Source organism: Oncorhynchus clarkii, chromosome 25 (genome assembly GCF_045791955.1).
Source record: "Oncorhynchus clarkii lewisi isolate Uvic-CL-2024 chromosome 25, UVic_Ocla_1.0, whole genome shotgun sequence".
NCBI classification, from domain to species: domain Eukaryota; kingdom Metazoa; phylum Chordata; class Actinopteri; order Salmoniformes; family Salmonidae; genus Oncorhynchus; species Oncorhynchus clarkii.
The window spans coordinates 33,303,654-33,375,742 of NC_092171.1; the positions used below are offsets into that span (position 1 = coordinate 33,303,654).

Below are 72,089 nucleotides of genomic sequence, written 5' to 3' on the forward strand. Positions count from 1 at the left end.
AACAACAGAGACATCCATTCTGTCCCTAAACTGTCAGACCACACTGACTCGTCTCTTCTCCTCACAACAACAGAGACATCCATTCTGTCCCTAAACTGTCAGAAAAAACATTAGTTACATGTTCCTTTGGAATGTAAATAGATAAGGATCAGTTCCATCATCACTGCTGAACTGAGATTATAGAAGGAGTAAAACATGTTCCTGTGGGTTATGGCCGCCACTCTTTGTAATAGTATGATTCCAATGCCTACGTCATAGGACTGTATCCCAGCCCCACCGGCCTTCCATTCTAGATTTCCCCTCTTAAAATGGCCGCCGGGCGGTGACAGTGTTGTGAAAACAATACAATCGGAGAAAGAGCTGTAAATCTATTGGGACAGATTGATGCTAGGTCACATTCCATGACAAGCCTCTGCGTGTATATATAAATATACACACACACACACACACACACACACACACACACACACACACACACACACACACACACACACACACACACACACACACACACACACACACACAGACAGCCTGCGGGTCAGAGACAGGACACAGCCCTGGTCTATCACCTTCAAACTGAGGTTTGTTTTCCAAACGACTGTAGCCCAAAGATAGAGAGGTCTCAACCTTTTACAATTCAGGGTTTGTGCATATTCAATGATGCAATATCCACCACAGGCACCTTAAATGGGGAGGACGGGCTCATAGTCATGTCTGGAACAAAATAACGGAATGATATCGAACACATCAAACACATGGTTTCCATATGTTTGATGCCTTTCCATTCGCTCCATTCCAGCCATTATTATGAGCTGTCCTCCCCTCAGCAGCCTCTTATTATGTGCACATACAGTATTTCCAAAAATTCCCCAAAAATACAAATTTAGATAAGGAATCAGTGTTAGCATTAACCTGCTAAACCTGGTAAGAAGAAAAGAACGAGAGAGAGAGAGAGAGGGAGAGAGAGAGAGAGAGAGAGAAGAGGAGAAGAGACGAGAAGAGAGAGAGAGCGAGAGAGAGAGTAGAGGAGAAGAGACGAGAAGAGAGAGAGAGCGAGAGAGAGAGGAGGAGAAGAGACGAGAAGAGAGAGAGAGAGCGAGAGAGAAGAGGAGAAGAGACGAGAAGAGAGAGAGAGCGAGAGAGAAGAGGAGAAGAGAGAGGTAATTCCAATTTCCAAACCTAGACTAGCATAGCTATACAGGGTCATCATGTCTAGATTGACGAGGTTATCCCCAAGGGACACCTTGTGACAGCAACGCAGCAGCTGCCATGGCAACGCAGTGAAGGATTCAATATTTACAAGGGACAGAATGGATGTCTCTGCTGTTGTGAGGAGCAGAGACGAGCCCGTGTGGGTGGTGAGGTGTCAGTCAGCCAATCAAAGTACAAAATGGTGGTGGTTCGGTCAGCAGACAGCAGTAGCAGGAGAAAAGAGCCAGGTGCAGAGACAGGGCAGAGAGGGTAACTGAGAGGTGCTTGCAGCAGGCTAAGTGATCAGGGGACTATACTGCTGTTACTGGAGTGGATCACCTTTAAGCTGAGAGAGAGCCCTGACTGACTGTGCAAGGACTACTGACGTTAAGATGTGTTATGACAGCCTATGACGGTCTTGGTCCTGGATTGTCAAAGGTTTGTCTTAGACACACAGTCATATAAATATAGACATACTGTGCATGTCGGTCCTTGATCGTTTTTAGCCAACATGTCGGTCTTCTCTGACCCTAACCAGGACAAGAGCTCTGTCACACCAACATGTCCTCTTGGGGATAATAAAGTCATCTCTCTCTCTTTATTGATCTCCATCATAGCCTCTCCCTAAAAACCAACGATCCCCTGCCTAGAATTCCTTTCTTCCCACCTGTCAGACAGACAGAAGTTTTCCAGCTCCAGTAATGTGATAAGAGACTGTTTACATCGGTGCTGCATCTCCCCTTCGCTCCCTGAATATACACTCTCTCTTCTGTTCACTCTGCAGTCTAATGAGAATTGTCTGAATCTGGTTACAGTAATAAAATCAACAGCCTACTGTTCCGGCCGGCTGGCAGGCAGGCATGTAGCTAGCTAACTATCTCCGGTCATTTGTCCAGCCCCAGTGCATGATTCTCAAATGGTACACTATTCCCTACATAGTGCACTACTTTTGAACAGAGACCTAAATGGGGAATAGAGTTCCATTTGGGACGCAGAGGGTGGGGCGACTGTCAACCGCTGAGCATTTGATTAGACAGAGTTTGATGAAGCATTTGATTACATACTCTCTGTCCTTCTTTTGTTCTTTTCATCCTGGTATTTACAACAGCACATAGCGGAGACATACAGAAGCCACTGACCAAGATCACAGAGAAAAGATGCAATGAAATATGTGTTTAGTGATGTCTTTTCATTGAATCACAATGGGACGCAGTCATGCGTTTTTAACAGTAACTGTGTCGGTATTTGTATTTTTTAAATATTTAACCTTTATTTAACTAGACAAGTCAGTTAAATAGGAACAAATTCTTATTTACAATGACTACCTACCCCAGCCAAACCCAGACGACGCTGGGCCAATTGCGCCACCCTTTGGGAATCCGAATCATAGCCGGTTGTGAAACAGCCTGGATTTGAACCAGGGTGTCTGTAGTGATGCTTCAAGCACTGAGATGCAGTGCCTTCGACCGCTGTGCCACTCGGACGCCCCCGAGGATGGGCAAAAAGTAACGGCTGGAATGGAATAAATGGAATAACATCGAGCACATCAGACACGTGGTTTCCATGTGGTTGGCGCTAATCCATTCACTCCATTCCATTATGAGTCGTCCTCCCCTCAGAAGCCTGGTTTCCATATTCTCTAAGGGTTACATCTCATACAGGAAGGCGAGTAAGAAGTATTTCTACTAGAGATTTATTTCCAGGCCAGATTGCGTCTCAGTGGTGGAGCTGAGAAAAGCAGGGTTGTGTGTGAGCGAGGATGCAGTCTGCAGAGAGTAGGTGGATGGGTAGACACACACACACACTCACACACACACACACACTAGAGATGTATAGTATTATGTAAGAGTTTGTTAACTGTTGTGTACGTGGGTAGGAGGGAAATACATTCAAAATCCCACGAGTACAAGCACATTCACAGGCACATTCACAGGCACACACAGAGATTTGAGCTCCAAATTGCTTGTTGTTTGGTATTTCCATATGCAGTGAATGGGTTGGTGGTGCACTGCACACCTAGAACAGAGAGGGGAGAAGAGAACTACACCAACTGGCCAAGAAGGACTTCCAGTTGAATGAATTAGGCCAAACAAGGGCTACCGCACAGAGCAAAGTGTGCCACTGTCGCTATCAGCATTTGCCAGGTAGGGCAGAGACCACAAACACACCCACACCTGAGTGTTTCACCTGAGTGCTTGTCATGCACAGGTTGAGCCCCAGACGTAAATATTGTTTGTCTGCCAGGAGGGTTTGTTTGTGTGTTTGTGTAGATTTTGGAGCTCATCTCTAACAAATCAGATGTTTTGGCAGGCAGCCATATGCATTCCTCAGATGAGACGAGCTGCTCTTGCTTTCGCTGGTGGCCTAAATCACAGCCAAATGAATCTACTGAGAACGACATACTACAGCACAACTGCAAATCTCCTGAGCTGTTTTCCCATAACTGCAGAGTTCCTGTGGAGTGTACGGTACCTCAGTAAAATAAGCACGGCACTGTAGGCCTGAATATCATAACACTGGCTTTAGTGAGGAAATGGCTCTCTTGTTAGTGTCAAATCTAACAATATCATACTGTCAACGATGAAATAAGATAGAGAAATAATGTCAGAGAAATCTGGAGAAATCTATGAGAGAGAGAGAGAGAGAGAGAGAGAAATATGGAGAGAAATATATATATATATATATATATAGAGAAAGAGAGAGCAAAAGAGAGAGCGCAAGAGAGAGAAATATAGAGAGAGCAGGAGCTAATGCTTCATATTTGACTGTGAGGCTGTGTGTCAGGTTTTAGGTGTCAGTGTGACTGGTGTGTATCAGGTTTTAGGTGTCAGTGTGTCAGGTTTTGGGTGTTAGTGTGACTGGTGTATTCACAGTGGTCCAGCCTATCAGACACGTTCAGACCTAACCCTCTTTTCATATCACAGGAAACTAGGTGGTGAAGCAATCATCCAAGATGGCGTAGCAGTCAGACGTCTTTGTCTTCGTCTTGTTGTGCCCCATGTATATATATTTTTTCTTCGCATATATTTTACAAATATTTTCTTAACCTCAACTTCAACATACTCTCCAGCAATCCGCCTCACCCAATGTGGTATGGATCTGCTATTTTATTTTTTACTCCTCATGTTAAACCAGTTAGTCATTTACCCCCAACAACAACAGTGGCTCAACAATAGAAATAGTATCACTAGAACGGACGTAGCCCCTCAGACCACTGCAGTTTGACTGCAATCATCATGAGTGATTCTGTACTGAACAAATATAGAAACGCAACATGTAAAGTGTTGGTCCCATGTTTCACGAGCTGAAATAAAAGATCCCAGAAATGTTGCATATGCACAAAAAGCATATTTCTCTCAAATGTTGTGCACAAATGTATTTACATCCCTGTTAGTGAGGAGTATTTCTGTCTGTAATAAAGCCCTTTTGTGGGGGAAAAACTCATTCTGATTGGCTGGGTCTGGCTCCCCAGTGGGTCTGTGCCCTCCCAGGCACCAGTCACACTGGCTGCTCTCCTGCTCAGTCATGTGAAATCCATAGATTACTGACTAATGAATTTATTTAAATTGACTGATTTCCTTATATGAACTGTAAAATATTTGAAATTGTTGCATGTTGCGTTTATATTTTTGATCAGTAGGCTATAGGTTCAACAATGATTGACACTTCATACACTTCTGTCAGGTATACACATTGCATATTTATTTCCAGTTTGAGTACAATACAAAAATATTGGTTAAATAAAAGCTCTGTGTTGAAACATTAAGCATTTTGTTCATTTCAAAATATAGTAACAAAATAGAGTATAATATTTTAATGTTTTACAAAAGCTTTGAATCTTCATTCCTGCCGACATGTGTGTTTAAAAGCCTTTCATTTTCGGAAAGCAGATACTAATTTGCATAACACACTATTCCAATCTAAGCTAATTCTATTTTGAATACATTTAGCAGAGCACTTAGTAAAGCTACTCCTGCCCATAACACACTGCAGAGGAATCTAATTATTGGTTGCAAAATTCTAGTAACTTTCTAAATATTCCCAGATTTTCCAGAAATCCCAGTTGGTAGATTGCCGAATCCGTAAGGAATAAGCAAGAAATCCAGAATCCTCCAAGGATTTTTGGAGAACCTGGGAATTTTGTAAATTACCGTAACCCTAAATCTGCTACGGTACATTATAATATTCCGACCTAGCCTGTTGCCAGTGTCTGCTTAGCTAACATTTCACTCCTTGAAGGCTAGTCCGTGTCAAGGAGTGTAGCTATAAAGACTGGCAACCGGGCTAACAGTGACCTTCATCCCCCACCACTATCTGTCTCCTATCCTTGATTCCCAGATCCTTTCAAGAGGAGCACTTCTTTAGGTTCAAGTGAAAGTCCACATGTATGACTACAGACAAACAGTTCATGGCTGGTTAGGCATTTGAACCTGTGTCCATTGTGAAAGGGTGTATATGTGTCTTACTCAATATAGCAGTGCAAGAAGCAGAGTTGGCAGGTAGGCCCACTGTAGCCATTGCTACTCAAAAGAATGCAGCATATTACCCTGTGGTATAAGTATGGTGATATTTTGTGCTATATATTGTATTTAAGTTTAACATTCCTTTAAAAGCCTCCTAAGAGCTAGATATGTTGGATAAATATATTGAATAAGCACATTGCATAAGTTGTTTATAGATAACAGTAGACTGGTATACATATTCAGTTCAAATCCAGCATACACTCAACTGTAATACTATGTATGCCTTCAATACAGTTTTGTACAAGTAGGGCCGGCATGCACTTTCCTTCTATTTTTCCTTAAGAATAAAGTTGTTCAGTCATTTAACGTTCACGATGATAGACGAAGACAGCCCTCTGAGACCTTCCCAGACAGAGAACAGACACAGATTATACTTCAACATTCTGAGACGAGACAGGCTTCAGTCGAACTAACACACGCTGTCCCCAACATCCCAACAAAAGCTAACTGTTCAGACGTAATCAAATTTAAAACATCGGCAAGCTATTTGTGGGTTATAACCTCGTAAAGACGTGTGCGATAAAAGGCTAATAGAATAACTGGATTTGGTCTCCATTTCCCTAGCAAACCTTAGGTCAGTAAAACACACGTACAGGGACAAATAGAAAAGTGAATGAATGACAGAAGTCCACACTGGACCACAAGATCAGTGGGAGTGAGGAGAGGGAGGAGAGAGAGGGAGGGGGGAGGAGGAGGAGGGAGATGGTAGAAACAGAGAGAGTGAGGAAGAAATAGAGGGGGAGAAAGAGGGGGGGAGGAGGAGGGGGGAGGAGGGAGATGGTAGAAAGAGAGAGAGAGGAAGAAATAGAGGGGGAGAAAGAGGGGGGGAGGAGGAGGGAGATGGTAGAAAGAGAGAGAGAGAGGAAGAAATAGAGGGGGAGAAAGAGGGGGGGGAGGTGGGAGAAGGTAGAAAGAGAGAGAGAGGAAGAAATAGAGGGGGAGAAAGAGGGGAGGAGGAGGAGGGAGATGGTAGAAAGAGAGAGAGAGGAAGAAATAGAAGGGGAGAAAGAGGGGAGATAGAAAGAGAGGGGGAGAGAGAGGGGAGATTGACACAGAGGGGGAGAGAGAGGGGAGATTGACACAGAGGGGGAGAGAGAGGGGAGATAGAAACAGAGGGGGAGATAGAAACAGAGGGGGAGAGAGAGGGGAGATAGAAACAGAGGGGGAGAGAGAGGGGAGATAGAAACAGAGGGGGAGAGAGAGGGGAGATAGAAACAGAGGGGGAGAGAGAGGGGATATAGAAACAGAGGGGGAGAGAGAGGGGAGATAAAAAGAGAGCGCGAGCGAGCAACAGAGAACGAGAGGGGGAAAAGTCAAGGTTGAGAGGTACATTGCGTCATTTTAAGAATCTGCTCAAAAAAGGCCCCTCTCCCATAACAGCGGCTATTTCCATCTTATAATCTGGGCCCTGCTGAACATTACGTATAAAAACCAAAGTAAATTTGGCATCTAGAACACTGTGGTCCAAGAAAAAGTCAGGGGCCATAGTACAAGGCTTTATAATTGCTATATTCACCAAACGGTTTAACTGTGCCAAGGGATCATTACGAAAGTGTTCAAATATAGCATAGAACCTTGAGAAAGGGAAGCATATGGTTGAAACATGCCTACAGTACAGTACAGTACAAGTAGGATGTATATTTGGACAGTCAGAAGTGGGACATCCTGTATACCATTACTGACTGACTTGCTTAATCATCATCAGTATGTGTTAGATTTGAGTTGACTCATGATAGAACAGATATTGTGTTTCGGGGGACATGAGAACATCCTGCATCTAGAATGTCAACTATTGCTGATCTTTGAAGCGCTAGGCTGTCATTAACTCAGTGCTACAATTGATAAGGGTCATCTGTGCAAAAGGCATCATGTACAGGTGAAAAATAAAGCTTTAAAAACATCTGACACTCATCCAAGAAGAAAAAGCATAATGTTATTTATCAGGGTTAAAGGCAGTTTAAAAAAGCATAATGTTATTTATCAGGGTTAAAGGCAGTTTGAAAAAGCATAATGTTATTTATCAGGGTTAAAGGCAGTTTAAAAAAGCATAATGTTATTTATCAGGGTTAAAGGCAGTTTGAAAAAGCATAATGTTATTTATCAGGGTTAAAGGCAGTTTAAAAAAAGTGTTATCCACACCAGTCTTTAAAATGGCAGCAAACCATGATAGGTATTTTTGGTATATGACAGATCACACTCAGTTAGTTATCTAAGTTATCTAAGACCATGTAAGCATCATTTCACCCCTTAAATAAAGGCAATCCACCTCCTTATCCCACATCACCTCCGCTCCCTACTCCAACATTATGCTAAGTGTTTGGTGGCCATTAGCTACTGTAGTAGTGTGAATAGGAGTGTGGAGCGCTGTTCTCTGTGAAGTGCTGCCAGCCTGTGTGATAGAGGAGCTGAATTGGCCTGACTGTGTGAGAACAGCTGAGGTCACCCACCCACACACACACTGACACACACAGCAGAAACGCATTAACACACTGACACACACTCACTGACCCAAACTGACACACACTCACTGACCCAAACTGACACACATGCAGAGAATGGATTGAGGGTGAAGAGCAATGGTCTTCATAATCCTATATCTCCTTTCTATGTGGGTGGAGGTCCGTGGTAACGGAGCATGATGTTGAAGGAGCGGGCGAAGTTGTTGGACAGAGAGCAGCTGGAGGCTTCGTCCATCCAGGGCAGGAAGAAGGCAAAGAGGAGCAGAGCCAACAGCAGGAGCCAGAGGGGCAGGGCCACCCGACACACACGGTACAGCAGGCCTGGAGTCTTCTCCTGCAGGGAGTCAATATAGAGACGTTACACACACACACACACACACTGTATATATACACATGGAACACACACACATACACATGCACCTAGTCAAATACACAAACACACTCCCAAACAGCACTAGTGTGTACAAACAAACATATTTTAATTCACGTAATTCAACCCATCATTTTTTGGGGGGTAAACAGCTGGGCTTGAGAAAAGAAAATTCATAGACAGAGCAAAGACAGACCATTCATGGGATCAAAGTGTTAGTCCCTTTTAAGGGAGTGTATACTGTGTCACGTCAACATGGGTCACACAGTAGGGTCACACAGTAGCTAGTGTTAGCTAGCTAGGTAAACATAGAAAAGGCTCACAGCCCCCTCAATATAATCAGGATTGTGATCACACACCCACACACACACACACACACACACACACACACACACACACACACACACACACACTGAGTGTTCTTCCAAGTGAAGCGAGAAAATCCTCACCCACTCACTCATGCTCACTATCTTAACAAGACAGCTCCATCAACAGCCAAGACTTTGTGTGAGTGACACAACAGTTTCTTTCATCTGTGTCTGCTGTTATTTTTACCTTATCAACAACCTGGGGGTAAACTTAGTTAGCTATCCTCTTTATTTTTAGCCAGCCATGCACCTGCTGTGTTCACAGCTCACTGATAGAGACAGAGAGACAAAGTGAGAGAGACAGAGCGAGAGACAGAGCAAGAGACAGAGAGAGAGACAGAGCGAGAGACAGAGAGAGAGAGAGACAGACAGAGCAAGAGACAAAGCAAGAGACAGAGAGAGAGACATAGAGAGAAAGAGAGAGACAGAGACAGAGACAGAGAGAGAGACAGAGAGAGAGACAGAGAGAGAGACAGAGAGAGAGACAGAGAAAGTAAAGAGACAGAGAGAGAGAGAGAGAGAGAGAGACAGAGAGAGAGACAGAAAGAGACAGAGAAAGTAAAGAGAGAGAGAGAGACAGAGACAGAGAGAGACAGAAAGAGACAGAGAAAGAGTAAAGAATGCATCAATCTAGCATCAATCTAACAGTAAAAAAAACATCAATAATATATTCAGGCAAATGGCAAAAGAAGCACAACTGAAATTGATTTAAAAAAACGAACCAAAAAAGACCACTGGTTTGATGCAGATTGTAAAATTATAAGGAAAACCACTTGCATACCAAAAGCAGATATACAAATAATGGTGAATTACGCCTTAATTACTGTGAGACTTTAAAACCCTATAAATGTACACTCAGAAACAAAACAGCACAGTACAACAGCAAGCAGCTGACAATAATTGAGGAGTCCATAAACACACACAACTTCTCTTTCAAAATTGGAAAAACCTAAAAAAATCTAGAGGATTTAGCGATACAAAATGGTGACATATGGACAGCCCAGTTTAAAACACTCTACAACACCATTCAAATTGACAAACACGCAGAACAATGTCAGATTCATGAGAAGGTGAATGGATTAGAAAAAGCTATAGAGGACAATGGAAATCCATTGGACTCCCCAATTACTGACCAGGAGCTCTATACGAAACTTCAGGCCCTCAAATTTAAAAAGCATGTGGACCTGATGGCATCCTAAATGAGATGCTCAAACTCACTAGTGCAAAATGTCAATTGGCTATATTAAAACTGTTTAATTTGATCCTGAGTGTAGGTTATTTCCCTGACTTCTGGAATCAAGGACTCATAACCCCAGTCTTTAAGAACAAAGACGAATTTGACCCTAACAATTCCAAAGGCATTTGTGTGAACAGTAACCCGGGGAAGGTTTTCTGTAGTATTATAAATGTAAGAGTTCTAAACTTCCTTAATAAGCACAATGTCTTGAGTAAAATCCTAATTGGATGTATACAAAAACATCACATGACCGATCACATTTACACCCTAATAGACATGTCCACCAAAATAATACCAAAATGTATGCTTGCTTTATCGACTTCCAAAAATAATTAGATTCTATTTGGCATACAGGACTGTTCTACAAAGTTATTGAAAGTGGTGTAGGGAGCTAAACAAATGACATAATTAAATGGCAATATGTGCAGCATCAAAATTGGCAAGAAAATAACAGAATTATTTAACCAGAGGCGGGGCCTTCGCCAGGGTTGCAATCTGAGCCCTGCACCCTTCAATATTTACATCAATGAATTGGCCACAATTCTAGAACAATCCTCAGCCCCTGGTGTTAGTCTCCACAATTCAGAGGTTAAATGCCTGATTTTCACAGATGACCTATACATGCTGTCACCCACAGCACATGGCCTACAGCAGAGCCTGGACCTGCTACAGCAGTACTGCCAGACCTGGGCCCTGGCAGTAAACCCCAAAAAGACTAAAATAATGATTTTCCAGAGAAGATCCACATCTCAGGGAATAAGACCAAAGTTCTCAATTGGTACAAAATATATAGAGTACTGCACAGACTACTATTACTTAGGTTTAAAAATCAGCTCAACTGGACACCTTAATAAAGCAGGAAATGAACTGCGAGAGAAAGCCGGCAGGGCATTCTACGCCAATAAAAGACAAATTCAAATTCTTAAATATTAAAATGTGGCTAAAACTAATTGAATATGTAATTGAACCAATTGCACTTTATGGCAGCGAGGTGGTGGGTCCACTTGCAAAATAAGATTTCACCCAATGGGACAAACACCCAATTGAAACACTGCAGGCAGAGTTCTGTAAGATTCTCCTACATGTCCAGAGGAAAACTACAAACAATACATGCAGGGCAGAATTATGCCAATATCCACTAATAATACAAACTAAAAAAAGAGCAATTAAGTTTCGGAAACATCTAAAATACAGTGACTCCCTCTCATATCATTACCAAGCCCTGCAATGCCAAGAGCTGAGCAAAGAAAAGAGTCCCCTCATCCAGCTGGTCCTGGGGCTGAGTTCATAAACCTGTTCTACTAACACACTGAAGCCTCAGGACCAGAACATCCAATCAATCAGAATAAAACAAATTACAACACAGTCAAAGCTACATTCCTTATTGGGAAACACAAGCACAAAAAAGAATGCAGTGCAACCTGCCCCTAAATCGACAGTACACCATGGCTAATTATTTGACCATGGTTACTGATCAAAACCTTAGAAAAACTTTTGCAAAGTATAGGCTCAGTGAGCACAGCCTTGCCCTTGAGAAGGGTAGACACAGGAGAACATGGCTCCCTGTAGAGGAAAGGCTGTGCAACCACAGCACAACAGCAGAACCTGAGACAGAGCTGCATTTCCTGGCAACATTTTAAAATATAAAACAATTAGAGAGTTTCATTTCCCCAAACCTGAAACCCAAAATGTAATTTAAGGTGCCCCAAAGCTTTTTACTCTCATTCATTATATCATTTATCTTTGTTTCATAGTGTAGTTTATTTTTTATTTAGTTTAGTCACATGATTTGTTAATTTGCAGTACGTTTGCCAATCCGTTGGGCTGCCAGAATTAATTTCCATACCTTTTGTCTCATCCCTTTCAACCATAACATGTTTAGTTTCCTCATCAATCCAAGGGGATTTAACATTTTACAGTCGTTTTCTTAATGGATACGTGCTTATTAATAACTGGAATAAGTAGTTTCATAAATGCATCAAGTGCAGCGTCTGGTTGCTCCTCATTACACACCACAGACCAGCAAATATTCTTTACGTCATCAACATATGAATCACTACAAAACGTATTGCATGACCTCTTATACACTATATTAGGTCCAGCCTTTGGAACTTTGGTTTTCCTAGATATGGCTATTATATTGTGATCACTACATCCTATGGATTTGGATACTGATTTAAAGAAAATATCTGAAGCGTTAGTGAACATCTGATCAATACATGTTGATGATTTCATTCCTGTGCTGTTTGTAACTACCCTGGTATGTTGACTGACAACCTGTTCCAGGTTGCAGGCACTGGTTACAGTTTGATGTTTTTTTCCGAAGTGGGCAGCTTGACGACAGCCAGATGATATTTAAATCATCCAGAAAATATACTTCTCTGTTGATATCACTTATATTATCGAGCATTTCACACATATTATCCAGATACTGACTGTAGAGATATTAGCATTCCTGCAGCATTCCTGCAGCTGAGACCACTGGACCAGCCCAGGCCACAAGGTTTTCCCAGTTTGAACTACATGGAATATTAATGGAATGTTTGACCAAGACAAAATCATAGAGAGCGATTGTTAACTGTACCTTAGCTGTCCTGGTGTGTTCCTCTCGGCCAGCAGCACCGGCACCCTGCTGGAAATAAATCAAGAACACATACAGGTCAATATACTGCATGTGCTTTACACAGAACAGTGCAGCCAGACCATTACCTAACATTGATGATACACTGCTACCTTCTGGAAGACCAGGGAGGGGAATGGGGGGGGGGGGGGGGGGGGGGGGGGGGGGGGGGGGTGTAGAATAATAGAATACACAAGGTGCAATTTCTAAATTTGGTTGTGTATCAGCAGTCACTCACTTAGTCCATGTCAGCCAAAACCATTTAGATTGTTAAGTTAGTCTGGCGGGCAGCTATCTAAACTTGTAGTAGGAATGGTTGAATTACAAACCGGGGTGGGGCCCATTGATTATCAGTTATCATATTAAAAATGTTAAACATTTGCCTCCACCCTATGGCAAAATGTGTAGAATTGCAGCAAAATAGCTGTAAAATGTCAAATTTTTCTCTCCAACTCCATAGCAAAATGTGTAAAATTGCAGGAAACAAACTTTAAAATGTGTTTTTCCCCCCTATAATGCCACTATAATGCAAGATGGGGGGTATGGATGTGGGTATGTAGAGCCACCCCTCATGATAAATGTCGTTTTTTTGTGGCCCCCAAAACATCAAAGTTGCCCATCCCTGTGGTAGACCAATGTATCATCTCTTTATTATAGGATACTCTTTAACGCCCTCTGCTGGATGTACATTTTACACAGCACCCTATTCCTGAAATATTGCACTACTTTTGTCCAGAGTTACAATATATTCATGGCTTGTTTCGTCACAATATTGTTTTGAACGTTCGTTCTGGACTGATGCCTATCTGAGTATTCTACATAATGCATCATCAGTGAGTGCTGATGAAGATTTCATCCAAAGTGCATTACAGTGGCTTGGAAATACAATGCCCTTCAAAAGGAGGCAAATAACTAGCAGGAAAACCGTGTGTCATCATTTTGATGTCGCCAGGTTGACTTTAGATGCAGTATATCGTTAACTACGATTGAGGGGAGGACACTGGCTTTTAGCTAGCTACCGTTAGCACTATTTTTGCAAAACTTTGCTAGTTAATGACAACATTTCCATTTGTCTAAAGTAAATTTGACAACATGATAATGCTGGCAAAGTTGTTTCCTACTAAACATTTGACTACTTTAGCAACGTAATCATATTTCCAGGCAGTCGTTAGCCTCCGTCCAGAATGACTGGGCTTATCACGACTTCAGACCACTGGTAGAGGGCAGCTTGAGAACATTCATAACAATGGCATGACCGAGTGACAGAGGTGCAACCTATGAATAGGTCCTAGTCAAAAATAGTGCACTATAAAAAGGGAATAGGGCGCCATTTTAGAGGCACAATACAGTATTTGCACAGTATTGTTTACCTTGACATTCAACAGGGCCTTGAGGTCTCCTACATCCTTCAGTTTGGACTTGTAGAGCATCCAGCGATAACGTATCTCCTCCATGCCCACATCTTCAGCCCCACGGTCAGCCCTGGCCCCGGCTACAGCCCAAGCCATCAGTAGTAGCTGGAACTGCTCCTGACCCCAGTCTACACTGGACCGCAAGGTCTGTGGGAGTGAGGAGAGGGAGGGGTGAGAGAGGGAGGGGTGAGAGAGGAAGAAGAAAGAGAGAGGGGGAAGAAACAGAGGGAGGGATAGAACGAGAGAGGAAGAGAGAGAGGGGGAATAGACAGAGAGGGAGGGATAGAACGAGAGAGGAAGAGAGAGAGGGGGAAGAAAGAGAGAGGGGGAGAGAGAGAGGGAGGGATAGAACGAGAGAGGAAGAGAGAGAGGGGGAAGAGAGAGAGGGAGGGACAGAAAGAGAGAGGAAGAGAGAGAGGGGGAAGAGAGAGAGGGGGAGAGACAGAGAGGGAGAGACAGAAAGAGAGAGGAAGAGAGAGAGGGGGAAGAGAGAGAGGGGGAGAGACCGAGAGGGAGGGACAGAAAGAGAGAGAAGAGAGTTAGGGGGAGACAGAGAGGGGGGAGACAGAGAGGGAGGGACAGAAAGAGAGAGGAAGAGAGAGGGGGAAGAGAGAGGGGGGGAGAGACAGAGAGGGAGGGACAGAAAGAGAGAGGAAGAGAGACAGGGGGAGAGACAGAGAGGGAGAGACAGAAAGCGAGAGGAAGAGAGAGAGGGGGAAGAGAGAGAGGGGGAGAGACAGAGAGGGGGAGAGAGAGAGGGAGGGACAGAAAGAGAGAGGAAGAGAGAGAGGGGGAGAGACAGAGAGGGAGAGACAGAAAGAGAGAGGAAGAGAGAGAGGGGGAAGAGAGAGAGGGGGAGAGACAGAGAGGGAGAGACAGAGAGGGAGAGGAAGAGAGAGAGGGGGAAGAGAGAGAGGGGGAGAGACAGAGAGGGAGGGACAGAAAGAGAGAGGAAGAGAGAGAGGGGGATACAGAAGTGAGGGACAGAAAGAGAGAGGAAGAGAGAGAGGAGGAGAGAGGGGGGGATACAGAAGTGAGGGACAGAAAGAGAGAGGAAGAGAGAGAGGAGGAGAGAGGAGGAGGGGGGGATACAGAAGTGAGGGACAGAAAGAGAGAAGAAGAGAGAGGGGGGGGAGAGACAGAGAGGGAGGGACAGAAAGAAAGAGGAAGAGAGAGAGGGGGAGAGAGAAGGGGAGAGAACAACAGGGGGACCGAGAACTGTTGCATGTGGCTGAGGGATAAGCAGGGGAATTGCTGCATCATGTAATAACAATAAGCAATGTGTCAGTGAGTAATGTCTACAGAGGATCTTTGCACAGGAGAATTCAGGCCGCAGTAAATCCTGAAGCAATAATCCTTCATATCTACTGAAACACACACACAATATATCCCCAATCAAACATCTCCAATCCCCCGTCTGCCTTGAATCAATGTCCACTGTCTGCTGACTGAATTTGAAGCGTTCTCTGTGCTCCCATACTGACAGATACATCCTAACCACTAACATGGCCTGCTAGTGTCCCAAATGACATCCTATTCCCTTTATAGTGCACTATATTTGACCACAGCCCTATTTCAAAAGTAGTGCACTAAATAGAGAATAGGGTGACATTTTGGTTGTGATGTAACCTGTCTGACTGTCAGGCATCTTGTGATTGTGATGTAACCTGTCTGACTGTCAAGCAGCTTGTGGTTGGGACGTAACCTGTCTGACTGTCAGGCAGCTTGTGGTAGGGACGTAACCTGTCTGACTGTCAGGCAGCTTCTGGTTGGGATGTAACCTGTCTGACTGTCTGGCAGCTTGTGGTTGGGATGTAACCTGTCTGACTGTCAGGCATCTTGTGATTGTGATGTAACCTGTCTGACTGTCAGGCAGCTTGTGGTTGGGACGTAACCTGTCTGACTGTCAGGCAGCTTGTGGTTGGGATGTAATCTGTCTGACTGTCAGGCATCTTGTGGTTGGGATGTAACCTGTCTGACTGTCTGGCAGCTTGTGGTTGGGCTGTAACCTGTCTGGCTGTCAGGCAGCTTGTGGTTGAGATGTAACCTGTCTGACTGTCAGGCAGCTTGTGGTTGGGATGTAACCTGTCTGACTGTCAGGCAGCTTGTGGTTGGGATGTAACCTGTCTGACTGTCAGGCATCTTGTGATTGTGATGTAACTGTCTCAATTCAGCTGCCAAAAGTTATTTTAGTCTTCCCGAGGAAGGCCAGAAGGTTTGTGAATTTGTCAGGGCCTCGCTGTAAGGTATTTTATACCATCCTAGGGTTTTGTTTGGTGCACTCTGAACATAATGTCCTCCAGATGAAAGACACGTTTTATGAAGTTATCATGTGCATGCACATTACTAACCATAAGACGCACACAGACCTAGAGTAACTTATCATCTTTGTGTAAATATAAACAGGAATGGAATACTGGAAATGCAATAGTGTATATTTCTGAGAAGAAACATCAGCACCAACCATGAGTGTGTTCTGCCTGATCTTGAGTTCTTTGGTGCTCAGCAGTCCCTCTGTGCTCAGAATCCCTGAGAGTGTATCGTTCTCCTTCTGTAGCCAGGCCTCAAACTCCCTCCTCCTGTCCTCATAGTCCCCTGCACTCAGGGTTGCCCCAGCATCTGCCTGAAGGAACCCAACAACAACATGATCAGCAACAACATCAACCTACTGTAGGAAATATATGTAAAAAAAAAATAATAATCAGCTTGCTAATTTTCTTAATATTTCAGTTTATAACGGCAGTTGAATATGGGTTACAGTGTATTGAGAGACAAGTCAATTATAGCATGTCAACTTTAAGTTTATATCTTCCTTTATGAACTTGAAAATGTGATTATTATGATTGGAGGTAATAGAATGGGTGGAAAAACCAGACCATGGTGTGGTGACTTGAGCCCTGTAGCCTTCCAGAGGGTTTTCTAGCAGTGACTTGCTGGAATGACAGAGTGAGACCATCCATGACTGAATCCTCCATCCTGGTCTTGATAGGCGGGAAAAAGCCTCTGTGTCGCAGATGTCCCCCTTCACTGTGGTCTCTCATTCCACCTGTTCCCTTGTCGTAGTTGCCTCTGCTGCCGTGCTCTAACCCAGAGCCTGACCCTAACCCCACATCTACCTCCATGGCCAGGGATTCAGCCATTCCTCTGGACCTCTGCCCAACCACCCACTCCTCTGTCTGCCCACTACTGCTGGACCCAGACACATCTACTACCACCACCCCGCTAACCCTGGAGCCAGAGTCCCCCACCACCCCGCTAACCCTGGAGCCAGAGTCCCCCACTACCCCGCTAACCCTGAAGCCAGAGTCTCTCACCACCCCGCTAACCCTGGAGCCAGAGTCCCCCACTACCCCGCTAACCCTGGAGCCAGAGTCCACCACCACCCCACTAACCCTGGAGCCAGAGTCCACCACTACCCCGCTAACCCTGGAGCCAGAGTCCCCCACTACCCCACTAACCCTGGAGCCAGAGTCCACCACCACCCCGCTAACCCTGGAGCCAGAGTCCCCCACTACCCTGCTAACCCTGGAGCCAAAGTCCCCCACTACCCCGCTAACCCTGGAGCCAGAGTCCCCCACTACCCCGCTAACCCTGGAGCCAGAGTCCACCACCACCCCGCTAACCCTGGAGCCAGAGTCCCCCACTACCCCGCTAACCCTGGAGCCAGAGTCCCCCACTACCCCGCTAACCCTGGAGCCAGAGTCCCCCACTACCCCGCTAACCCTGGAGCCAGAGTCCCCCACTACCCCGCTAACCCTGGAGCCAGAGTCCCCCACTACCCCGCTAACCCTGGAGCCAGAGTCCCCCACTACCCCGCTAACCCTGGAGCCAGAGTCCCCCACTACCCCGCTAACCCTGGAGCCAGAGTCCCCCACTACCCCGCTAACCCTGGAGCCAGAGTCCACCACCACCCCACTAACCCTGGAGCCAGAGTCCCCCACCACCCCACTAACCCTGGAGCCAGAGTCCACCACCACCCCGCTAACCCTGGAGCCAGAGTCCACCACCACCCCGCTAACCCTGGAGCCAGAGTCCACCACCACCAATCCTCCTCCACCATGGGTGCTTCTGCCCCCTGTGTGGCCTGATGTCATCCCTGTGGTTCCCTCATCTCCCCTCTGACCGTACCCCCCTCTCCAAACGATGGAGGAGTCCCCCTCCTCTACACCCAGGCTGTGCTCACCACCACCCCTCTCCTTCTCCCTTTCCCTCTCCCCGTCCCCACTCCCACCGCCCTGTCCCCGTCTCTGACTGCCCGCCAAGGTTAACGTCATAGGACTCAGTTGTTGACCAAGAGTCTGTCGATCCCTGCCCTGTCTCTCCCTATGTTCAGAGAGATCCATAACCTCCATACTGCCCTCAAACGCTCCCTCGACCCAAATACCCTCTTCTGCTCCAAAACTCTCCCCTCCTTCCCCTCGCTCCAACCTTCCTCCTGACCCTGTTCTTCCCCCTCTCCCAACCCCTACCCCAGAGCTCTGAGAGAGCCAGACCCCATGGCCCTCTCCTGGGGATCTCTCTGGAGCACCCTCCCTACTGCTGCTGGAGCCACTACCCTTGATCATGTCTCCTCCCTCCCCAGGAAAGAGCTCCCTGCCTGGGCCTGGCCTCTCCCCAGCCTGGCCTCTCACCCTCTCCCTCTGGGTGTCTAAGTCAGGGTCCTCAGAGCTGTGCCCATTCAGCAGCCTGGAGATCGGAACAACAGACAGTCAGTACTGAAGGCATCTCTTAAGATTGTGTAATTGGCCGCATTAAATACTTTCACCCAGATGCAGGGACAGCATATGTAATATAATTACTTTTATGTAGAAGGGTTTTGGAGATAAATGTGCACAAGCCATAAGAGGTTGTCGAGGACCTCAACTGAAATCCACTAAACTACAGATGTAGTAGTAGGACTAGTAGTAGTAGTAGTAGTAGTAGGACTAGTAGTAGTAGTAGTAGTAGTAAGACTAGTAGTAGTAGTAGGACTAGTAGTAGTAGTAGTAGTAGTAGTAGTAGTAGTAGTAGGACTACTAGTAGTAGTAGGACTAGTAGTAGTAGTAGGACTACTAGTAGTAGTAGTAGTAGTAGTAGGACTAGTAGTAGTAGTAGGACTAGTAGTAGTAGTAGGACTAGTAGTAGTAGTAGTAGTAGGACTACTAGTAGTAGGACTAGTAGTAGTAGTAGTAGTAGGACTACTAGTAGTAGTAGTAGTAGTAGGACTAGTAGTAGTAGGACTAGTAGTAGGACTAGTAGTCGTAGTAGTAGTAGTAGTAGGACTAGTAGTAGTAATAGTAGTAGTAGTAGGACTAGTAGTAGGACTAGTAGTAGTAGTAGTACTAGTAGTATTAGTATTAGTAGTAGGACTAGTAGTCGTAGTAGTAGTAGTAGGACTAGTAGTAGTAGTAGTAGTAGGACTAGTAGTAGTAGGACTAGTAGTAATAGTAGTAGTATTAGTAGTAGTAGTATAACTAGTAGTAGTAGTAGTAGTAGTAGTAGGACTAGTAGTATTAGTATTAGTAGTAGTAGTAGTATGCCTAGTAGTAGTAGTAGTAGTAGTAGTAGTAGTAGGACTAGTAGTATTAGTAGTAGTAGTAATAATAGTAGTAGTAGTAGGACTAGTAGTAGTAGGACTAGTAGTAGTAGTAGTAGTAATAGCAGTAGTAATAAGACTAGTAGTAGTAGGACTAGTAGTAGTAGTAGTAGGACTAATAGTAGTAGTAGTAGGACTGGTAGTAGTAGTAGTAGGACTAGTAGTAGTAGTAGTAGGACTAGTAGTAGTAGTAGTAGTAGTAGTAGTAGTAGGAGGACTAGTAGTAGTAGTAGGACTAGTAGTAGTAGTAGTAGTAGGAGTAGTAGGACTAGTAGTAGTAGTAGTAGTAGTAGTAGGACTAGTAGGAGTAGTAGGACTAGTAGTATGAGTAGTAGTAGTAGTAGTAGGAGTAGTAGGAGTAGTAGTAGTAGTAGTAGTAGTGGTGCTAGATTACTTCTCCCTTAGAGACCCTATCATTCACTAGAGTGGCAGATGTCATAGACCTGCATAGCTATAGAATGTGATAATGGCAGTCATCTTGGTCAGGAATAAATAACCTTTCTTGTGTTCTATATCTAATTCTATGAGTTTTGCATCGAGCCCGAATTAGTGTGGTGTACCTGAAGAGGTTGAGGCTGAGGTCATGGAGGGCCATCCAGGACTCCCTCAGGTGCTTCATGTCCCTGAGGATGTGCACCCGGCCCTCCTCAGAGGTCCTCTCCAGCACCCCCTGGCCCTGAACCTCTGTCTGGTGCAGCTGCAGTTCCTTCTCTGGGAACTCACCTAGTGCCCTCTACAGGGTCGGAGGAAGAATAACAGGACAGGACGGGACTTAGGCTACGGCCACATAGAGACTTATGAAAACAGCAACATATTCATCAGTGTCCGTTTTTTCAAACAAGTTGCACCAAACCAGTGTCTACATGTGAAAACAGCCAGTTTCTATGATCTGTGGTTAAAAAATATATTTTTAAAAAGCTTCTCTGACATCACAGGGTAGGATTAACAGTAACAAAACAGTGCATTTTCAAAACATGTAACAAGTTTCTAGCCAGAGGGGCATTTCTTGCTCCCCATGTCACTGCGAATCTCGTAGTGTTATAGGTCTCCAAAGCACTCTCATCTTTTTTATTTAATCTTCATTTAACTAGGCAAGTTAGTTAAGAACAAATTCTTATTTACAATGGACGGCCTACAACAGCCAAACCCAGACGACGCTGGGGCAATTGTGCACTACTCTATGGACTCCCAATCACAGCCGGTTGTGATACAGCCTGGATTTGAACCAAGGTGTCTGTAGTGACACCACAACCACTGAGATGCAGTGCCTTAGACCGCTGCGCCACTCGGGAGCCCTATCCTTGGCTCGCTCGTCTATTCAGTACGCTGCAGCTAGCAACTGGTACGAGCTGCAACAAACACTCAAACTGGACAGTTTTATCTCAGTCTCTTCATTTAAAGACTCAATCATGGACACTCTTACTGACAGTTGTGGCTGCTTTGTGTAATGTATTGTTGTTTCTACCTTCTTGCCCTTTGTGCTGTTGTCTGTGCCCAACAATGTTTGTATCCTGTTTTGTGCTGCTACCATGCTGTGTTTTCATGTGTTTCTACCATGCTGTGTTGTTGTCTAGGTCTCTCTTTATGTAGTGTAGTGTTGTCTCTCTTGTTGTGATGTGTGTTTTGTCCTATATTTTTATTACATTTATATACATTTGAATCCCAGCCCCCGCAGGAGGCCTTTTGGTAAGCCATCATTGTAAATAAGAATTTGTTCTTAACTGACTTGCCTAGTTAAAAATAAAAAATAAAAAAAAATTATACAAAACATAACAATTTGCCGTTTTCACATATGTTGACATTGGTATTGTGCCGGAGATACTGAAAATGAAGTTGAAAAGTGGTGGCGTTGCCCTTTAAGATAACAGACCAGTCTTGTGCTGTCTGTTGTCCCATCAACATATTAACCTAGACATAACATACCATACGATACAAGAACATAACAGATAAATGTGGAAAGTCAGTACCTCAGCCTCTTGCTGTCTGTTGTCCAGGCTCCACTCCCCAGTAGAACTGCGGTAGGACTCCAGCTTCTGCCTCATAATCATCAACCACTTCTCCACGTTTAGCAGGCTCACGTGGAAACTCTCGTGCCCCCCGATGCTCTCCTCACTCTCCTTCACCTTTACCTGACACAGAGAGACACATCCAAACATGAATGCACAAATACATGTGCCTGATTAACACTATAGTGCCAACCCTAACAGTACTGTTGACTGGGATATTTTCTTTTCACATTGTTCTTCCCAGCACGTTTCCAGAAACTATAATGATGCGTAACCCCCGAAAGCCTGGCAGCAGCGTAGCCTAGTGGTTAGAGCGTTGGACTAGTAACCAAAAGGTTGCAAGATCAAATCCCTAAGCAGACAAGGTACAAATCTGTCACTCTGCCCCTGAACAAGGCAGTTAATCCACTGTTCCTAGTCCGTCATTGAAAATAGGAATTTGTTCTTAACTGACTTGCCTAGTTAAATAAAGGGAAAATACACAGTAGCATGAAAAGGGTCTTTGTTAACCTGTGAAGAAAGTATGGAGTTGCCGTCTCTCTCAGAGCCCTTCTTACCCTGACGGACTTGTAAAGGTTTCTCCAGTCCCCGTAAAGCCTCTCAAACTGTGTCCTGTTAGCAGAGCTAGACGACACCAGAGTCTCCAGAGCTGTGATGTGGGCCTCACAGTCCTCCAAGTCCTTCTTGATCACCTGAGAGAGAGGACACAAGCAGTAGCTTATTAATAGTAAAACAAATGATCAATGCTTTATAAATGCTTTGCTTATATATGTATATGCTTCTCCTAGTACACACTGGAACTGGCTAGAGGAAACCAGTTTGAGAGACACAGGTGTAGATTACCGTGAGCACAGAATTAAATAGAACACTAGAATGGGTGTTGGTACAAAACAGCCATCTTGGTCAGGAAAATGTTCATTCTAGAACCTGATCATATGTGGTAATATATTGTATGAAACAATGAACTTCATCATAGGATCTCCATGGCAGTGAGTGACCCACCAGTTGCTGGTCTGACTGGCTCTTCTTGGACAGTATGTCTGGCTGGAGGCTGTCTGCTGAGGTCAGTCTCTCTCTCAGCAGGGTCAGCTTGTTCCTGATTGACTTGCAGGCGTCCCCAAAGTCCTTTGTCCTTGAGATCAAACCCTAAAAGAAAGGACATATCAGAAATTAGGGGTTGCATGTAAAATGGCACCCCAATAATGCACTACATTCAACCAGAGCCCTATTTATTTATTTCACCTTTATTTAACCAGGTAGGCAAGTTGAGAACAAGTTCTCATTTACAATTGCGACCTGCCCAAGATAAAGCAAAGCAGTTCAACACATACAACAACACAGAGTTACACATGGAGTAAAACAAACATACAGTCAATAATACAGTATAAACAAGTCTATATACAATGTGACCAAATGAGGTGAGATAAGGGAGGTAAAAGGCAAAAAAGGCCATGGTGGCGAAGTAAATACAATACAGCAAGTAAAACACTGGAATGGTTGATTTGCAGTGGAAGAATGTGCAATGTAGAGATATAAATAATGGGGTGCAAAGGAGCAAAATAAATAAATACAGTAGGGAAAGAGGTAGTTGTTTGGGCTAAATTATAGATGGGCTAAGTACAGTAGAGGTCGACCGATTATGATTTTTCAACGCCGATACCGATACCAATTATTGGAGGACCAAAAAAGCCGATACCGATTAATCGGCCGTTGAAATTTTTTGTTGTTGTAATAATGACAATTACAACAATACTGAATTAACACTTATTTTAACTTAATATAATACATCAATAAAATCAATTTAGCCTCAAGTAAATAATGAAACATGTTCAATTTGGTTTAAATAATGCAAAAACAAAGTGTTGGAGAAGAAAGTAAAAGTGCAATATGTGCTATGTAAGAAAGCTCCTTGCTCAGAACATGAGAACATATGAGAGCTGGTGGTTCCTTTTAACACGAGTCTTCAATATTCCCAGGTAAGAAGTTTTAGGTTGTAGTTATTATAGGAATTATAGGACTGTTTCCCTCTATACCATTTGTATTTCATTAACCTTTGACAATTGGATGTTCTTATAGGCACTTTAGTATTGCCAGTGTAACAGTATAGCTTCCGTCCCTCTCCTCGCTCCTCCCTGGGCTCGAACCAGCAACACAACGACAACAGCCACCATCGAAGCAGCGTTACCCATGCAGAGCAAGGGGAACAACTACTAGAAGGCTCAGAGCGAGTGACGTGTGAAACGCTATTAGCGCGCGCTAACTAGCTAGTCATTTCACTTCGGTTACACCAGCCTCATCTCGGGAGTTGATAGGCTTGAAGTCATAAACAGCGCAATGCTTGACGCACGAAAGTGCTGTTTGAATGAATGTTTACACGCCTGCTTCTGCATACCACCGCTCAGTCAGATGCTTGTATGCTCAGTCAGATTATATGCAACGCAGGCACGCTAGATAATATCTAGTAATATCATCAACCATGTGTAGTTAACTAGTGATTATGATTGACGCTAGCTAGCAACTTACCTTGGCTTACTGCATTCGCGGCACAGGCAGTCTCCTTGTGGAGTGCAACGAGAGAGAGGCAGGTCGTTATTGCGTTGGACTAGTTAACTGTAAGGTTGCAAGATGGATCCCCCGAGCTGACAAGGTGAAAATCTGTCGTTCTGCCCCTGAACAGGCAGTTAACCCACCGTTCCTAGGTCGTCATTGAAAATAAGAATGTGTTCTTAACTGACTTGCCAAGTTAAATAAAGGTATAAAAACAAAACAAAATGTATTTATTTTTTATTAATTTTTTAAATCGGCAAATAGGCGCCCAAAAATACCGATTTCCGATTGTTATGAAAACGTCCCTAATTAATCGGCCATTCCGATTAATCGGTCGACCTCTAATGTACAGGTGCAGTAATCTGTGAGCTGCTCTGACAGCTGGTGCTTAAAGCTAGTGAGGGAGATAAGTGTTTCCAGTTTCAGAGATTTTTGTAGTTCGTTCCAGTCATTGGCAGCAGAGAACTGGAAGGAGAGGCGGCCAAAGGAAGAATTGGTTTTGGGGGTGACTAGAGAGATATACCTGCTGGAGCGTGTGCTACAGTTGGGTGCTGCTATGGTGACCAGCGAGCTGAGATAAGGGGGGACTTGGCTTTCGAAGAACTTAGAAAGGCAGGGTAGGGTAGATATAGGTCTGTAGCAGTTTGGGTCAAGAGTGTCCCCCCCTTTGAAGAGGGGGATGACCGCAGCTGCTTTCCAATCTTTGGGAATCTCAGACAACACAAAAGAGAGGTTGAACAGGCTAGTAATAGGGGTGGCAATAATTTCGGCAGATAGTTTTAGAAAGAAAGGGTCCAGATTGTCTAGCCCGGCTGATATGAAGGGGTCCAGATTTTGCGGCACTTTCAGAACATCGGCTGACTGGATTTGGGAGAAGGAGAAATGGGGAAGGCTTGGGCGAGTTGCAGTGGGGGGATGCAGTGCTGTTGACCGGGGTAGGGGTAGCCAGGTGGAAAGCATGGCCAGCTGTAGAAAAATGCTTCTATTCTCAATTATAGTGGATTTATCAGTGGTGACAGTATTTCCTATTTTCAGTGCAGTGGGCAGCTGGGAGGAGGTGTTCTTATTCTCCATGGACTTTACAGTGTCCCAGAACTTTTTTTGAGTTTGTTTTGCAGGAAATACATTTCTGCTTGAAGAAGCTAGCCTAGGCTTTTCTAACTGCCTGTGTGTATTGGTTTCTAGTTTCCCTGAAAAGTTACATATCGTGGGGGCTGTTGAATGCGAATGCAGAACGCCACAGGATGTTTTTGTGTTGGTTAAGGGCAGTCAGGTCTGGAGAGAACCAAGAGCTGTTCCTGGTTCTAAATTTCTTGAATGGGGCATGCTTAGTTAAGATGGTGAAGAAGGCATTTTAAAAAAATAACCAGGCATCCTCTACTGACGGGATGAGATCAATATCCTTCCAGGATACCCCGGCCAGGTCGATTAGAAAGGCCTGCTCGCTGAAGTGTTTCAGGGAGCGTTTGACAGTGATGAGTGGAGGTCGTTTGACCGCTGACCCATTACGGATGCAGGCAATGAGGCAGTGATCGCTGAGATCTTGGTTGAAAACAGCAGAGGTGTATTTAGAGGGCAAGTTGGTTAGGATGATATTTATGAGGGTGCCCGTGTTTACGGCTTTGGGGTGGTACCTGGTAGGTTATAGGAGTGGAGCTAGGCACTGCAGGGCCTGGATTCACCTCTACATCACCAGAGGAACAGAGGAGGAGTAGGATAAGGGTACGGCTAAAAGCTATAAGAATTGGTCTATGACAAACACACACACACACCACACCACACACCTGCAGTCTTGCTTTCCTCTGCAGCAGCTGGTTGTGCAGTAACTCCCTTTTCCTCACGGTGTCATTGAGCGCTGTCATTAGACTCTCTGCGCTGTCTGAGCCAAACACTGAACACAGCAGATCTCTCTTCAACAGCATCAAACGCAACTGCTCCTGCAGCTGCAGACTGTGCTTCAGCAACCTCTGTAGGGGGGATGAGCGAAATAGGGAAAGACAGTGAGGGGGATTTTTTTTTTAAATATATATATAGGCAGGGGATAAATCAAGAAAAGTGTAAGTGTGTAGATGGAAGACAGTAAAAGAGGGGATATTGAAAGGGGAAGGAGAGAAAAAAGGGGGAGATACAAAGAAAAATAACGATTTAAGAGGGAACACACCATAGATGAAAGCTATGTGTAGTAGAAATATGTGCCTCTAGTAGATAGATCACACATTTCTTGGTGTGAAAGTACAGCAAGCATATCTTCTTTTGCACAGATCAGGGATTGATTGAGCTCCCTGACCTTTGCTGTCATTACTCCCATATCTGGAGGGGAGTTTATATTAGGAGGAAGTAATTTTCTGATGGAGAAGGCGAGGACGCGTGACGAAATAAAAAATTACATACTAACCTGATTTGGTGGATATTAATAGTAAACTATTATATATTTAACTTAGAGTAAGACTGGCCTGCTAATGCTGAGTTTTATGGTGTCCCTCTAGCTTCCTGCAGCTAGTCTGGGTGTCGAGGACATCGGTTTTACTAGAGATAGCTTGAAGCTGACAATTGATTAATGTCTTGGTGATAAAAAAAACAAACAGACACATTCCAGTCTATCAATAGTGGTGCATGTGAGACATATGTCTCTGGTCTAACTGGGCATTCTATAGATGAGATGTGTGTGTGTCCCCGAGATAGAGATAGCCTGGAGGAATAGAACAAACATTCCATTGTTGGTTCTCATTCTTGCATCTGGGAAACATCTGGGAAATTAGCATGGAGGAGTAGAACACCACCCCCCCCCCCCCCCCCCCCCACGCACAGGAACGACAGGATGAACCCAGGGTGGGTTATGGTGCCCAATCTGCACGGTGGGGGGGGGGGGGGGGGGGCATGGTTGAAGTAGTTTTAGGTGTTGTATATAACGACCCAGTATTCTCTGTCAAGACTGTTGGGTTGACAGTTTCATTATTGCAATAATTCATCGATATTAAATAAAGATGATTGTTTGAAGAAATTACCAAGTCTCTCTCAGTAATGGATTTCCACGATATGTGTCCCAAACTGCACCCTGGTCAAAAATAGTGCACTAAATAGAGAATACGGTGCTATTTGGGACGCATTCTAAGCCAATCTCTGTCCAGTTCCAGTACTGTATGTAGGGCTGATTACATTTCCCTAGCTGGCCTAATTAAGGTACCATGAATACTGAAGATCTGCTTTTCTCTTTTCATTATCATCTCCAGGCCTTAAGAGCCACAGTTACTACTGAGATTCAGACATTAATGTCCCCCCTTATGAACACAATCCTGGTTTAGCGGTTTGATTGATGGGAGTGACTCTTACTGTAAATATGAGTTGAACTTTTTCTCTATGCATTTTGCTTTACTGTATTAAAATTATTTTGTTGTTTGTTTACATCCTGCTACATCCCATTTAAAGATGGGATCCGTATTAGGGCCACTGTCTGTCCATGCACCTCTGTTATTGTTTTTACTTTGTGAATGAAAGGTGAGGTGCATCCAGCAGTGTGTAAAACATTACTGCTGTACATCTTCTGCTGTTCAACAGTTTGTTGTTGTAATATCCTAAACGGACATGGCAGTTTCACCATTAAGAATTCCAGTTTTAAGCCTGGTGGAATAATAGTTGATTAAAATCAATAGCAGTCTGCAGTGTGCTGTTCCTACCTGGATGTTCTGCACCAGCATGGCGACGTGTGAGAACTCAGACACTTCAGCAGAAGACTCCAGCACTTGAGAGACAACCTGACTCCACTGAGAGAATCCATGCAGAGGGTCCTGCAGCACTTGTCTCAGCCCCAACTCTGACTCCACACATAGCTTCATAGCACGACACTTCACACTGCACGGGGACAAAGAAAATGAGCATAAGACCGGTTAGATATGGTGCTTTTCATGCAAAGACCAAGATTGCTGAAGATATTTGTTTAAATATTGTCTTTCACACTGAGTCAGAGGAAAAACTGAGCTTGAACATAATTTTTTTTAGGTATGTAACTTTACATGAATTAAAGAAATATGAACTAGTGTTGGGGGGTAAGCAGATTTTCATACCGTGGTATACGGTATTATAGGCAGTGAACACAAGGGGCGCTACAAAAAGAAAGAAGCTATATACAAACAATTTTGTTTTTACGCACAAAACTAATTTAGGCAGCAAGGATCTTGATCCAGGAGCTAGCCACTCCAGATTCATAGCTGGACCCGAGCTGGAGATAATTTATATCTTACAGGATTAATTTATAGTTAAGCAGTGGTGTAGCATACACTCCCTGAGCATCAGGGTATTGAAAATCATCCCATCCGTATTTCAAAAATACCCCTGTATACGGTGTTGGGTTGTACTTTGAAATACTTGCTACACCAGAAGTTAATGGTTACATGTATGAGGAATGTACAGTACCAGTCAAAAGTTTGGACACACCTACTCATTCAAGGGTCTTTCTTTATTTGACTATTTTCTAATAATAGAGAACATATCAAAACTATGACATAACACATGGAATCATGTAGTACCCAAAAAAGTGGTAAACAAATCTAAACATATTTTATATTTGAGATTCTTCAAAGTAGCCGCCCTTTGCCTTGACGACAGCTTTGCAAACTCTTGGCATTCTCTCAACCAGCTTCATGAGGTAGTCACCTGGAATGCATTTCAAATAACAGGTGTGCCTTGTTAAAAGTTCATTTGTGGAATTTCTTTCCTTCTTAATGAGTTTGAGTCAATCAGTTGTGTTGTGACAAGGTAGGGGATAGCTCTATTTGGCAAAATACCAAGTCTGTATTATGGCAAGAACAGCTCAAATAAGCAAAGAGAAACGACAGTCCATCATTACTTTAAGACATGAAGGTCAGTAGATCTGGGAAATTTGTGCAGTCTCAAAAAATATCAAGCTCTATGATGAAACTGGCTCTCATGAGGACCGCCACAGGAAAGGAAGACCCAGAGTTACCTCTGCTGCAGAGGATAAGTTCATTAGAGTTACCAGCCTCAGAAAATGCAGCAAAAATAAATGCGTTCAAGTAACAGACACATCTCAACATGAACTGTTCAGAGGAGACTGTGTGAATCAGGCCTTCATGGTTGAATTGCTGCAAAGAAACCACTACTAAAAATGGCACTGGAAGAAATGGCAGCAGTTTTATGGGCACCCAACCAATTGTGGTATTATGTGGGGGTTTTTCACGTTATTTGTAACTTATTTTATACATAATGTTTCTGCAACCATATCTTACGGCAAAAAAAAGAGCTTCTGGATATCAGGACAGCGATCACTCACCTCAGACAAGACATTCTCCAAACACCCGGCAGGGCCAATATCACCGTTATTTGCAAGAGGAAGCGACACAGGTACAGAGGACAAAGAACCGGATGCCTGGTCAAGACCCGGAAAAGGCGAGTGTGAAAGCTGCCGTTACCGTCAATACTACTCGCCAACGTGCAATCATTGGACAATAAACTAGACGAGGTACGATCACGAATATCCTACCAACGGGACATCAAAAACTGTAATATCATATGTTTCACGGAATCCTGGCTGAATGACGACATGGATATTCAGCTAGCGAGATACATGCTGCACCGGAAAGATAGAACAGCACACTCCTCGTAAGACGAGGGGGGGGGGGTCTGTGCATATTTGTAAACAACAGCTGGTGCACAAAATCTAAGGAAGTCTCTAGATTTTGCTCGCCTGAAGTAGAGTATATCACATGTGATAAATTGCAGGCCACACTACTTGCCTAGAGAGTTCTCAGCTATACTTTTCATGGCTGTTTATTTACCACCACAGACAGATGCTGGCACTAAGGCCGCACTCAGTCAGCTGTATAAGGAAATAAGCAAACAGGAAACCAATAATGCAGGGAAACGTAAATCAGTTCTACCAAATTTCCATCAACATGTTAAATGTGCATCCAGAGGGAAAATTATTCTAGATCACCTGTACTCCACACACAGAAGTACGTACAAAGCTCTCCCTCGCCCTCCATTTGGTAAATCTGACCACAACTCTATCCTCCTGATTCCTGCTTACAAGCAAAAATTAAAGCAGGAAGCACCACTCAGTCTATAAAAAAGTGGTCAGATGAAGCAGATGCAGGACTGTTTTGCTATCACAGACTGGAACATGTTCCCGGATTCTTCTGATGGCATTGAGGAGTACGTCACATCAGTCACTGGCTTTATCAATAAGTCCATCGAAGACGTCGTCCCCACAGTGACTGTACGTACATACCCCAACCAGAAGCCATGGATTACAGGCAACATTTGCACTGAGCTAAAGGGTAGAGCTGCCGCTTTCAAGGTGCGAGACTCTAACCCGGAAACTTACAAGAAATCCTGCTATGCCCTGCGATGAACCATCAAACAGGCAAAGCGTCAATACAGGGCTAAGATTGAATCATACTACACTGGCTCTGATGCTCGTCTTATGTGGCAGGGCTTGCAAACTATTACAGACTACAAAGGGAAGCACAGCCGCGAGCGGCCCAGTGACACAAGCCTACCAGATGAGCTAAATCACTTCTATGCTCGCTTCGAGGCAAGCAACCCTGAGGCTTGCATGAGAGCATCAGCTGTTCCGGGCGACTATGTGATCACACACTCCGTAGCCGATGTGAGTAAGACCTTTAAACAGGTCAAAATACACAAGGCTGCGGGGCCAGATGGATTACCAGGACGTGTGCTCCGGGCATGTGCTGACGAACTGGCAGGTGTCTTCACTGACATTTTCAACATGTCCCTGATTAAGTCTGTAATACCAACATGTTTCAAGCAGACCACCATAGTCCCTGTGCCCAAGAACACAAAGGCAACCTGCCTAAATGACTACAGACCCGTAGCACACACGTCCATAGCCATGAAGTGCTTTCAAAGGTTGGTAATGGCTCACATCAACACCATTATCCCAGAAACCCTAGACCCACTCCAATTTCCATACCGCCCAAACAGATTCCCAGATAATGCAATCTCTATTGCACTCCACACTGCCCTTTATCACCTGGACAAAAGGAACACTTATGTGAGAATGCTATTCATTGACGACAGCTCAGCGTTCAACACCATCGTACCCTCAAAGTTCATCACTAAGCTAATGATCCTGGGACTAAACACCTCCTTCTGCAACTGGATCCTGGACTGCCTGACAGGCCGCACCCAGGTTGTGAGGGTAGGTAGCAACACATCGGCCACGCTGATCCTCAACACTGGAGCTCCCCAGGGGTGCGTGCTCAGTCCCCTCCTGTATTCCCCGTTCACCCACGACTGCATGGCAGGCATGACTCCAACACCATCATTAAGTTTGCAGACGACACGACAGTGGTAGGCCTGATCACCGACAACGACGAGACAACCTATAGGGAGGAAGTCAGAGACCTGGCTGGGTGGTGCCAGAATAACAACCTATCCCTCAATGTAACCAAGACTAAGGAGATTATTGGTGGACTACAGGAAAAGGAGGACTGAGCACGCCCCCTTTCTCATCGACGGGGCTGTAGTGGAGCAGGTTGAGAGCTTCAAGTTCCTTGGTGTCCACATCAACAACAAACAAGAATGGTCCAAACACACCAAGACAGTCGTGAATTGGGCATGACAAAGCCTATTCCTCAGGAAACTACAAATATTTGGCATGGGTCCTGAGATCCTCAAAAGGTTCTACAGCTGCAACATCGAGAGCATCCTGACTGGGTGCATCACTGCCTGGTACGGCAATTGCTTGGCCTCTGACCGCAAGGCACTACAGAGGGTAGTGTGTACGGCCCAGTACATCACTGGCTCCCTGCCATCCAGGACCTCTATACCAGGCGGTGTCAGAGAAAGGCCCTACAAATTGTCAAAGACCCCAGCCACCCCATTCATAGACTGTTCTCTCTACTACCGCATGGCAAGCAGTACTGGAGTGCCAAGTCTAGGACAAAAAGGCTTCTCAACAGTTTTTACTCCCAAGCCATAAGACTCCCGAACAGGTAATCAAATGGCTACCCGGACTATTTGCAATGTGTGCCTCCCCCCAACCCCTCTTTTACGCTGCTTCTGCTACTCTCTGTTTATCATATATGCATAGTCACTTTAACTATACATTCATGTACATACTACCTCAATTGGGCCGACCAACCAGTGCTCCCGCACATTGGCTAACCGGGCTATCTGCATTGTGTCCCACCCACCATCCGCCAACACCTCTTTTACGCTACTGCTACTCTCTGATCATCATACATGCATAGTCACTTTAACCATTTCTACATGTACATACTACCTCAATCAGCCTGACTAACCGGTGTCTGTATGTAGCCTCGCTACTTTTATAGCCTCGCTACTGTATATAGCCTGTCTTTTTACTGTTGTTTTTATATTTTATCTTACCTATTGTTCACCTAATACCTTTTTTTGCACTATTGGTTAGAGCCTGTAAGTCAGCATTTCACTGTAAGGTGAACCTGTTGTATTCAGCACACGTGACAAATAAACTTTGATTTGATTTAAAGGACACCAATAAGAAGAAGACACTTGCAAGACATTAGACCGGTGGAAATTTGTCTGATGAGTCCAAATTTTAGATTTTTGGTTCCAACTGCCGTGTCTTTGTGAGACGCAGAGTAGGTGAACGGGTGATCTCCACATGTTATGCCCTTTATTAGACCACAAAGAGGTGTTAGGATTCCTAACCGTCACATTAGTTACGACAAGTTAGAGCATGAAAAGGCATGGAACCTGATATCCTATGGAAGAATAGACAGTTGGCTTATGCAAATTCTGCTGAACCATCCCTCTGAAGGTGAATGTCAATAGTCTGAAAAAGCATCTTCCTCTCCTTGTTCCTTCTCCTTCACTGAATAGAAATCACAGAGAGAGTGAGAGCAAATGTGGCAGATGCCACCTCTCCAACTCTCTCACATGAGTTAATATGAAGTATCTTAGAGTATGGATAATGATGCATTCCCGTTATAGTTCCCTACCCTTTAAAAAAATAAATAATAATTTGTCCTTTTTCACCCCAACTTCATGGTATCCAATTGGTAGTTAGTCTTGTCCCTTCGCTGCAACTCCCGTACGGACTTGTGAGAGGCGAAGGTCAAGAGCCATGCGTGCTCCGAAACACAACAAAGCCAAGCTGCACTGCTTCTTGACACACCCGCTTAACCCGGAAGCCAGACGCACCAATGTGTCGGAGGAAACACGGTACACCCGGAGATCGTGTTGGCGTGCATTGCGCCTGGCCCGCCACAGGAGTTGCTAGAGAGCGATGGGACAAGAACATCCCTACTGGCCAAACCCACCCCTAACCCGGACAATGCTGGGCCACCCCATGGGTCTCCCGGTCGCAATCAGCTGCGATAAAGCCTGGACGCGAACCCTGAATTTCTAGTGGCACAGCTAGGAGTGCGGTGCAGTGCCTTAGACCACTGCGCCACTCGGGAGGCGTAGTTCACTACCTTTTACCAGGGCCGATAAGGCTCTGGTCAAAATTAAGGCTGGGAATTGCCAGGGACCTCACGATACATTATTATCACGATACTTGGAGAACAAGATATAGGATGACCAGCGCTAGCTAACACTACCTAGCAAAAAATATGCATTTTTTATTTACAAATCAATACTTGGAGTCAAAGTATCGATTCCCCCCCCTTACTAGTCAAAAGTAGTGTACTAAATAGGGGATAGGGTTGCATTTGGGACATATCCTACATGTCAACTCACCTCTGCTGTTCCTTCACCACAGCCAGGACGTCGTCAGAGAGATGCTGGGAATCTTGGGAAAAGTGGAAGAGTTCTTTAAGCTGGGCCTTGAGGCGCTCCACCTGGGATTCCTCTTCCAATAAAGTATTCCGGATGTTCTGAGCGGAGGAATACCAACAGAGAGAAATAAGTAAAAATACACATCACAGTGCATATTACCTTTTTGAGCCCTGGTCAAAAGCATTTACAAAGGGGATAGGAAACCATTTGGGACATATCCAGAGACGAGGCTAGACCACCTGGCAGCTCATTCTCTACACCCAAACAATCACACACCAACATCAACAACCAAATTGGCATGAACACCAACTTGAGTTTGAGTTCATTTTTTTTACAGGGACAGTGCACATTAATCAACGTTTCAGTAAAAGTGCCAGTTTTAGCCAGATGGTTAATTTTCAACCACAGTCTCGGGGCAGGTTATTAAAAACCATTACATTAACAATACAGACAAACAATAAGCAGTGAAAACATAGGACAAGCAACATGTAGCAAGCAGACAGAGCAATAGCACAGCGACTAAACAAAATCCATAAAAGCAACACATAAATACATAAATGCAATACATAAAAAAGTGTTTACACACCTCATAACATGGAAAGCGGCAAAACACAGCTAGGGATTATGTTCACAAGTCTGATTGGCCTATAGCCATGTCTTAATGTTTTTTGTGAAGGTGTGATAGGTGGTGCAGCTGTGTGTGTCTGATGTCAGTGTATTCCAGACATGGGAAGTTCTCACAGAGAAAGCAGATGGACGAAAGGTGCTAATCCTTGAATACAAGACATGCGTCAGTGTATTGCACAAGATTTTCCCAACTCAGGAACTCGTGATTTCTGAGGATGTAACAGTGATGATGGATATTGAGCTTTCAATCAAGCACGTTGAGAGCCTGTTTGCAGACAGACTGAATGTTGTACAGCGAGCTTGGGCCCAACCAGTCAAGCAGTATAATAAGTGAGGGAATATCATACCATTTAAGTACAGTTTTGCTACCTCTGTAGTCAAACAATTTCATATGAATCGGAAATTAGCTAGGTTGAATTTGGTTATTTGAGTTCCCCTTTTCAACTGCTTAAAAAAAGAAAAAAAAGAGGTTGGAATCAAGTATGATGCCAAGGTACTTAACATGGAATACCACCTGGAGCTTCTCCCCTGACACACAGACATCTGGCTCAGTAGCATCAGTTACACACAGACATCTGTAGCATCAGTTACACACAGACATCTGGCTCAGTAGCATCAGTTACACACAGACATCTGGCTCAGTAGCATCAGTTACACACAGACATCTGGCTCAGTAGCATCAGTTACACACAGACATCTGGCTCAGTAGCATCAGTTACACACAGACATCTGGCTCAGTAGCATCAGTTACACACAGACATCTGGCTCAGTAGCATCAGTTACACACAGACATCTGGCTCAGTAGCATCAGTTACACACAGACATCTGGCTCAGTAGCATCAGTTACACACAGACATCTGGCTCAGTAGCATCAGTTACACACAGACATCTGGCTCAGTAGCATCAGTTACACACAGACATCTGTAGCATCAGTTACACACAGACATCTGGCTCAGTAGCATCAGTTACACACAGACATCTGGCTCAGTAGCATCAGTTACACACAGACATCTGGCTCAGTAGCATCAGTTACACACAGACATCTGGCTCAGTAGCATCAGTTACACACAGACATCTGGCTCAGTAGCATCAGTTACACACAGAGATCTGGCTCAGTAGCATCAGTTACACACAGACATCTGGCTCAGTAGCATCAGTTACACACAGACATCTGGCTCAGTAGCATCAGTTACACACAGACATCTGGCTCAGTAGCATCAGTTACACACAGACATCTGGCTCAGTAGCATCAGTTACACACAGACATCTGGCTCAGTAGCATCAGTTACACACAGACATCTGGCTCAGTAGCATCAGTTACACACAGACATCTGGCTCAGTAGCATCAGTTACACACAGACATCTGGCTCAGTAGCATCAGTTACACACAGACATCTGGCTCAGTAGCATCAGTTACACACAGACATCTGGCTCAGTAGCATCAGTTACACACAGACATCTGGCTCAGTAGCATCAGTTACACACAGACATCTGTAGCATCAGTTACACACAGACATCTGGCTCAGTAGCATCAGTTACACACAGACATCTGGCTCAGTAGCATCAGTTAAACACAGACATCTGGCTCAGTAGCATCAGTTAAACACAGACATCTGGCTCAGTAGCATCAGTTAAACACAGACATCTGGCTCAGTAGCATCAGTTGTCCTCTTTGTGAACAACATGCAGACTGTTTTTTTCACATTGAGATGCAAACATGAGTCACTGAGCCACTTTGTAACCTGGACCATTACAGTAGTGGGTTCTTGTGCAGCTTGTTGTTTGCTCTTTACATGCACATATATCACTGTATCATCTGCATACATTTGAACTTCCGACCCAGTACAGACAGAAGGCAGATCATTAACGTACAGGCTGAAGAGGAGGGGCCCCAGTACTGACCCTTGGGGAACGCCCAATTAATTTCCTCCTTTGCCAGAGTTAACCGATTACAGCCTCAGAGGCCTCTTGGTGCCTGCTGCTTTCATTCCACTAAGGTGAATTGTCAAGAATGCTTTTGTTTGTTGAGGATTAAAAGAGTGGTTAAGAACTGCTTGCCTCATCTGCCAGCTTTGGTTTCTCAATCTGATCTAAATATTCTACAGTGGCTTCCTAGCCTCGCTTCCTAGACTCGCTTCCTAGACTCGCTTCCTAGCCACCATCTTCACTGATCTGAACAGACGCAGGTTGACGTTTATTGTCATGAGATGGAGGCAGAACCGAGCAATTTCCCCTTAGATAGGCCAGCTGCAAAGTAAAAATGGTCTATAAGGTAAAAAATGTATGAACAAAAATGTTTGCTTTTTGGCCTTAATTTTTAGGTTTATCAGTTTGGTTAAGGTTAGGGTTAAGGTTAGGTTTAAAATCAGATTTTATGACATTGTGGCTGTGCCAGCTAGTGAACACTGCAGAGCTGCCTCCAGAACAAGATTCATGATGAAAAACACTAACCTACTGAACAGACAGGACAGGTGTAAGCAATGTACTGAAAGCCTATGGAGGCATTTCCTTTCATCTGTCACAATTATTCAAATCAGTGAGGATGAAGTACAATAGATAACAAAAAGAAGCTACTTCAAACTATTGATACACATAGACTGTTGGAACCTGCCCTACCACACCTTCCCACAACATGTATGTTTTTACTGTAAGGTTACAATACCAGCCCACAATCATTATCTTCTCTCTCTCATTTCCACCACACCTCTCCCAGGCATTCAGTCAGAGGGCAATTCCTGCCAGGTAATAGTTAGAGCAACCACCCATGCAGTGTCAGACCCTTGTTGTAGCTCGTAACTAAAGCTGTAAACCATAGGGTTGAGGAGTGAAAGTAGCATAGAGAACTGTCAGAGAGAGAGAGAGATTATACAGGAAGTAATAGAGAGTGAGCCCAAACCCACCATGTATTTCCTCCACTGCCCAACCATCTGTTCCTCAATCCTGTCTCCCTCCCTGGCTGTTTCCAGGTCTCTGGTCCTGTCTCCCTCCCTGGCTGTCTCCAGATCTCCGGTCCTGTCTCCCTCCCTGGCTGTCTCCAGATCTCCGGTCCTGTCTCCCTCCCTGGCTGTCTCCAGGTCTCTGGTCAGTCTGTGGAGCAGGCCCCGGAGCTGCCCGATGTCCTCCCCTAGACGCTGGCAGCGGCTCTGGTACTGGCTCTGAGACTCCAGGCTGCTCTTCAGGCTCTCTCCGGCCTCACACAGGCTCTGTCTCAGCCTCTGCCAGTCCAGACGCAGCTCCTCTGCTTCCTCCACCACCACATCTGCCCCCCCGGGGGACGTGTTGGCCCGCACTGCCTCCGCCATGACCTCAATGTGCTGCAGCATCCTCTCCTCACTGGCCACGTTGTCATCCAGGGTCTGACAGAGGAGAGAGGGTTAGGCTGTGTCCTGATTCTCTACCCTACTGAAACTTCATCATATTCTTTCAAATCCATGACACAAAACTAAGGAAATTACAAGGAAATGTTCTTAGCATGGTATGTGTCCCTCCCAGCAGAATCAAATCAAGTCAAATCAAACCTAATTTAAAATGCAAGTCATGTGAATAGGGTGTACTTCTCTCACCTGTTCCTCCCAGAAGTCATGTGACTAGGGTGTACTTCTCTCACCTGTCCCTCCCAGAAGTCATGTGACTAGGGTGTACTTCTCTCACCTGTAGGGCTCGGAGTTTGTTCTCGGCTGTGTCCTCTGTCTCAGTGAGGGTGTTGAGCTCCTTAGTCTTGGACACCAGCCAGGCCTGGAACTTCAGGACGTCTCTCTGGTACATCTGGTGCTCTTCAGCCATCTTCTGCAGCACCGACAGCCTCTCCTGTTGACATGAAAATCTGGGATTAGTACATATATTTTTTCACTTAAAAATGTGTGATATAGCCATTGATTGTTGCTTTTCAAATCCCAGATTGCCCTTTTAAAAGCCAAGTAACCTTTATAAAAAAAAACATTTAAACAAAAAAAAACTGATTCCGTGTTTACTATTTTATGAGGATCCCCATTAGCTACTGCTGAAGCAGCAGTTAGTCTTCCTGGGGTCCACGATGCTCTATGATAATAACGGAACCAGAGAAAGAGCTAATAAAAGGAAAGAAACCCATATCAATATGGAGCAGATACATGCAAATTGCTTTGAATAAAGAAACCTCATTGGTGTACTGGAGAATAGTAGAATAGCATCTTATTCAGAATAACATTTTATTTAACTTAGATTAGAACTAGCTGATCCAGCTTCTTTCTAAGTGTAGGGGAAGAAATGTGCTCTATTAATAAGCAACAACTTCAATATGAAAGAGAACATCAATCATTACAATGGCATTCCCCCTTGGACCAAACACACGGCTCTGCCACGACTTAAAGGATGTTCAAATGAGCCAGGAAGACCCTTTGAAAATAGAGACAGACAGAGGAGAGGACTATGGTCGGGCTCCATCCTGTCAGATGTTTCAAAGAGCAATGAAACGCAGATAGAAACAGGAATGGCATTGTCTTGATAGTGTGAAGAAGAGAACAAAGGAACTATACAACAAAAGAAAGCTTAGCACAATTTGAAGAGTATTTACCAACAACATTCAGAGACACAGACGTAACTCTAGAAGAGTACAGTAATGTAGAGTGCAGAGTACAGTAACGTAGAGTGCAGAGTACAGTAATGTAGAGTGCAGAGTACAGTAATGTAGAGTGCAGAGTACAGTAACGTAGAGTGCAGAGTACAGTAACGTAGAGTGCAGAGTACAGTAACGTAGAGCGCAGAGTACAGTAATGTAGAGTGCAGAGTACAGTAACGTAGAGTGCAGAGTACAGTAATGTAGAGTGCAGAGTACAGTAACGTAGAGTGCAGAGTACAGTAATGTAGAGTGCAGAGTACAGTAATGTAGAGTGCAGAGTACAGTAATGTAGAGTGCAGAGTACAGTAACGTAGAGTGCAGAGTACAGTAACGTAGAGTGCAGAGTACAGTAATGTAGAAGTTACTGTACTCTGTAACCGTCAGCCTGTCTGTCTGCCTGCGATTGAAACGGCAACATGGTTTCAATCATTACATTATGTTTGCTATATAGTCTACCCTGACAGTAATCGTGGTGTACACATTATCTCCCTAAGGTCTATACAGGAATGCTAGCCTGGGTTTTGTGCAGAGAAATCCAGGGGATAGGTGGAAAGACTTTGAATGAGAGTCATCAGAAAGCCTCCCTTATACCACACACACACACACACACACACACACACACACACACACACACACACACACACACACACACACACACACACACACACACACACACACACACACACACACACACACACACACACACACACACACACACACACGCACGCACATCAGCCTTGTCCCGTATGCTGTTATAGGCCAGATGGAGTCTCTCCTGTGCTTCCTGGTCCACACTGGGATCCTGGATGCGGTTGTTCAGCGCTGCAGCCTCGTCCACCAGCCTCTCCAGCAACAGTGCCTGGTTCTGGACGTCACTCAGCAGGACGCGCTGGTTGTCTACCTGGAACACACACACACAAACACGCCACACACACGTTAGATTACATTACATTTGGGTGGCTTTTGAATTGTTTATCAATAATAAAACATAATACAAGTCCTTTCTACTGCAAAAAGTTATGTTTATGCATTATTTAACGTATTTGGGCTGGGGGCCGTATTGAGTAGCTTGGATGAATAAGGTGCCCAGAGTAAACTGTCTGCTACTCAGGCCCAGTTGCTAATATATGCATATTATTAGTAGATTTGGATAGAAAACACTCTGAAGTTTCTAAAACTGTTTGAATGATGTCTGTGAGTATAACAGAACTCATATGGCCGTCAAAAACCTGGAAAAAAATCCAACCAGGAAGTGGGAAATCTGAGGTTTGTAGTTTTTCAACTCTTGGCCTATCGAATACACAGTGTCTAAGGGGTCAAATTGCACTTCCCAAGGTTTCCACTATATGTCAACAGTCTTTAGAACCTTGTTTGATGCTTCTACTGTGAAGGAGGGGCGAATGACAGGGGAATGAGTCAGAGGTGTGCCAGAGAGCCACAAGCTGGACACGCGCGTTCACGTGAGAGTTAGCTTGAGTTCCATTGCATTTCTACAGAAAAAGTAATTCTCCGGTTGGAACATTATTGAAGATTTATGTTAAAAACATCCTAAAGATTGATTCTATACATCGTTTGACATGTTTCTGCGGACTGTAACGGAACTTTTTGACTTTGTCTGCTCCTAGTGATCGCGCGTCATGAATTTGGCTAAACGCGCAAACAAAAAGGAGGTATTTGGACATAAATGATGGACATTATTGAACAAAACAAACATTTATTGTGGAACTGGGATTCCTGGGAGTGCATTCTGATGAAGATCATCAAAGGTAAGTGAATATTCATAATGCTATTTCTGACTTCTGTTGACGACACAACATGGCGGATATCTGTTTGGGTTGTTTTGGTCTCTGAGCGCCGTACTCAGATTACAGCATGGTGTGTTTAAAAAAAAATCTGACACAGTGGTTGCATTATTTATTTTATTTCACCTTTATTTAAAGGGCTTTGGGTAAGCACATTGGCTTGTCCCAGTAGTTATGTGTAGAGTCATAGTGACATGTTTTGGGGATTTAGAGATACACCACATGACCAAAAGTATGTGGACACCTGCTTGGTGAACATCTCATTCCAAAATCATGGGTATTAATATGGAGTTGGTCCCCCCTTTGTTGCTATAACAGCCCCCACTCTTCTGGGAAGGCTTTCCACTAAATATTGGAACATTGCTGCAGGGACTTGCTTCCATTCAGCCACAAGAGCATTAGTGAGGTTGGGCACTGATGTTGAGTCCTGGCTCACAGTTGGCATACCAATTCATCCCAATGGTGTTTGGTGGGGTTGAGGTCAGGGCAGGCCAGTCAAGTTCTTCCACACCGATCTCGACAAACTATTTCTGTATGGACCAAGTTTTGTGCATGGGGGCATTGTCATGCTGAAACAGGAAAGGGTCTTCCCCCAAACTGTTGCCACAAAGTTGGAAGCACAGAATCATCTAGAATGTCACTGTATGCTGTAACGGTAAGATTTCCCTTCACTGTAACTAAGGGGCCCAGCCCGAAACACTGAGCTCTTTAGTAAGGCCATTCTAATGCTAATGTTTGTCTATGGAGATTGCATGGCGTTGTGCTCAATTTTATTCACCTGTCAGCAACGGGTGTGGCTGAAAGAGCCAAATCCACTGATTTGATGGGGTGTCCACATACTTTTGCATATATAGTGTATCTATTATTTTGAGTGCAATAAAGTTAACAAAGGCATTTCATCTACTGTATAGATCAGGTATAGAGCAATACAAACACATTAGAATAATAAAATACTTTTTTTTTTTTACTAGTATAACGTCTGTCCCTCAGTTTTATGTCATTGGTGTTACCACCTTGAAAATGACTCATTACAAAGATATACAAGGACCTTGAGAATTCTCTCCAGTGACAAACTGTTATCGGGGTAGGGGTCTGTCTATATTAAAGAAAATTATTAGCTAATTACACCCTTTTAGTATGTCACACATTTGAGGATTCCGTTGATCATTTGGTGTGTCGAAATCCAAATTGTCACTTGGTTGGTGTTAGTCAATTTAAATGAAGGGAAATAACATTGTGAGCAAAATGATTCATCAAATCAGTTTAGTATATTAAAGGATTGATGACCTTAGATTTGAGCCTTTCTTGCCTCCATTTCAAATAATCCTCATTTACCAAAAATGTCTCTATTTTCTACTATTACTGGTGGCACAATGTTATCTTAAATGGTACAAATGATTGAAAGTAATTAAGCTACCATATCAGTTGATTTAGAATAGGAAGATGTACCCAAATACAATTAAATAAATGGAAATGTAGAAAAATGAAGTTCATTATTTCCAAAATGTCACCGTAATTGAAGAACGACCCATTGGATACCATTTCCAGCTGGAACTTGGTGCATCAATCAGCAAGCTAGCTCTTCTATAGGTTTAATAGGCAGCATTAGTTGGTTCAATTGATGTGGCTAGGGTTTTCAACGATGAACTCAAAGATGGCTTCCTACAAGAAGTAGGAATCTAACAGCCTATGAACACAGTTCAAGCTAGGCTACTGAAATGGTACCAGTAGTATAACCTCTCTTCCCCTCTCTAAACGTCACTATTGTTGACACCCAACACCTGGTGTGTTTGCTCACCTGCCACAATTTCTCCTTCACCCCCAGCTGCAGCTCCACCTCCGGCTCCAGACTGCGACACACGCTGACCAGCCACATCTCAAACTCCTCATAGGCCTTCAGGTACTCACTCCAGTGCAGCCACACCCATTCTATACGGCTGAGGAAAGAGGAGATGGAATGGTAGGTAAGACTTTATAATCATGAACAAGCATTTATAAACAATTTTTTTACTATTATCAATAATTATTTCATTATGAAATATTTAAGCATTTATGAAGGCATATTCAAGGTGAGAAACAATAGACCTCCGAAACTAATATGTGTAGCTATATGGGTTAAAAATATATTTTTTTAAACAAGGGCTTCTGCTGTGACTATGTAATTAAACAAATATGTGTAAACTACTGGAAGGAATATATTCACTCATGCCTACATTATCCATGTGTTGCTAACCTGTCCTGGTGTTTGCATACAGACCACTCTCTTTCTAAAAGAGAAAGGATGCTTAATACTAATTGTGGTTTCTTTTTAAAGAAACATTATAGTAATTAACCTGCCATTTTCAGCTCTCATAGAAGTCATGGAAGGTCATAGGGGTCATGGAGGGGTCATGGAGGAGTTATGGAGGAGTCATGAGTTAGCATACCTGTGGCAGTGGATGATGTAGGTGCAGGTCTCCTCCCATAATGCTTTGAGTTCTTTGAGTCTGGCATGGGTGATGTTCCTCGTCTCCTGGTTACCGTTCTGCAGTAAGACCTCTGCAGCCACAAGCACCTTGTCAAACTTCAAATGACCCTCGTGCTCCGACTGGTGGATTTTCTGACCACCAATAACACACAAGAGAGGCTTGATGAGATCATGAATTTTGTGATGACAGACAATAATGTGATCAAGCATATAGAAGCTTCCCTCGAGGGAAACAAACCTGAGAGGATGGTGGAAGCAACAAAATGAAAAATTAGAGTTGGAATTAGACTAATGTAGTGGCCGGCTCTGAATTCCCATACCAAGGTTCTACTGTATTACAGGGTTTCAAGTTGAGTGGCCAGTTGAGGAAAGCCATAACCACAGCCATGCTGGAAAGGACAATGTGAAAAGATGTATCCGAGCCTGACAGTATGGTTCAGGCTGGCTCAATAGTGGGAAACAGGTATTTGACCCTCGGTGAAGACATCAAAACTATTAAATAACACATGGTACATGTAGTACCCCAAAAAAGTGTTTAACAAATTAAAATATATTCTATATTTGAGATTCTTCAAAGTAGCCACCCTTTGCCATGATGACAGCTTTGTACACTTTTGGCATTCTCTCAACCAGCTTCATGAGGTAGTCACCAAGAAGACATTTCAATTAACAGGTGTGCCTTGTTAAAAGTTCATTTGTAGAATTTCTTTCCTTCTTAATGCGTTTGAGCCAATCAGTTGTGTTGTGACAAGGTAGGGGTGGTATACAGAAGATAGCTCTATTTGGCAAAAGACCAAGTCCATATTATGGCAAGAACAGCTCAAAAAAGCAAAGAGAAACGACAGTCCATCATTACTTTAAGACATGAAGGTCAGTCAATCTTCTTCAAGTGCAGTCACAAAAACCATCAAGCGCTACGATGAAACTGGCTCTAATGAGGACCGCCACAGGAAAGGAAGACCCAGAGTTACCTCTGCTGCAGAGGATAAGTTCATTAGAGTTACCAGCCTCAGAATTTGCAGCCCAAATAAATGCTAGGTATCCCCCTTTCGCTTTACAGAGTTCAAGTAACAGACACATCTCAACATCAACTGTTCAGAATAGACTGCGTGAATCAGGCCTTCATGGTCGAATTGTTGCAAAGAAACCACTACTAAAGGACAACAATAATAAGAAGAGACTTGCTTGAGCCAAGAAAGACGAGCAATGAACATTAGACTGGTGGAAATCTGTTCTTTGGTCTGATAAGTTTGAGATTTTTGGTTCCAACCGCTGTGTCTTTGTGAGATGCAGAGAAGGTGAACGGATGATCTCTGCATGTGTGATTCCCACCGTGAAGCATGGAGGAGGAGGTGTAATGGTGCTTTGCTGGTGACACTGTTGGGTGATTTATTTAGAATTCAAGGCACACTTAACCAGCGTGGCTACCACAGCATTCTGCAGTGATATGCCATCCCATCTGATTTGCGCTTAGTGGAACTATAATTTATTTTTCAACTGGACATTGACCTGAAACACACCTCCAGGCTGTGTAAGGCCTATTTGAACAAGTAGAAGAGTGATGGAGTGCTGCATCAGCTTACCTGGCCTCCACAATTACCCGACCTCAACACAATTGAGATACGTTGGGATGAGTTGGACAGCAGAGTGAAGGAAAAGCAGCAAACAAGTGCTCAGCATGTGGGAACTCCTTCAAGACTGTTGGAAAGGCATTCCTACCTTTTATAACGGAATTTGAATGTTTGGTCTCTCTCTGTCAAAGAGGAATAGGCGAAGCATGAATGTGTTGGCTACATGAAGAAATATTTAATGTAGCCAAAGATAATAGGGTTCCCTAGGAAACACTGACCATCAGATTGGTTCCTACCTTGTCACAATAACTCCTCCCTGGCAATTTCATTCATTGTTATGTCAAACACCACTGAATTCAAAGTGCTCACTAATATTTATATTCTAACTATAGAATCAGAATGAATTTGCTATTTACAAGTTCACTCAAGTGTTTCGATCTAAATCACAATTGCAACATTTGGTTAAAAAATTGCCCATATTGTGCTACGTGGCAGAGTGAAAATGTTATCAAATGAGTGGAGGAAATGCAGAAATTGATGGAAATGAAGGAAATTTGTTTTGGTTGAAGTTGACCTGAACAGTATAAAACAATCAAAATGGAGAAAGCACCATTGAAATCACTTAGAATGTATGTCTTGCCACTGTAGGGTCACTCACTGCTAGTTAGAAATTGTATTATTCAAAAACATAAAACACCATTAAAAATGAAATAAATGCTGTGATACATTTTGGCCATATCGCCCAGCCCTAGTAGTTAGTGTCAGTAATTACTAGTGTCAGTAGTTAGTTATGGTGAGACCCAACCCTGTCTCTCTGTGCTTGTGTCAGTAGTTACTGTCAGTAGCTAGTTAGGGTTGTGTCTCACCCTGTCTCTCTGAGCCTGTGTCAGTAGTTAGTTAGGGATGGGTCTTACTCTAACTAATGACACAGACTCAGAGAGACAGTGGGACCCAACCCTAACTAACTAATGACACTAACTACTACTGACACTAACTACTGTCACAGGCTCAGAGAGACAGGGTTTGGTCTCACTGGCTCTCTGAGTCTGTCTGTAGTTAGAGTCAGTCGTTAGTTACTCAGTTGGTAGGACCCAACCCTAACTAACTACTGACAGGCTCAGAGAGACAGTGAGACCCAACCCTAACTAACTACTGACAGGCTCAGAGAGACAGTGAGACCCAACAGTGAGACACAGGCTCAGAGAGACAGGGTGAGACCCAACCCTAACTAAGTACTGACTAAGGCTCAGAGAGACAGTGAGACCCAACCCTAACTAACTACTGACAGGCTCAGAGAGACAGTGAGACCCAACCCTAACTAACTACTGACACAGGCTCAGAGAGACAGGGTGAGACCCAACCCTAACGAACTACTGACAGGCTCAGAAAGACAGTGAGACCCAACCCTAACTAACTACTGACAGGCTCAGAGAGACAGTGAAACCCAACCCTAACTAACTACTGACAGGCTCAGAGAGACAGTGAGACCCAACCCTAACTAGCTACTGACACAGGCTCAGAGAGACAGGGTGAGACCCAACCCTAAATAACTACTGACACAGGCTCAGAGAGACAGGGTGAGACCCAACCCCAACTAAGTACTGACTAAGGCTCAGAGAGACAGTGAGACCCAACCCTAACGAACTACTGACAGGCTCAGAGAGACAGTGAGACTCAACCCTAACTAAGTATTGACAGGCTCAGAGAAACAGTGAGACCCACCCCTAACTAACTACTGACAGGCTCAGAGAGACAGTGAGACCCAACCCTAACTAACTACTGACAGGCTCAGAGAGACAGTGAGACCCAACCCTAACTAACTACTGACACAGGCTCAGAGAGACAGTGAGACCCAACCCTAACTAACTACTGACAGGTTCAGAGAGACAGTGAGACCCAACGCTAACTAACTACTGACAGGCTCAGAGAGACAGTGAGACCCAACCCTAACTAACTACTGACACAGGCTCAGAGAGACAGGGTGAGACCCAACCCTAACTAACTACTGACACAGGCTCAGAGAGACAGTGAGACCCAACCCTAACTAACTACTGCCAGGCTCAGAGAGACAGTGAGACCCAACCCTAACTAACTACTGACAGGCTCAGAGAGACAGTGAGACCCAACCCTAACTAACTACTGACACAGGCTCAGAGAGACAGGGTGAGACCCAACCCTAACTGAGTACTGACAGGCTCAGAGAAACAGTGAGACCCAACCCTAACTAACTACTGACAGGCTCAGAGAGACAGTGAGACCCAACCCTAACTAACTACTGACAGGCTCAGAGAGACAGTGAGACCAAACCCTAACTAAGTACTGACTAAGGCTCAGAGAGACAGTGAGACCCAACCCTAACTAACTACAGACACAGGCTCAGAGAGACAGTGAGACCCAACCCTAACTAACTACTGACAGGTTCAGAGAGACAGTGAGACCCAACGCTAACTAACTACTGACAGGCTCAGAGAGACAGTGAGACCCAACCCTAACTAACTACTGACACAGGCTCAGAGAGACAGTGAGACCCAACCCTAACTAACTACTGCCAGGCTCAGAGAGACAGTGAGACCCAACCCTAACTAACTACTGACAGGCTCAGAGAGACAGTGAGACCCAACCCTAACTAACTACTGACACAGGCTCAGAGAGACAGGGTGAGACCCAACCCTAACTAACTACTGACACAGGCTCAGAGAGACAGTGAGACCCAACCCTAACTAACTACTGCCAGGCTCAGAGAGACAGTGAGACCCAACCCTAACTAACTACTGACAGGCTCAGAGAGACAGTGAGACCCAACCCTAACTAACTACTGCCAGGCTCAGAGAGACAGTGAGACCCAACCCTACCTAACTACTGACAGGCTCAGAGAGACAGTGAGACCCAACCCTAACTAACTACTGACAGGCTCAGAGAGACAGTGAGACCCAACCCTAACTAAGTACTGACTAAGGCTCAGAGAGACAGTGAGACCCAACCCTAACTAACTACTGACACAGGCTCAGAGAGACAGTGAGACCCAACCCTAACTAAGTACTGACTAAGGCTCAGAGAGACAGGGTGAGACCCAACCCTAACTAAGTACTGACTAAGGCTCAGAGAGACAGTGAGACCCAACCCTAACTAAGTACTGACAGGCTCAGAGAGACAGGGTGAGACCCAACTCTGTCTCTCTGAGCCTGTGTCAGTAGTAGTTAGTAGTGTCAGGAGTAGTTAGTAGTGTCAGTAGTAGTTAGTAGTGTCAGTAGTAGTTAGTAGTGTCAGGAGTAATTAGTAGTGTCAGTAGTAGTTAGTAGTGTCAGGAGTAGTTAGTAGTGTCAGGAGTAGTTAGTATTGTCAGGAGTAGTTAGTAGTGTCAGGAGTAATTAGTAGTGTCAGTAGTAGTTAGTAGTGTCAGGAGTAGTTAGTAGTGTCAGGAGTAGTTAGTAGTGTCAGTGGTTGGTTGTGTCAGTGGTTGGTTGTGTCAGTGGTTGGTTGTGTCAGTGGTTGGTTGTGTCAGTGGTTAGTAGTGTCCGTGGTTGGTTGTATCAGTGGTTGGTTGTATCAGTGGTTGGTTGTGTCAGTGGTTGGTTGTATCAGTGGTTAGTAGTGTCAGTGGTTGATTGTATCAGTGGTTAGTAGTGTCAGTGGTTGATTGTATCAGTGGTTAGTAGTGTCAGTGGTTGATTGTATCAGTGGTTAGTAATGTCAGTGGTTGATTGTATCAGTGGTTAGTAGTGTCAGTGGTTGATTGTATCAGTGGTTAGTAGTGTCAGTGGTTGGTTGTGTCAGTGGTTGGTTGTGTCAGTGGTTGGTTGTGTCAGTGGTTGGTTGTGTCAGTGGTTGATTGTATCAGTGGTTAGTAGTGTCCGTGGTTGGTTGTATCAGTGGTTAGTAGTGTCAGTGGTTGATTGTATCAGTGGTTAGTAGTGTCAGTGGTTGATTGTATCAGTGGTTAGTAGTGTCAGTGGTTGGTTGTGTCAGTGGTTGGTTGTGTCAGTGGTTGGTTGTGTCAGTGGTTGGTTGTGTCAGTAGTTGGTTGTGTCAGTAGTTGGTTGTGTCAGTAGTTGGTTGTGTCAGTGGTTGGTTGTGTCAGTAGTTGGTTGTGTCAGTAGTTGGTTGTGTCAGTAGTTGGTTGTGTCAGTGGTTGGTTGTGTCAGTAGTTGGTTGTGTCAGTAGTTGGTTGTGTCAGTAGTTGGTTGTGTCAGTAGTTGGTTGTGTCAGTAGTTGGTTGTGTCAGTGGTTGGTTGTGTCAGTGGTTGGTTGTGTCAGTGGTTGGTTGTGTCAGTAGTTGGTTGTGTCAGTAGTTGGTTGTGTCAGTAGTTGGTTGTGTCAGTAGTTGGTTGTGTCAGTAGTTGGTTGTGTCAGTAGTTGGTTGTGTCAGTGGTTGGTTGTGTCAGTAGTTGGTTGTGTCAGTAGTTGGTTGTGTCAGTAGTTGGTTGTGTCAGTAGTTGGTTGTGTCAGTGGTTGATTGTATCAGTGGTTAGTAGTGTCAGTAGTTGGTTGTGTCCGTGGTTGGTTGTGTCAGTGGTTGGTTGTGTCAGTAGTTGGTTGTATCAGTGGTTGGTTGTATCAGTGGTTAGTAGTGTCAGTGGTTGGTTGTATCAGTGGTTAGTAGTGTCAGTGGTTGGTTGTATCAGTGGTTAGTAGTGTCAGTGGTTGGTTGTGTCAGTGGTTGGTTGTGTCAGTGGTTGGTTGTGTCAGTGGTTGGTTGTGTCAGTGGTTGGTTGTGTCAGTGGTTGGTTGTGTCAGTAGTTGGTTGTGTCAGTAGTTGGTTGTGTCAGTAGTTGGTTGTGTCAGTAGTTGGTTGTGTCAGTAGTTGGTTGTGTCAGTGGTTGGTTGTGTCAGTAGTTGTTTGTGTCAGTAGTTGGTTGTGTCAGTAGTTAGTAGTGTCAGTAGTTGGTTGTGTCAGTAGTTGGTTGTGTCAGTGGTTAGTAGTGTCAGTAGTTGTTTGTGTCAGTAGTTGGTTGTGTCAGTAGTTGGTTGTGTCAGTAGTTGTTTGTGTCAGTAGTTGGTTGTGTCAGTAGTTGGTTGTGTCAGTAGTTGGTTGTGTCAGTAGTTGGTTGTGTCAGTGGTTGGTTGTGTCAGTAGTTGTTTGTGTCAGTAGTTGGTTGTGTCAGTAGTTAGTAGTGTCAGTAGTTGGTTGTGTCAGTAGTTGGTTGTGTCAGTGGTTAGTAGTGTCAGTAGTTGTTTGTGTCAGTAGTTGGTTGTGTCAGTAGTTGGTTGTGTCAGTAGTTGGTTGTGTCAGTAGTTGTTTAGGGTTGGGTCTCACCTCTGTTTCTTTGAGTCTGGCCTCCAGGGCGGCCCGGGGACCCTGGGTGTTGTCGTTGAGCCGGAGCCGCTCCTGGACGGCCTTCATCCAGGACATAGCTGCCTCCAGGCTCTCCCTAAACAGGATCTCCTGCTGCTCCTGATGAGTCATCTGGACACACCAGCCTGTGGAGGAGAGGAGAGACATTTAAACAGGCATTTGAAAAACAACAACAGCCACCCAGCCACTTGTTTTGGTAAAAAGCTGAATAATGGGGCTAAAGAAATGTAACCACTCTCAAATTCTGCCTGTGGTGAAGTACAGAAAATATATGTATTCAAAAGTAAGTGTGTGTGTGTGTGTGTGTGTATGTGTGTGTGTGTGTGTGTGTGTGTGTGTGTGTGTGTGTGTGTGTGTGTGTGTGTGTGTGTGTGTGTGTGTGTGTGTGTGTGTGTGTGTGTGTGTGTGTGTGTGTGTGTGTGTGTGTGTGCAGAGTCCATTAGAAACAGAAAGCTTTTGTCAGATGATCAACTGGAGATAGACAACCACCAACAACACAGAAGTATAGAAGTGATACTGCTGCATGTCTTTTTTTCCTCATGTTGCAACCAACTGGCTCACAGCTGTAAATTATGGATGTTCAGAATAGGTATCAGTCAAAAGTTTGGACACACCTACTCATTCAAGGGTCTTTCTTTATTTTTACTACTTCTACATTGTAAAATAATAGTGAAGACATCAAAACTATGAAATAACACATATGGAATCATGTAGTAACCAATAAAGTGTTAAATCAAAATATATTTTATATTTGAGATTCTTCAAAGTAGTCACCCTTCGCCTTGATGACAGCTTTGCACACTCTTGGCATTCTCTCAACCAGCTTCATGAGGTAGTCACCAAGAAGGCATAACAATTAACAGGTGTGCCTTGTTAAAAGTTAATTTGTGGAATTTCATTCCCTCTTAATGCATTTGAGCCACTCGGTTGTGCTGTGACATGGTAGGGGTGGTATACAGACAGAAGATAGCTCTATTTGGTAAAATACCAAGTCCATATTATGGCAAGAACAGCTCAAATTAGCAAAGAGAAATGGCAGACTTACCAAATAGGGCTGTCTTCTGTATACCACCCCTACCTTGTCACAACACAACTGATTGGCTCAAACGCATTAAAAAATAAAATAAATTCCACAAATTAACACTTAACAAGGAACACCTGTTAACTGAAATGCATTCCAGGTGACGACCTCATGAAGCTGGTTGAGACAATGCCAAGAGTGTGCAAAGCTGTAATCAAGGCAAAGGGTGGCTACTTTGAAGAATCTCAAATATAAAATATATTTTGATTTGTTTAACACTTTTTTGGTTACTTCATGATTGTATATGTGTTATTTCATTGTTTTTATGTCTTCATTACTTTTCTACAACGTGGAAAATAGTACAAATAAAGAAAAACCCTTGAATGAGTAGTTGTGTCCAAACTTTTGACTGGTGCTGTAGATACTTGAGTAAATCTACACAACATCACTAGCTAGATCTAGGCCTACTTCTCGGCTCCACGGTTTCTTCAGAGAAGACATAGCATTACTATCCTTGGGAGGATCGCTCACACAGCCTACTACATAACACACCTGGTCTGATCAAAGAACACACCACAAAATAAATCATTGAAGGGTGTAATCAACATACTTCGGTCAGTGCTGCACTGTTGAATCCGGCTATGAAGGAATGAGGGTGGTGCATTAAAGCATACCTATGACCAATTAGCATACTGTGGAATGTGAACTTAAAATCTACCTACCCCACCCAACAATGACGTTGTCGTGTAATGAGGTGTTTGTAACAATGTATTTGACATGATGGTCTGTATGATTGAAAAAGACAGTACTTTCAATGTTTATACTACTCTCCCAAGGTAAGAATATATAATAAAATAATAGAATAGAATGCATTGTAGGCCTGGTCATGACAATACAATGTTAGGAAGGAAAGAAGGGCGGTTTGAAGGGCACCGCAGGGAAGACACAAAATCGGGCAGAATGAGGAATTTTCCTGCATGACTCATTTTCCCCCACCACAAAATTCCCCATAATAAGCCCCAAGTTCCTCTGTTTACAGCGAATCTTCTAATATTCTCTATGAATGCAGAATAACATAAACAAAACCATACAATAGTAATTAATGCTATATTTTAATGGATGAACTAAACTTACCGATGTCCCAAAACCAAGAATAATCAAGTCTAATAGACAAACATAAAAAGTGTATTTTGAGAGTTTACAAGTAGGCTGCGCACCTCCCCTCCTCGCGACATCTACTGTCTGACAGCTCGCGCTTCGTAAACGTAAATAAACTCGCGACACGACTTCTTCAAGGCTCCATTGTATCAATCTCAGACGGCGTTATAAATATGTGTTGACTGAGACGAGCTGCATTGGACCGAAGAAGTCCAAATAACTTTTATGGAAATAGTAGAATAACGACTGAAGCAGAAATCTATTTCGGGACATTTGTAAACCTTTATAGCTATAACCAAAGAGGTTTGAAATTAAAACGTTTGATATCGGGATATAACCTATAGAGGGATATACATACTATTCCTAGGCTAGGCCTACTGTAGTCGGACAAAGTGATCTTGTAACGATGGAGTCCATCATGTGTCATGTTCTTTTCTGTACAAATATCCATAACACAAACTGCCCTATCGATAACTGAAATAATAGTCGATATGAAATGAAGAACCGACTTACCGATACCTGTGCATCTGGTGAAAGTAGCAACTAGCGTGCCTGAACACAAATGAGCTGATATGTACTGTAAACTTATAGCATACGCAGGAAGTACAGGCAGAGGCCTCTAGTATAGCTGCATTGGCTGGCCGAACAGATTTAGCCAGAGGAGAGCAGCAAATCCGCAACTGATAATCGTGGGGCGTCAGCGTCCTACGTCAACAATTCAAACTGAAAGGCGTGCCCTGGAGAGTAGACATACTGGGCGCGTTCCTCTGCCCAGACGTTGTTGACGCCTGTCAGATTTTACAAAGCCTGGAGAGGTATTTTACGTATCAGCTAACCATATAGCAATCTGACAGTCAATAACGTAGCACGCAACCATTGGTTTATGCGTCATAGGGGAACGCGAACGCGACCAGTGTGTGTGCGTGTGGCCTACTGTAAATCGTGTGATGAGTCGGTGTATAGTCTCTGAACAGTTGGAATTATTGCTTACACAATTGTCAGTTGAAAATAATTACAAACAGCAACATTTAGCATGAAACAGGTGTAATCAATATTTTATTACCACCAAATTATACAATAAATACATGATTTTATTTTCATCGTCACAATATCCACATGGAGTGATGCAGGAAAATATATTCCTTTACCGACTCCTCTATTCAAAATGGAATGGCAAAAGTAGTGTATGGTTTCACAAAACGTGTTCATGTAAACTGTTGTCTGGTGACGAAATAACCTACAGCTGCATCTATTTAAAGTAACTTTCTGTCCACAGTTTGACACAAAACTACAGTTTACTGAAAGTAGTTGAATTCCAGTTCCTCACCTGACTAATAAAGACTCAAGTGGTCAATTAACAATACTGTACATTTAAGAAGATATCAATGCTTCTATCCCAAATGGCATCCTATTCCCTACATAGTGCACTACTTTTTATCAGAGCACATGGGCCCTGTGACACCTTATCTCAAGCCATGTGCTGTTGTTGCTCTACAGTAGCTTGTTAAGGTATGAAGGCTGATGGCATAGGACACCTCAGAAGTTTTGAAATTCCACACCTTCATTCCACTAACCTTCATGAAGTGCCACAGTGGCACAAAATAACATTTGTTTTTAGATGTATATACATTGTAGGCCTACATTATTTTCTCATGATTTCTCAGCTTTACTTAATACATTAGGTTACGCATGAGCTTATAACTGAAGATGTTTCCCATTTGAAATGCTCTACGTTGTTGTTGTGCTTTAAAAACTACACAGCTGTTTTAGCACCTCTGAGAAAGACCTTACCTGAACCACAAACCATTATTATATACTATATTACATACATTTCACATACTTACTGTACCAGTCAAAAGTTTAGACACACCTAAGCATTCAAGGGTTTTTCATTATTTTTACTATTTTCTATATAGTAGAGTAACACATATGGAACAATTTAGTAACCAAAAAAGTGTTAAACAAATCAAAATATATTTTATATTTGAGATTCTTCAAAGTAGCCATCCTTTGCCTTGATGACAGCTTTGCACACTCTTGACCTTCTCTCAACCAGCTTAATGAGGTAGTCACCTGGAATGCATAACAATTAACAGGTGTGCCTTGTTAAAGTTAATTTGTGGAAATTCTTTCCTTCTTAATGCGTTTGAGACAATCAGTTGTATTGTGACAAGGTAGGAAGATAGCTCTATTTGGCAAAAGACCAAGTCCATATTATGGCAAGAACAGCTCAAATAAGCAAAGAGAAACGGCAGTCCATCATTATTTTAAGACATGAAGGTCAGTCAATCTGGAAAATGTCAAGAACATTGAAAGTTTCTTCAAGTGTAGTCGCAAAAACCATCAAACGCTATGATGAAACTGGCTCTCATGAGGACCACCACAGGAAAGGAAGACCCATAGTTACCTCTGCTGTATAGGATATGTTCATTAGAGTTAACTGCACCTCAGATTGCAGCCCAAATAAATGCTTCACAGAGTTCAAGTGACACATCTCAACATCAACAGTTCAGACTGCTTAAACCATCCTTCGTGGTCGAATTGCTGCAAAGAAACCACTACTAAAGGTCACCAATAATAAGAAGAGACTTGCTTATGCCAAGAAACATGAGCAATGGACATTAGACTGGTGGAAATCTGTCCTTTTGTCTGATGAGTCCAAATTTGAGATTTTTGGTACCAACCACCGTGTCTTTGTGAGACGCAGAGTAGGTGAATTGCTGATGTCCGCATGTGTAGTTCCCACCATGAAGCATGAAGGAGGAGGTGTGATGGTGTGGGGGTGCTCTGCTGGTGACACTGTTGAATTCAAGAAACACTTAACCAGCGTGTCTACCACAGCATTCTGCATCGATACGCCATCTCATCTGGTTTGCGCTTAGTGGCACTATAATTTGTTTTTCAACAGGACAATGACCCAAATCACACCTCCAAGCTGTGTAAGTGTCACACTCTGATTTGTTTCACCGGTCTTTGTACTTGTCTCCACCCCCCTTCTGATGTCGCCCATCACCCCATTATCCTGTGTATTTATACCTGTGTTCTCTGTTTGTTGCCAGTTTGTCTTGTCAGGTCTTACCAGCGTGCTTTCCCGTCTTCCTTTTTCTGATGTTCTATTTCCTATTTTCCCGGTTCTGACTATTCTGCCTGCCCTGACCCGAGTCTGCCTGCCGTCCTGTACCTGCCTGACTTTGACCTAATTATGAACCTCTGCCTGCCCTGACCCCGAGACTGCCTGCCGTCCTGCCTGACTCAGACCTGATCACGAACCCCTGCCTGTCCTCGACCTGCCCTTTGCCTGCCCCATGTTTACAATAAATCTTCTGGGAACTGTACTATCTGCCTCCTGTGTCTACATCTGGGTCATATCCTGAGTCGTGATAGTACGAACTGGCCATGACTAACCCAGCAGACTCAGACCAATTCCACAATGCTGTCTCCCAGCAATGAGCCGCCATTGGAAGACACGAGGCGTTACTGCAATACCTTATGGAGGGACTCCATGGCAGAACGCCATGACCAGGCGTTCGATACATTGCTGGAGCAATTCTGCATATTCCCTACTAGGCAGCAGGCCACACCAGTAATCCCACAGACTCTCAGCAACCCATCCAACAGCGGCGTTTCTTCTCAGCCTACCCCAGTGTCCTGAGAACCCCACTCACATCCTCCGGAGCGCTACGCTGGAGAATCTGGAACCTGCCGTACCTCATAACCTAGCGTACCTCATAACGCTGATGTCCGGGAGGGAGGAGGAGTTTGTGGCGGAAGTACAGAAGGTGTTTGATTCTCCGTTGTCCGGGAGAGAAGCTGCTCGTAAGTTGCTCCAGCTACGTCAAGACTCCCGTAGTGTGGCAGACTACGCAGTGGATTTATGCACATTGGTGGCTGAGAGTGCCTGGAATCCGGAAGCATTGTTCGACATGTTCCTTCACGGATTATCAGAGGTGATCAAAGATGAGCTCACAGCCTGGAAGCTGCCCATGGACCTTGACTCCCTCATAGCCTTGACCATCTGGATCGATGGGCGGCTACGAGAACGTAGGAGGGAGAGGGAATCTGTGCCCAGTCACTCCTGCTCGCCCTCGAATCCCGGAGACCCCCGAACCGAAGTCTACATGTCCGAGTGAACCCGATGTCACCCACGTTCTCTTGGGAATCACAGAGGTCTGCCGACTAGCCTCCTTCGGAGCCCATGCAACTGGGCTGGGCTAAATTGTCTCCGGCTGAGCGCATACGCAGACTTAACACCCAGAGCTGTCTATAATGTGGAGCTACGGGACATTTCTTAGCTAACTGCCCATTAAAAACCCACACTCATCAAGTAGGTACGAGTACGCTGGTGAGCTGTACGGTGTGTTTCCCATCCTCCATTGCTCGTACATCTCTCCATGCTTCCCTGTTGTGGGGTGACCAGTCCAAGTCTAATCGGGTTTTCATTGACTCTTGGGGCCGACGAGAGCTTTTTAGACGCTACCCTGGTGTTGGAGCTGGGAATCCCCACACAACCCCTCTCGATTCCCTTGGACATCAGAGCTTTGGAAGGGCACTCTATTGGCAGAGTCGCCCACATTACATTTCCCATTAAACAGAGTGTCGGAAAATCACAGTAAAAGTGTGCAGTTCCTGCCCATTGAATCCCCTCATGCACCCGTGGTTTTGGGATTCTCCTGGCTCCAGAGGCACAATCCTCTGATCGACTGGTTCTATCGTGGGTTTGAGCCCGTTTTGCCATGCACATTGCCTGAAGTCGGCGCTGCCTGCCCCGGGAAGTCTTCCTGTGGCTTGGGAGAAGTCCTGAACCTCTCCACCATTCTTGCGGAATACCAGGACCTCCGGGAGGTTTTCAGCAAGGCCCGTGCCACCTCTCCTCTTCCACATCGGCCCTATGACTGCGCCATCGACCTTCTACTGGGTACTACACCTCCTCGGGGGCGACTTTATTCCCTGTCGTGTCCGGAGACCAACGCAATGGAACGGTATATTGAGGACTCTCTCACTGCTGGGTTTATGCGTCCCTCTTATTCCCCCGGTCCCCCAGGGTTCTTCTTTGTGGAGAAGAAGGACAAGACCCTGCATCCGTGTATCGACTACCGGGGTCTCAATGACATTACGGTTAAAAAACGTTAACTGCTACCACTCATCTCCTCAGCTTTCGAGCCTCTCCAGGGAGCAACCATCTTCTCCAAGTTGGTCCTTCGGAATGCATACCAACATGTTTTAAGCAGACCACCATAGTCCCTGTGCCCAAGAAAGCAAAGGTAACCTGCCTAAATGACTACTGACCCGTAGCACTCACGTCTGTAGCCATGAAGTGCTTTGAAAGGCTGGTCATGGCTCACATCAACACCATTATCCCAGAAACCCTAGACTCCAATTTGCATACCACCCTAACAGATCCACAGATGATGCAATCTCTATTGCACTCCACACTGTCCTTTCCCACCTGGACAAAAGGAACACCTATGTGAGAATGGTATTCATTGACCATAGCTCAGCGTTCAACACCATAGTGCCCTCGAAGTTCATCACTAAGCTAAGGACCCTGGAACTAAACACCTCACTCTAAGGACCCTGGAACTAAACACCTCCCTCTGCAACTGGTTCCTAGACTTCCTGACGTGCCGCCCCCAGGTGGTAAGGGTAGGTAACAACACATCCGCCATGCTGATCCTCAACACAGGGGCCCCAGGGGTGCGTGCTCAGTCCCCTCCTGTACTCCCTGTTCACTCATGACTGAACGGCCAGACACGACTCGAACACCGTCGTTAAGTTTGCAGATGACACAACAGTGGTAGGCCTGATCACCGACAATGACAAGACAGCCTATAGGGAGGAGGTCAGAGACCTGACTGTGTGGTGCCAGGACAACAACCTCTACCTTAACGTGATCAAGACAAAGGAAGTGATTGTGAACTACAGGAAAAAGAGGACCAAGCACGCCCCCATTGATATCGACGGGGCTGTAGTGGAGCAGGTTGAGAGCCTCAAGTTCCTTGGTGTCCACATCACCAACAAACCAACATGGTCCAAGCACACCAAGACAGTAGTGAAGAGGGCACGACAAAACCTATTCCTCCTCAAAAAGATTTGGCATGGATCCTCAGATCCTCAAAGGTTCTACAGCTGCACCATCGAGAGCATCCTGCCTAGTTGCATCATTGCCTGGTATGGCAACTGCTCGGCCTCAGACTGCAAGGCACTAGAGGGTAGTGCGTATGGCCCAGTACATCACTGGGGCCAAGCTTCCTGCCATCCAGGACCTCTATACCAGGCGGTGTCAGAGGAAGGCCCTACAAATTGTCAAAGACTCCAGCCACCCTAGTCATAGACTGTTCTCTTTGCTACCACACGGCAAGCCAAGCCTAGGTCCAAGAGGCTTCTAAACAGCTTCTACCCCCAAGCCATAAGACTCCTGAATATCTAATCAAATGGCTACCCAGACTATTTGCATTGCCCCCCACCCTTTTACTCCGCTTGCCATGTGTTATTATCTATGCATAGTCACTTTAATAACTCTACCTGCATGTACATATTACCTCAATTACCTCGACAAACCGGTGCCCTCGCACATTGCCTCTGTACCGGTACCTCCCTGTATATAGTCTCACTATTGTTATTTTACTGCTGCTCTTTAATTACTTGTTACTTTATTTCTTATTCTTATTCATATTTTTTTAACTGCATCGTTGGTTAGGGGCTCGTAAGTAAGCATTTCACTGTAAGGTGAAAGGTCATCTGATGTATACGGCGCATGTGGCTAATACAATTTCATTTGATCTGATTTGGATATGGGAAGGGAATGAGTGGAAAACTGCTTTTAACACGGCTAGTGGGCACTACGAGTACCTGGTGATTCCTTCCGGACTGACCAACGTTCCCACAGTGTTCCAGGCCCTGGTCAATTTTGTGCTCCGAGACATGTTGAACCGATTTGTGTTTTTTTCCCCTGTATGACCTCATCTATTTCCGGTCAGCTCAAGAGCACATCCTCCATGTCCGACAGGTCCTCTAGCGTCTCCTGGAGAAGCAGCTGTCCATGAAGGTCGGAGAAGTGTGAGTTCCATCGCACCACCATCTCGTTCCTAGGAATCGCTGCAGGGAGTGTTCAGATTGAACCTGACTAGTTGAGAGCGGTGGTGTTTTGGCCTCAACCCACGCCCAGAGTGCAACTGCAGCCTTTCCTGGGGTTTGCCAATTACTATCGTCGTTTCATCTGGGGTTACAGCACCCTTGCTTCCCCCTTCTCTGCACTCATCTCTCCCAAAGTGCCGTTCATATGGTCTCCTGCAGCTGACCGGGCATTCTCTGACCTCAAGCAGTGATTCCCTACAGCCGCCATCTTAATCCATCCGGACCCGTCCCGTCAGTTTGTGGTGGAGGTCAACACCTCGGACGTTTGAGTGGGGGCTGTCCTCTCCCAACGGTCTGCCAAGGATCAGAAGCTGCATCCCAGCACCTTCCTTTCCCATCGCCTTAACCCAGCCGAGAGGAACTACGACGTAGGAAATCGAGAATTTCTTGCTGTCAAGACGGCGTTGGAGGAGTGGAGGAACTGGTTAGAAGGGGCAGAACAGCCATTTTTGACATGGACGGACTATATGAACCTGGAATATCTCCGCACCGCCAATTGTCTCAACTCTGACGTGGCCCTGTAATTCACAAGCTTCCATTTCACTATTTCCTACCACCCGGGGTCCAAGAATGTGAAGCCTGACGCGCTCTCACGTCTGTACAGCCCCTTTTACTATACCCTCGGACCCCGATATCATTCTCTCTGCTTCCTGTCTAGCGGCTGCTATTTTCTGGGGAATCGAGAGTCTGATCCGCAAGGCACAGTGTTCCCAGCTAACCGGATGTTTGTCCCGGACTCTGCCCGTGCTCCTGTTCTGGAATGGGTACATTCCTTGAGACTCACCTGTCATCCTGGCTCCCGTCGGACCAAGGACCGACAACGGTTTTGGTGGCCCACCATGGTTCCTGATGTCTCTGCATTCATTGCCGCCTGTAGTGTGTGTGCCTAGAACAAGACTCTGCGGCAAGCTACGGCTGGCCTCCTTCAACCACTTCCTGTCCTTTACTGCACCTGGTCCCATATGTCCTTGGTCACGGGCCTCCCGCCGTCTGATGGCAACACCAGCATCCTTACGGTGGTGGACCGGTTTTCCATTTTATTCTCCTTCCAAAGTTGCCCTCAGCTAAGGAGACGGCCCAGCTCATGGTGCAGCACGTCTTCCGGAACCATGGACTGCCAGTCGACATGATCTCAGATCGCGGTCCCCAGTTCTCGTGCCAGTTCTGGAAGGCGTTCTGCACCCTTATTGGGTCATCGGCCAGCCTGTCCTCTGGTTTTCATACCCAGTCCAACGGCCAGTCGGAGAGAGCCAATCAGGACCTGGAGACGACTCTTCGCTGCCTCGTCTCCACTAATCCCACCACCTATCCCGCAAACTGTCCCCCCTATTTGATCAGCCCTTCCCCATCTTCAAGATCCTTAGCCCCTCTGCTGTTCGTCTTCCTTTGCCCCGTACCCTCAGTATACAGCCGACTTTTCATGTGTCCAGAATTAAACCTATATCTCACAGCCCTATGTCTCCTGTTTCCTACTTTTCCCGGTTCTGACTATTCTGCCTGCCCTGACCCCGAGCCTGCCTGCCATCCTGTACCTGCCTGACTCTGATCTAATTACGAACCTCTGCCTGACCTGACCCCGAGCCTGCCTGCCATCCTGTACCTGCCTGGCTCGAACCTAATTACAAACCTCTGCCTGCCCTGACCCCGAGCCTGCCTGCCGTCCTGTACCTGCCTGACTCAGACCTGATCACGAACCCCTGCCTGTCCTCAACCTGCCCTTTGCCTGCCCCATGTTTACAATAAATCATCTGAGAACTGTACTATCTCCCTCCTGTGGCTGCATCTGGGTCATATCCTGAGTCATGGAAGTAAGGGCTATTTGACCAAGAAGGAGAGTGATGTAGTGCTGCATCAGATGACCTGGCCACAATCACCCGACATCAACCCAATTGAGATTGTTTGGGATGAGTTGGACCGCAGAGTGAAGGCAGCATACAGTATGTGAGAACTCCTTCAAGTCTGTTGGAAAAGCATTCCAGGTGACTGACTACCTCATGAAGCTGGTTGAGACAATGCTAAGCTGTCATCAAGGCAAAGGGTGGCTACTTTGAAGAGTCTAAAATCTAAAATATATTTTGATGTGTTTAACACTTTTTTGATTACTACATGATTCCATATGTGTTATTTCATAGTTTTGATGTCTTCACTATTTTTCTACAACATAGAAAATAGTAAACATAAAGAAAAACCCTTGAATGAGTAGGTGTGCCCAAACTTTTGACAGGTACTGTATGTAGTAGCAGACACTCTAATCCAGAGCAATTTACTGTGTGTGTCCCTAATGGCATCATGTTCTCTATATAATCCCGTGCACTACATTTGACACACAACTATTATACTCCACCACCAGGCTGAACTGGTACTTGGTCAAATAGACCTGAATGCAAAGTTAACAACATTGTAGACATACTGTACATTTGTACAAAAGACTTCTGTGGACAAAATAGTTTTTAAACAACCGCTGATACGTACTTGCAGAGCAATCAATCACGCTGTGGAATACATTAAGAGGAATTCACAAAAGCTAGAGTGGGATGATGAAGAACATCTCTCTCTCTCTCTCTCTCTCTCTCTCTCGTCATCTGTGCCAAATATCCACATAGAACTGTCTCTGTCTCTCAGATGCTCGCCACCTCTTTCATCCTTCGTGAGTGAGTCACACTTACCTTAATATACATAGTAAGCACAGACCCATATATACTGAACAAAAATATAAATGCAACATGTAAAGTGTTGGTCCCATGTTTCATGAGCTGAAATAAAAGATCCCAGAAATATTCCATATGCACAAATATCATCCCTGTTTGTGAGCATTTATCCTTTGCCAAGATAATTCATCCACCTGACAGGCAAAACAAGAAGTTGATTAAACAGCATGACACTTACATAGGTGCACCTTGTGCTGGGGACAATAAAAGGCCACTCTAAAATGTGCAGTTGTGTCACACAACACAATACCACAGATGTCTCAAGTTTTGAGGGAGCGTTCAATTGTCATGCTGACTGCAAGAATGTCCAGAGCTGTTGCCAGAGAAATTAATGTTAATTTCTCTACCATAAGCCACCTCCACCGTCGTTTTAGAGAATTTGGCAGTACGTCCAACTGGCCTCACAAACGCAGACCACGTGTAACCACGCCAGCCCAAGACCTCCACATCCAACTTCTTCATCTGAGACCAGCCACCCAGGCAGCTGATGGGACTGAGGAATATTTATATCTGTAATAAAGCCCTTTTGTGGAGAAAAACTCATTCTGATTGGCTGGGTCTGGCTCCCCAGTGGGTGTGCCTATGCCCTCCCAGGCCCACCCATGGCTGTGCCCCTGCCCAGTCATGTGAAATCCATAGATTAGGACATAAGAAATTAATTTCAATTGGTTGATTTCTGTAACTCAGTAAAATTATTGAAATTGTTGCATGTTGCATTTATATATTTTTTCAGTATAGATCAGTCTCATATAGGCCAGTGCCGCAGTCAAAAGTCCATCCTAAATATTAGCCATTAGTACCAAATGTCCATGTAAACACCAACTGCAGCCTCTCTTGTCCTTGAGGAGTGTGTTAAACACATTCATTTGATGAACATAGGGTGCATCCCAAATGGCACCCTATTTCCTAGATAGTGCACAACAATTGACCAGGGCCAATACTGCCAATACAGTAGACCCTACGCTCCTAAACAGTAGATCCTACGCTCCTAAAAAGTAGACCCTACGCTCTTAAACATTAGACCCTACGCTCCTAAACAGTAGACCCTACGCTCCTAAACAGTAGACCCTACGCTCCTAAACAAGAGACCCTACGCTCCTAAACAGTAGACCCTACGCTCCTAAACATTAAACCCTACGCTCCTAAACAAGAGACCCTACGCTCCTAAACAGACCCTACGCTCCTAAACAAGAGACCCTACGCTCCTAAACAGTAGACCCTACGCTCCTAAACAGACCCTACGCTCCTATACAGTAGACCCTACGCTCCTAAACATTAGACCCTACGCTCCTAAACAGACCCTACGCTCCTAAACAGTAGACCCTACGCTCCTAAACAGTAGACACTACGCTCCTATACAGTAGACCCTACGCTCCTAAACAGTAGACCCTACGCTCCTATACAGTAGACCCTACGCTCCTAAACATTAGACCCTACGCTCCTATACAGTAGACCCTACGCTCCTAAACAGTATGAACACCAGTAGATTATGTTGAATAGGATATAGGAGCCAGGGAATAACATCCTGGAGTACTTGTCGATGGTGTGTGTATTCTGGATAATATTGAGGGCCCTGATGCCTTTCTTCTTGGTTGTCGTTGACTCGCTGCTGGCAGACAGGTGGACCACTGTATGTTCTCCAGGAGGCTGCTTCTCAGTCATCATGTCGCGGGGCATATCCATGTCCTCCTCGGGCCCCATAGTTCCTGAGGTGTAGCCGGCCAGGCTGTTAGTGTCCGCCTCGCTGTAGGTCCCGTCTAATAGCATGGTCCTGGTCTGGGACATGCCACAGGTGCAGGGCAGCGACTGCAGGTCAGGAGAGAAGGTGAGAAAGACAGAGGTTGTGCCAGGGAAAATGGAACTAAACTAACTTGAGGTGCAAGCCTGTAATTTGAACTTTTGAATTCATGTCAATGAGAGATTTGATCAAAAATGAATGTGTTGGCATACGTTAGATTTGGCCATAGAAGAGACAAGGAAGTATAACGTGTCAGAAGTGTCTGTTAATCCAACCAAACTGCATGAAATGAAGAGCAAACTGTATTAAGAGATATTGCGATTTTGTCTTGGAAAAAGGTTTTAGACACACAGTACTGTGGTAGCAATTTATTACCTGTGACCTGGCCCTTTCCCTCATCTCGTCTCTCATCTTGCGTTCCCTGCGGTCCTGTGCAGTGGACAGGTAGTTGACAGCAGCGTACTCCAGGACAGACAGGAAGACAAACACGAAGCTGACCCACAGGTAGATGTCCACTGCTTTGATGTAGGATACTCTGGGCATGGAGGCGTTGACTCCAGTGATGATGGTGGACATGGTGAGCACTGTAGTGATACCTGCAGGGAACAGGAGAAGGAAATAACAAGAGTTCAAGACTGCTCTCTTCTGTATTATTTACCAAGAAGACAGTCAGACCCTGTCGAAGAATCAAACTATCTTTAAATATGTTTACGTTCATCGTCCACCAGCACTTTAAAAAGGTCTGACAGAGATGGCTTTATTGTTCCAACCTCTGAAATACACTGTAATAACTGAAAAACTACAGAAAGCCTGACATCTGGCAATGAGGGGATTAAGCAGCACTAGAAACAGCATTAACTGTACCACTTCTGAATATTGATCTTCCATAGTAGCGCTAGCATCTTACCCAGGGAGACACGAGCTGGGACGGCCCTGCGGTCGATCCAGAAGGACACCCAAGACAGCATAACCATGAGGGTAGCCGGGAAGTAGGTCTGAAGCAGGAAGAAGAAGATGTGTCTCCGCAGGGTGAAGTTGATGTACAGACGGTTGTACCAGCCTGTACATGAGGAGGAACACAATGGGTAGGTATGGATCAATAATAATATCACTGGTAGGTTTGAAAAATGCTGGTAGCTTTCCAAAAATTCCAAGGTTTTTCAGAAATTTTGGTTGAAGGATTCCAGGTTTTCTGCTTATTCCAACCAAGGACTTCTGGAAAACAAGATAATTTTTGCAAAGTTACCAGATTTTTTCTGGGAATGTGTGATTCTCACATGGTTATGGTGATTATTACCAGTACTGCTGTAGAAGGCCAGCCGAGATGTGGTGTGGAACTTCTGGATGAGGAACTGAGACAAGGAGATACGGTCATCCGTACTCAAGGACTCATCCCCACTCTTCCAGTACAGCATCAGGTCCTCATCCGTATATGCATCTGGGGGGCACAACCAACTTTAGAGATACAAGTGGTGCCTGTGTGGGCCAGTGGTAACAACCCCGGCAGGAAACGCACATGTACTGTATAAACCAATGGTCCTGAGTTCAATCCCTGTCTTTCTGACATCCCCCACTGGTTGAATCAATGATGTTTTCAATGAAATTGACATCTGTGGGTCTCTACTCTTTGCCTGTCTACTCATCTAATTATTCAAAGCTTAAAAACATTTAGATATTCTCAATAATACTGTTCTGTTTGTGTATACTGTAGATGAAAAAAATACTAAATAGTATGCCCTGACATATTTTCTAAAGGTCAATGAAGATTTTCAATGAAACTCTGAAAGTTAGCCTACTCACAGCTCTCTAGCTCCAGGGAGCAGGACTGGGTGTCTAAAGGGAAGCGGCTGAAGTCCATGTTACAGGCTGCTGTCACTGTCACCCTGTACAGTAAGGACAACACAGATCCATGACAACTTTACGATTCCTCCATGAGCCTTATACAACACATAACATTACGTTCTTGTAGATATTATAGGCTCTTTTTGCCTTCTGAAATAAATAAATAGCATCAAAGAACTTGGAAAATCTCATTTTTTGGAGTGCGGTAAAACACTCAAAACAGGGCCACTGTCATGAATAACAAATGAGCATGTTCTCAAGCCATTAAAACACAATTTGTGCATCTATTGTCTGGTGAATGACTTTGAGCAGCATAAAAGACCAAACTATCTGGCATTAAACAACAACTTAGTAGTACCTTCACATTTTGGCCTAGTTTTCAAAAGCAGATAAAAAAATAAATAAAAAAACATCACCAGCCAGAAGCACATTTCTAATTTTAACTAACAACAGGAGCAAAATGCAAATGTATCTTCTTGTCTAGGTGTCAACATACCTACATCCTGCACAGGAGCATGTTATGTTTAGTATAAAAAGTTAGGATACTATTAATATTCCAAACTGAATACATTTAAAATTCTTAAGTCAACAGCTAAGTACATCATTCCAAGTATTGACAATATGAGCAGTCAATCACTTTGGAGCAGCGTGTGTAGGTTTTTGTTTCAGCCCAGCACTAGCACCAGTCAATTTAGAAAGTTAATTGAAATCTGAATTGATCCCAACCCTGCATGACAAAGAATGACCTGCACAATGTCCCCAGTAAGGTTGCAAAAATGCCTAGATTTTCCAGAAATCCTGGTTGAAGGATTCTGGATTTCCTGCTACCTCTGATTCAGGGAATCTTCCAACCAGGATTTCTTGAAAACAAGGGAATTTTGGAAAAGTGACTGGAATTTTGCAACCCTAGTCCCCAAAGCATCCCAGCTCCACCTCAGGCTGTAGAGGACGTGTCCGTCGGGAAAGACCCTGAGCATGATGTTGACTGTGGTGGTGTCATGGATGAAGGATCTCTTGGAGTGGACGAAGAACACATCGGGCACCCAGATCTTCTTGACCAGACGCCCGTCAAATGTCATGCTCTTATTGGTGGAGCTGGTGAAGGACAGACGCTCGTCCTTCCAATAGTGTCTCAGGTACAGGGTCATGGTGAAGTCCTATTGGAGGAGAGGAGACGAAAGGAAGGGTTTAATGTCTAACTAACGTGTGGATGACCGGAAAATGGAAACAGGACAGTAACTACACCCAGTGAATCATCATACTCTAGGATAGTAACTATGTACAGTGAATCATCATACTCTAGGATAGTAACTACACCCAGTGAATCATCATACTCTAGCATAGTAACTATACCCAGTGAATCATCATACTCTAGGATAGTAACTACACCCAGTGAATCATCATACTCTAGCATAGTAACTATACCCAGTGAATCATCATACTCTAAGATAGTAACTACACCCAGTGAATCATCATACTCTAGGATAGTAACTACACCCAGTGAATCATCATGCTCTAGCATAGTAACTACGCCCAGTGAATCATCATACTCTAGGATAGTAACTATGTCCAGTGAATCATCATACTCAAGCATAGTAAAACTATGCTACTGAGGACATTTGGGGTTGAGTTATCCAATGAGTGAATTATACCCAGAAAATAAAGCTATGACTTTGCAAAAAGTACTATATTATATAAATGCAAGTCTTAAACCCAGCTGTCAGAGCTTATAGAACTTTGGGTTCAAATCCTGTTGGGGCTGAAATTAAGTGTAGGCTGAAAGTCAACGGACAGAGCAGATAAGTTCAGATCAGTGTCTTTGATTTCTCTGCAACCTTTCACACCTCTGTGGTTGAGCTCTACTACAAAGAAACTGAAACCTACTCCTTCTCCTACTCCTTCTCCACTTACGCCTCCTCCTCCTCTGCCTCTTCCTCCTCTGCCTATTCCTCCTCCTTCTCCACTTACGCCTCCTCCTCCTCTGCCTCTTCCTCCTCCTCCTCTGCCTCCTCCTCCTCTGCCTCTTCCTCCTCCTTCTCCACTTACGCCTCCTCCTCCTCTGCCTCTTCCTCCTCCTCCTCTGCCTCTTCCTCCTCCTCCTCTGCCTCTTCCTCCTCCTTCTCCACTTACGCCTCCTCCTCCTCAGCCTCTTCCTCCTCCTCCTCTGCCTCTTCCTCCTCCTCCTCTGCCTCTTCCTCCTCCTTCTCCACTTACGCCTCCTCCTCTGCCTCTTCCTCCTCCTCCTCTGCCTCTTCCTCCTCCTCCTCCACTTACGCCTCCTCCTCAGCCTACTCCTCCTCCCCTCCTACTACCCCTCCTCCTCCTCCTCCTCCTCCTCCACTTACGCCTCCTCCTCTGCCTCCTCCTCTCCATTTCCATCCACTCCTACAACCCTCCTACTTCTAGTCCTCCTGCCCTTACGCCTCCTCCTCCACTTACGCCTTCTCCTCCTCCTCTGACTCCTCCTCCCCACCTCTACCCACTTCTACTACCCCTCCTCTTCCACTTACGCCTCCTCCTCCCCTGCCTCCTTTTACTCCTCCTCCCATTACGCCTTCTCCTCCTCCACTTACACCTCTTCCTCCACACCTCCACCCCCTCCTACTACCCCTCCTCCTCCTCTTCCTCTCACCCCCTCTTTCAGCCCACTCTCATTATATAATAATAGCAACAGTTGGGAGTACCCATCATTATGATGCCCATCTGCATGGTCAATAACAACTATCAATATGTTACAGTCTGTTAGATCTCAAGGGATTTAGCTAGCACAAAAATACTCCAACAAACCGTGTCAATTTGGATACAGGAAATAATAACTTAAATGTTAATGATGTGGTGATTTTACTCTCACAAAATTTCCACAATGCGGAGTTGAAGATGTTGCGTCATAACTTCAGAGTACAGAAATTGGATAGCTTCAACCTACCATGTCTACTTCTGAGATGCTATCCAGGCTCTCCACCTGTACGTCCACTCCGACTGGGATAGCAGGGCCTGGGAAACAAAAAGAAAGAAACCACAGAAAAAATGATTTGAACAAACTACAGCATATTAATATACAACATACAGAAACACGTATGAAGACTATGGGACAAAAAGTGTTGGTTTTAACAATGAACAAGCATTTTGATCCACTTCCAATGTTCTCCAAGTTGCTATATTTCCTCTTCTCTTTAGTTAGCTCCTCAAGTCATGCACCTTGGTTTTGGAGCGAGGCAGCGTCTGTGTTCATTTTGCTTTAAACAAACTAAAGTATGCCAGTATCAGGTGGCTCATAGACTGCGACACCTAGTTACAGCTTCTGTACCGTATTTAAAGTATCAGGTGGCTCATAGACTGCGACACCTAGTTACAGCGGATGTACCGTATTTCCTTACAGGCAAATAAGTCAATGATTCAGCTTTGAACTTTACAGCGAAATTGTTGCTCGGCAATGACTCACTCGTCAAAACCTGACTCAAGTCTAGTACTGTAGACTTAAAGGGAGCGGAAACGATAGGGTTTAGAACCAATTCAGCAGTTCGGGGGCAGAAGAGCAAAGAATCAAGCCCACATTACGCAACTGTACTCTGACAACAAAAACTAGGCCAAGTTCTGGAAAAGGTTCTGTCTTCTCTGCCTTTCCATGTAATAACTGGACTTGCAGTATCCCTGTTACACCCACAGGGGCCACCAGTAAGTACATTTTAAATCTGTGTAATTCAAAGGAGGACCATACGAGACCCACAGGGCCATATTCAATATTCATCCATGTTGCACTTCCACCTAAGACTTACCCCACACCAGCTTGTCGTCAGTGTTTAATGATAATGTGATCTCTAGTATTATGGTGCTTCTATCAGGAGTGTGACACTAAAGACTTGCGGCAAGCAGAACACTTTGTAAGTAAGTGTTAAAGTTCACAGTTAGCCATTGTTATGTAAATACAATCTGAAAAATATCAGTGGCTCTAAATCAGAGCAGGTCCGTTGGAGCCGTGGCCCAGTGAGACATGGGGTGCTGGCCCGCATAGATGGAAGCAGAAAAGTCTGAGCCTTTTGGGTAGAACAATGGGGTAAAATCTCAGATGGAAACTCGGCACAAGCGTCTCAGAGTAGGAGTGGTGATCTAGGATCAGTTTTGTTTTTTATATATATATTTAAAAAAATGAATGGACTGGGGGGTGCTAATCCTAGATCAGCACACCTACTCTGAGACGCTTGAGAAATACGAGCCCAGGGTGAAGAACATAGGTTACAGCACACAGTTGAATGACATCTGGACTCACTTCTCTGACCCGATGCAACACGTTACGTTTCAGACAACCTACGACCTCCTGAAAATGAGTATAATATTAATCAGACCACTTCACATTGCCAGTCTGGTGCAGTATGTATAACACGTACTGTCACGCAGCAGCAAATACTGTCCTGCATACCTCTATGTCATACACTTTATGTATCAATACAGTCTGTAATCTGATGAGATTAGAGGAGACGATAAATGCCAGATTAGAGTCAGTGCCTTCCAAAGCCATTGAGACAGCAGCAGAGGAGGGGTCTTTATGGCACTTTGGGATTACTAAAATGATAAAGGAATTATCACTGTCTGCATCTGAAATAGCATCATATTCCATTTATAGTGTTTTGACCACAGCCATTGGAATAGGTTGACATTTGGGATCTAAACATACACTGTCTGTGAGAGGCAGAGGGGTACAAGCCCTAAATATTATCTGGATAGAATAGCATCTACTGATGTATGGAGACAGATTCACTGCAGCGAAGACATGATTACAGAAAATATAAATTACAGCTGACATTTCAGAAGAGGTTGTAAATGTGGATTTGCCTGCCAGCTGCTTTTAGATTTTATGTGGTTCAAAATCACTTAATGAGGAACGTATTCCAAGTTCTTAATGAGGAACGTATTCCAAGTTCTTAATGAGGAACGTATTCCAAGTGTTTTGCTTCTGAATCCGTCTTCTTCATCAATCAGAGTATATGGGCTGAGAACGAGCATCCCAAATGGCACCCTATTCCCTTTATAGTGCACTACTTTTGACCAGGACTCTGGTGTGCCTCTCTTTCCCCTAATAAGATGCATGGTTATTAGCTTGTCTGTGGAAGCAATTATAGAACAAACCAGCTTTGCCACTACATGCGATATGATGTACATGATGCAACTTCCTATTTGTGTTTGCATCACTGGGTAAAATAAAGGCTTTCGTTAATTGGGATAACTAGCACAGACAATACTGTAACTAACCTAAGTGCTACATCCTCACTCTAAATGACATCTATTAACATCATGTGGACACATAACTATAGCCAGAGGAACGATCTAGAACTGGAGTTGCATGGTTGTTTCACTCTGCCATAGATAGTACTGTATATTACGCAGCAACACATCCTACAACCTGTTGGTTATTTGTTTCAATGTATGTACATATCTCTCCTGGGGAATCTGTGATCGGGTTAGATCCACATTCATATGACTCTGTGTTGGGTGAACCATGCTGGTACAATGTATGTACATATCTCTCCTGGGGAATCTGTGATCGGGTTAGATCCACATTCATATGACTCTGTGTTGGGTAAACCATGCTGGTACAATGTATGTACATATCTCTCCTGGGGAATCTGTGATCGGGTTAGATCCACATTCATATGACTCTGTGTTGGGTAAACCATGCTGGTACAATGTATGTACATATCTCTCCTGGGGAATCTGTGATCGGGTTAGATCCACATTCATATGACTCTGTGTTGGGTGAACCATGCTGGTACAATGTTGGAATAAACACCCCCACTCCCCACTGGGCAAACCTTTTCATTTCCCTATGGTTTTTAACTCAGTGTGTGTGTGCGTGTGTGTATATCAGGCTTATGGATATCAGATAAGCCCCCCCCCCCACACACACACACAGTTAGCCAATCTGCATCCTTTCACTCTGACCTTGGTTCGATTTGCCCTAAATTTGTCCCAGTTCTGACATTTGGACTAAAAGAGACCCAGGAGATCAATAGTTTCTGACTGTTTCTGCATAGTAGTCATCAATACAATGTTCTCTTTTTACAACTTGAGATAAATACATTAA

General features: G+C 44.5%; 2 protein-coding genes across 2 annotated transcripts in view; both read right to left on the minus strand.

The window, feature by feature from the left end:
- Positions 1 to 4,883: 4,883 nt before the first annotated feature.
- LOC139383623 (uncharacterized) lies at positions 4,884 to 53,270 on the minus strand. The gene is made up of 19 exons (XM_071128173.1): positions 53,102 to 53,270; positions 50,371 to 50,534; positions 43,505 to 43,677; positions 42,877 to 43,015; positions 40,007 to 40,177; positions 38,331 to 38,486; positions 37,580 to 38,035; positions 34,014 to 34,150; positions 27,983 to 28,157; positions 26,093 to 26,275; positions 22,764 to 22,907; positions 22,319 to 22,453; positions 21,723 to 21,884; positions 20,316 to 20,488; positions 17,057 to 18,866; positions 16,645 to 16,803; positions 14,139 to 14,327; positions 12,733 to 12,780; positions 4,884 to 8,507 (listed from the first exon to the last, which is right to left on the minus strand). Exons 2-19 carry the CDS (start codon positions 50,518 to 50,520, stop codon positions 8,319 to 8,321), a joined length of 4,749 nt encoding a protein of 1,582 aa, XP_070984274.1. The 5' UTR covers positions 50,521 to 50,534; positions 53,102 to 53,270; the 3' UTR covers positions 4,884 to 8,318.
- A 10,615-nt stretch (positions 53,271 to 63,885) lies between these two features.
- The window catches only part of LOC139383518 (gamma-aminobutyric acid receptor subunit rho-2-like), a 20,857-nt gene continuing 12,653 nt past the window's right edge, over positions 63,886 to 72,089 (minus strand). Inside the window, exons 3-9 of the mRNA XM_071128083.1 lie at positions 68,937 to 69,004; positions 66,944 to 67,167; positions 65,969 to 66,051; positions 65,466 to 65,606; positions 65,076 to 65,228; positions 64,544 to 64,764; positions 63,886 to 64,236 (exon numbers count right to left, since the gene is read on the minus strand). Of these exons, the coding sequence (XP_070984184.1) occupies positions 63,886 to 64,236; positions 64,544 to 64,764; positions 65,076 to 65,228; positions 65,466 to 65,606; positions 65,969 to 66,051; positions 66,944 to 67,167; positions 68,937 to 69,004 (1,241 nt within the window). The remainder of the gene's footprint in view (positions 64,237 to 64,543; positions 64,765 to 65,075; positions 65,229 to 65,465; positions 65,607 to 65,968; positions 66,052 to 66,943; positions 67,168 to 68,936; positions 69,005 to 72,089) is intronic.

Excerpts from the sequence above, each read along its gene's own strand:
- LOC139383623 (XM_071128173.1), bottom strand. The coding sequence starts at position 50,520 with ATGACTCATCAGGAGCAGCAGGAGATCCTGTTTAGGGAGAGCCTGGAG. Across the intron at positions 43,016-43,504 it reads TACATCATCCACTGCCACAG|CCGTATAGAATGGGTGTGGC; the intron begins GTATGCTAACTC and ends CTCTTTCCTCAG. Across the intron at positions 34,151-37,579 it reads GGCAGTGGAGGAAATACATG|AACATCCGGAATACTTTATT; the intron begins GTGGGTTTGGGC and ends TCCTCCGCTCAG.